The sequence below is a fragment of the Pleurodeles waltl genome, chromosome 6, assembly GCF_031143425.1.
Source record: "Pleurodeles waltl isolate 20211129_DDA chromosome 6, aPleWal1.hap1.20221129, whole genome shotgun sequence".
Classification (NCBI taxonomy): domain Eukaryota; kingdom Metazoa; phylum Chordata; class Amphibia; order Caudata; family Salamandridae; genus Pleurodeles; species Pleurodeles waltl.
In genome coordinates this window covers 1,533,775,918-1,533,848,006 of record NC_090445.1, presented here as the reverse complement: position 1 = coordinate 1,533,848,006, position 72,089 = coordinate 1,533,775,918, and positions in this window count along the sequence as shown.

The window sequence follows — 72,089 nt, the reverse complement described above, 5'->3', positions numbered from 1 at the left end:
CCAGCAACCCACCTTCTGTGGGTGTTCCTCAAGCTGGGAGCATGGCAGACCTATAATTCTGGACAGTCCTTTCTCCTTGCAGGGCCAGATAGACTCATATCCTCTCTCTGAAGCTAGACAGGCATCTAGGTTCTAGGCAGACCCTCAGCTCCTCCAGCAGAAAGTGCAGACTTCAGATGATGCAACTTCACCTCTGGGAGACTGGCTGTCACGCAGACACTAGCCCTAGTTACTGCGGATTCCTTTGAGTATTTGTGGAGCACTCCTTCCCTTGGTGATTAAGAACCTGGAACAAAGTGGAGTTGAGCTAGTAAATAATAGTGGAGCACTCAAAAATATATTATATGTGTAAAGTACTTAATACAGTGCCTAATACGACATTTGAAGAAATGCATTTAAAAAATCAAAATCTAGAAAGAGACACAGTCAAACGTATTGAAACATATGGGTGTCCCAAAAAATATATGATCTTTGTAAAATTTAATATTAAAAAAGAAAAGAATAATAGATAATTGTAGAATTCAAAATTTGCACAATAGAATCGAAAATCAAAAAGAGAAGAGAATTAATCTCGCACCTGAAACACAATAAAGCTAATGTACATTTACATGAGTTTCCATTTAACAATGAAATGAGAGAGAGTCCACTGTTTGTTAGACATCTGCAAAGTGGAGTTGCTTGGGTCCCACTTTCTTGCACCTTTCCTAGATTGGGGATGTGGATCCACTCTCTCGTACTTTGGGACCAGTTTGGAGAGGGTCTCACCCAAGGGTCTTCTGAGTCTGCTCTCTAGACACAGGGCCTGATTATGAGTTTGGCGGTCGGAAAACCCAACCGCCAGACCTGTGATGAGGAGACCGCTACAGAGCTGTGCATGGGCAGTGCAGGGCCCCCTGTGGTCCTCTGCACTGAATTTCCACCAGCCTTTTCATGGTGAGGTCCCTGCCATCAAAAGGCTGGTGGAAAGTTGAGCTGTAATCAGCACGGCCGCGCTGAGTGATGCGCCATTGTGGCAGACCACAACTCAGACCGCCGTCAGCCCATCTAGAACCAGGTTCCTGGGTGGGATGGCAATCCCTTGGTGGCCCGACTGCCTGGGCCATAATGTGGTGGTCGGACCGCCTGGAGTGAGGCGATCCGAACATCGCCGCGAGGCTGGCGGTCTCATGACCACCAGCCGTGTAATGAGCCCCTTAGTCTATGGGCAGATATAATGGCTACTAAAAAAGCTGTTTTCCAAGAAAGATGCTGCAATGATGCCTTATGCATGGGCTCAAATGGAGGGCCATCAATTTAGAAGAGTCTAGATTTAGCTCACAATGAGGCGAAAGCAGAATTCAAAGGTGTGTGTTTTTTGACCCTTCTAAAAGTTTTTTTTTTACAAGGATCACAAGCCCAGTGGGAAAGGTGCAGCAGCACTGTCACTGGCTCGTAATAGAGAGAGCTGGCAGCAATGCTGCTGCACGCAGGTGGCACCAGTACCCTTGAAATCTGGATTGTCTGCACAGAAGACAGTGCCCATTTCAAGGGTGCTGGGCAGGGGAACCCCTGCACTACCCATGTCACGGTCATGGGCAGTGCAGGGGCTCCCCTGTGGCCCCCTGCACTTGTTCTCCACCAGCCTTACCATGGCAGTTGAATCGCCATGAAAAGGCTGGTGGAGAGCAAGGTTGTAATCAGCAGAGTGGTGCTGAGTTCAGCGCTGCCCTGGCTGATTACAACCTGCATGCCGTCAGTCAGTCCGGATCTGAGATCCTGGCAGGGACGGAGGCAGGTTGGTGGGTCTACCCTCAACCTCAAAATGCGGTGGTTGGACTGCCACAGCCACGCGGTCCGACAGCCACTGCGAGGCTGGCGGTCTGTGGACCACCAGCCTCGTAATCAGGTCCTTAGCTTCCCACTAACTCCTTCACTCAATCAAACAACTATGCAGTAGGTGACCTACAAAAGTCAATGTACAAATCTAGCCTCATTCCTAAGGCATGTCAAACTTCTGATATGACTGGACTTTATTACTATGCACTTGGCCCACAAATATGAGGTCAAAACCAAAAAGCTAATCAATGACGATGAATGTCACATATTTAGACTAACCGAGCTGTGTTTTAGATTTCACTTGATTACTATTTACTATTGCTCTGATCTAATTAGACTCTATAATTATCGACAAAAGCAGAAAAGTTAAAAGACTTAGAGGAAGAGCACTAATTGACTCTGCTGAGCTGATCTGCATATAAATACACAAAATATATTTTTTTTAAATTTGGGTGTGTGCAAGTGTGCTTATTTATTAACCAGATTACCTTGTTTGTGACAGCAGAGGTGTATTAACTTCAGAGGTAGGACTTCAGATTCCTATCCGAACTCAGGGAAAGGACCATGGGCCAGATGTAGCAAAGAAACATTTTGCGAGTTGTAAATAGCGAGTCATAGCGACTCGCTATTTGCAACTCGCAAAATGTTATGCAGAACGGTGTCTCAGACACCGTCTGCGAGTCGGTATGGGGTCGCAATGACCCACCTCATGAATATTCATGAGGTGGGTCGCAAATTGCGGCCCCATACCGACTATGGGCACTCGCAAACATGGAGGCCTGCTGTAGTCAGCAGACCTCCGTCTTCGTGACTGCTTTAAATAAAGCAGTTTATTTTTTTTTAAGTATAGCCCGTTTTCCTTAAAGGAAAACGAGCTGCACTTAAAAAAAAAAACGAAACCTTTAGTTTCGGAATTTTTTCAGGGCAGGGAGTGGTCCCTTGGACCACTCCCTGCCCTGAAAAAATGTGTTTGGGTCCAGTCACAAACTGGAAGGGGTCCCATGGGGACCCCTTCCAATTTGCGAGTGGGTTACCATCCACTTGAAGTGGATGGTAACTGCAACACCATTTGCGACCACAATGGTATTGCATACCACTAGGAATCGCAAATAGGAAGGGAACACCCCTTCCTATTTGCGATTCTGAAATGCATTTTGCGAGTCGGTCCGACTCGCAGAATGCATTTCTGCATAGGAAAATGCGATTTGCAACTCGCAAACGGCAGTTTTTGCCGTTTGCGAGTTGCAAATCCTTTCCTACATCTGGCCCCATATTCCTATGTACCATAGCCCTGAAAATTCTTCTAATGGGTGACTTTAGCCTGTGGGTAGACAGTCAGGACATAAAGCCAGCTGCAGAAAAAACATAATATATGACCTGTGTAGCATCCAAATAGTCAGGATACCATTACACACTGTTAGGTACAAGATCAACGTAGGCCCTCATTCGAGTAGCCCAGTAATTCTGTTGGTGTCAGTAATAGAAGTCATAGGCTACAATATGTGGTGTTTCTCCCAGAGACTTTGACTTCTGCAAGCAGGGAAACTCTCTGGATGATAACACAGAGTGAAAATATGAAGGAATCAGCACAGAAACACTAATTCCCACATAATATTCCCCAAAAAACTGCATTGGCATTATTTCTGCCCCAAAAATTACCAATACCCTGGGTTCAGTAACTCTGTGGACATGAGGGGGACATCAGGCAATATCTGCCAAAACTGGAATCCCTTAGGGTCTGATAGACAAAGGTAATTCCCCTTTTGAGTAAGTTTACTACTTTTAAGTATTCACAAACTCCGATTTTAAGTTACCACTAAAGAAAAAAAAAAGTAGTACGTCCAGCACTACGCATGGGTAGCCAGTGATATGGCAACATTCTCCTATAGAAAAAATGAAAGGGGCTGAAAATAAAACCCTATAGAAAATAATGTTAAATTAAATAATTGAAACTTGTTATAAATGTGAATACATATTGGGGGTCATTCCGACCCCGGCGGTCATTGACCGCCGGGGCCGGGGTCGGCGGGAGCACCGCCAACAGGCTGGCGGTGCCCCGCAGGGCATTCTGACCGCGGCGGTTTGGCCGCAGTCAGAACAGGAAAACCGGCGGTGTCCCGCCGGTTTTCCGCTGCCCTGAGGAATCCCCCATGGCGGCGCAGCTTGCTGCGCCGCCACGGGGGATTCCGACCCCCTCACCGCCATCCTGTTCCTGGTGGTTCCGACCGCCAGGAACAGGATGGCGGTGAGGGGTGTCGTGGGGCCCCCGTAAGCGGGGTGCTACTGCACCCGTCCCACCCTTCCCACTCCGCCGGCTCCATTCGGAGCCGGCTTCCTCGTGGGAAGGGGTTTCCCGCTGGGCTGGCGGGCGGCCTTCTGGCGGTCGCCCGCTAGCCCAGCGGGAAACACAGAATGGCCGCCGCGGTCTTTTGACCGCGGTGCGGTCATTCGGCGGTTCCCGCTGGGGTCTGAATGACCCCCATAATGTATTGTTAAAAAATATATAAATATTGTACATATGTATTACTTCATTATAACATATTTCAATAACCTGTTTTGAGTTTAAAAAATAAGGTAGCAATACCTTTTCTTAAAAAAGTCATTACACTAATTTTAATTTATTTGGTTGGAATTTATTTTTTAATTTGAACCTCAGAAAAATAATTTTTAGTTTAATAAATTTCTATTAAAGGTCTAATTGAAAAATAATGTATTTGTGTAATAGCATTTTAATTTTTGTTCTACATTTAAAGTAAATATATAAAATAAATGTACATTAATATTTAACAAAAAATATTTTTAGGTACATTTTTTTTTATTTTATATATTTCTATACTTTATTGTAGGGACAGGCCTCAGTCGGGGCAGCGATCTCTGCATTGTAAAATACAGGGGAAAAGTGTATTTAAGTTAAAATAAATATTACAAATATTTTTATATTAAATATTAATGTAAATTCATTTTGTATGTTTACTTTAAATGTATAACAAACTAAAGAAAGTGCTGCAGCACTGTTAATTAATGCAAATATATTAAACTGAATTAGAATTATTGTGCTTAAAAAAACAATTTAATGTACATTAATAATCATTAATAATTATTAAAAGTGATGTATAGAATACATGATAATTAATGTAACTATGTTTTAATCTTTTGTTACATTATTCTCTTAATTCAAAATAGGTTCTTACAATATTTAAGATTTAAGATTTAAATAATGCATTTGTACTATTTTTATATATTTGTTTTAACTTTAATTTATATTTTTATTATTTTAAATAATGCAATTTAATTTAATATAATTTCTGAAGGATTTTAACTTAAGTCTGGCGTGTGTAGTGCTGGACATACTACTGTGTTTTTTAGTATTTGTGAATATTGAAAAGTAGTAAACCTACTCAAAAATGTAAACTCACTCTAAAGTGTAAGTTACCTTTGTGAATCAGGGTCATTGTGTTTATGCATGATGCTGATACCTTAATTTACAATGAATAGACAAAATCCCAAATGCTGAAATAGCTGTATAGTTTAATATATTTGTTAGTATGAATATTAATATGGAATTGTCATATATTTATTATTTCATTGAGGAATATATGGTGTGTAGTAAAATAATGTTGATAAGGATTATAATGTGAATTAGGTGTTATGTGATCATCTAATCTTCAGACATTTTATTTAGACTATTATATTGTTATTGTTTTTTGATGCTTACAGTGCGACAGAAGCGTACCCTGCGTGCATGGTGTACAGTCATGTTGCCTGACCTGTGTGCGCAACTGCAAGTGTCTGATATCCCTGGTTTCTGGATTTTTCTAGGCCACAGCCTCTAGCCAATAACATGTGGACCACACCAGAGGCCTGGCTTTGACCTGTGACTGTTCCTGGACCTGCCTTGGACCCAGAGTGTTGCACCAAGTGAGCCCTCGATAGTGAGAGGAAACTATTGTCCATGTCTCAAGTTTATACCTGTAGCACATAGGTGGCAGCATACCATGTTTTGAAATGCTCTTAGTGTGACCAGGCCTTTTTACCTGTGTCACTAGAGTGGGAGTCTACTGCTCCCCCTTGGATGAATTACCTCTGCTAATGGCAAACCAGGAATCGTAGTGCAGAGCACAAGGAGAAATGTGTGTTGTGTGTGGGGAGTGTGTTACACACTGTATGAGTGTCTGAGTGCACCAGAGTGACACAGACCTGCAGGTTCTATTTTGGAAACCCTTTGCCTGTGCATATGCACATGGTGGAGATGAGGTTGTTTTTCTAAACAGTGGAATTGTATTGCTTATATTCCTAAGACTGCGGGAAGTGAACCAAGACACTTACGTTGGGAAAGAGGAGACAGGCTTTCCCTTTGAAAATTAAAATGATTTGTCCTTTCTGATGCAGAGAGATAATGATTAGTGTTCCTGGTGCTGCTATGTGGTGGATTGCATTCTGTTTTCATGGTTGAAGTTTCTTTTTAGAAAGGGGTCAGCATTTGTCTCTTCCAGGTCAATTTTAGGTCTAACTGTTGACTGTCATGTGCAGGCTACTCACACCTCTTTGTGCCTCTGTTGTGGGTGATCCAGCCTGGAGATGTCCCTGCTGTGAAGAGTGTCACTCAAGATAGAGGCTGAATCTGGAGGACATTCTGAGAAAGACCCATGAAAAGAGAACTGACACAAACTGACTCTGAAGGGGCAGTCAGAAAAAACACGTCCCCTTGTCTGTCATCCCTTTATAACAGCAGGAGCTGTTGTGGTTGTCTCTGACCTAGGAGGTGGTCCACAGAGTACCCACATGCCTACTATGCAAACACCCACCCACCTGCCACTGACAATGACATTAAACTAGCTGACCTATTTCGTTCAGCCCTTCGGACGTAATTACCATCAGCTTTTTGCCCGAGACCACCACATGCAGCATGATGGTCCTTGAAATGTGATATGGTACTGGGAGAAAACTCCCAGCAAGTCAGTAAAATTGACCTTTGCTTTTCAGAGACAAACTGCTTCTATAAAAACAAAAAAATGGCAAACTGTCTGTGATAGTGCCAGGACATGGTGGGCCTGCCATCCATCTTATTTTGCTCAAATGCAGCAAACATTTCCCCAGTGAACAGGCTCAAAATTTTGAATGCGGATGGCTTGCTAGCTGCTGCTGAGCTGCAAGAAGTGGTGCTTACCCCGCTTCCACTGCATGCTGGCTGGAATATGCACGCCAAAATATCTGTTGGAGATAGGAACCAGATTAAGGGCTGGTTACAATAGCCTTAGTAGCGGCCGGTGTGGAATTTCCTGATGGCTGTTTTATATAGTAGCTAAGATGTCGAACCATGCTTATATCCTGGCAGTAAGGATCAGTCACACTCTAATGAAGACTGCAGACCAGAGGACATGATAGTATGCCTTCACTGCAGTTTGGCTTATTCATTGGATATTGCCCCACGTTGGACTAAGAAAAGAAAACCCTTGAACTTCAAACCTCCAAAATGTAGTGCATCTGATTGCTGTGGAGGTAAAATGGTACAATTGGCACACTGTTGCCATAAGTCCTTGACAGAAAAGGGCAAGGTGAGCTCCAAGAGACTCAAGAGAGGCTACCACAGAGCTCTCAAAAAGTCTGAAAGGCCCTACCTCGGGAGACAAATTATTAAAGCATCAAATGCAATGCAGGAAATTGTTACACCTAACAGAAGGTAACAAAATAAGATGGCGTAAATAATGACTTTTTATTATATTGTGTCATTTCTAACTGGTAGTTAAGTAAATAATCTAAGAATGAAAGGCTGGGTTGACCTTTCCTAGTTTTGAACTTGTGACATAAGGATGTGAGTACTCAAGGCTGTTAGAAATTGGGGTTTCTGGTTGGTTGAGTTATGCACCTAAGCCAGGCAGAACTCACCACTCTAGTCAGGGCGAGGGAGATACACATGCAAGATAACCCCTGCTCTCCACCTTGGAAGCTTGGCACGAGTAGTCAGGCTTTTCCCAGAGGTCATGTGTAAAGCATTTGCACAACACACACAACACACGTGACACAATAAATACACCACAAAGGAAACACAACAAGTTATTTAAAAATAAACTGTATTGCATAAAACAACATTAGACCAAACACGACATGTATCGCTAATACCCTGCTACACAAGCAGTTGTCAGAGCATCACACAGGTTACCAGTACTCCACGAAAATAAGCAGTAGTCAGGTAAACATATAGTTTACTGGTATTCCGCAACACAAGCCATAGTCAGGTTGTCATTACCACCAAAAGGACACATGTGAGAATAACCACATTATCAGGAATGCCAGGACACCATCATGAAGGCACATAGCATGCAAACATTCCCATATCACGAGAATCATGACACTCCCTTTGTAGACGGCATCCCCTCAGGGCTCAGCATGTAGCAGATAGATGCTGAATACACAAGGGTTACTAAAACATCATGAAAGGAGCACTACTGTGCTTATCATCCTGCCCCCGAGATCGCATTTCTTAACCTGGCCAACCTAAGGAAATTAATGAACCCACTTATATCAGGGCAGAGTATACAGCAGGCAATGAATACCCAAGGACACATCCTACACAAGGGTTTTCACGCACCTGCACCTCCTTTTGCAGACATTTTGGTAACCCGGGGCTCACCCGTCCTAATCTGGAAGCTCCTGCAGTCCTCAAAGAGATAATGTGGTAGTGAGCCGGCCGAACAGGAACATGGTCTCAGTCAAAGGTTTCCTTCCCTCCTGTTGGCTGTGCTACTGATTCCCCCCAGAAGTCTGTTCCAAAAATGAGGTGGTGAGGGGGTACCAACCCTATCTTGGGCGGCGAGGAGGTCTCTCACAGTAGAGTTTAGTGATATATACCCTGCGTTGGCCCCTGGGAGAACACTTGGGGAGGGGGCACCCAGCGCCAGGGAGGCCAGCACACCAGGGCCAATAGTGGTGGCTCCTCCTGGCAGCCCTAGGGGGTCCAGGGACCCACAGAATCAGGGAGCACTGGCAGCAGGGCAACAAGCTGAAACGCGATCCTGATGAGTCCTTTGTGCCACTCAGCGAACACCAGGCAGCAGGGCAACAAACAGAAGGGCAATCCAGATGAGTCCTTTGTGTAGACCAGTAGCCCCTCTGATAGAGGTTTAGTCCCACTTCCAAAATTACCCTAAAAATGTGGGGGACAGTCCCCTGTACTTATACTCATTTTGCGCAGCCTACACAAAAAGGGTGAGAAGGGGTTCCAATCAGCACTAACCGGTTCCAGGAATGTTCCCTTTCTCCTCTAGCACTGGCTCCAGACATGAGAAGGGGTAAACAAGCCTTTTGTGTGAGGCCAGGGCACAGCCTTTACAAATGCAGGTGTGCCCCGCATCTACCTCTCCCAGCCCAGGAAGCCCATTCAATATGAAGATGAACTCTTGTGACACCTCCACCCTCCATGTGTACAGGCTGTCTGAAAAATATGCGCAAAGCCCAGCTGTTACTCTGCCCCAGACTTGGATTGAAGGCAATCTGCAAAACACCAGAGTCATAAGCACAGAGGAATGCTCACTTTCTAAAAGATGTTTTTCTATAATTGTACTAAAACATCCACCTACGCCAGTAAGCAGCATTTCTCACTACCACTACAACCATACCAATCATGCCTATGCCACTCCTCACAGATCAGACAATAGCACTTAGACATATGCTAGGGCAATTCCAATGCAGTCCTATGAGAGAGGCAGCACTCACAGTAGTGAGAAACCAAATAGGTTGTTTGTCACTACAAGGACATATAGCACAGAAATACATATGTCCTACCTTTTAAATACACAGCACCCTGCCCATAGGGCTAGCTAGGGCCTACCTTAGGGCTGACTTATATTTAGTAAAAGGGGAGTTCCAGGCCTGGCAAGTAAATTTGGATGGCAGGTCCCTGTGGCAGTAAACTGCACATGAAAGGCTCTGCTGTAGTAGGCCTTAGACAGGTTTGAAAGGCTACTTCTGTTGGTGGCGCAAGCTGCGCTGCAAGCCCACTAGTAGCATTTAATTTACTGGTCCTGTGTATAGGGATACCACTGTACAAGGGACTTACCTGGTAAATCAAATGTGTCAATTAGGTGTAAGCCAATCACACCAAGTTTAGAAAGGAGAGCACATGCAATTTAGCACTGATCAGCAGTGGTAAAGTGCTCAGAGTCCTAACGTCAAAAAAAGGGTCAGAAAAAATAGAAGGAAGGCAAAATGTTTGGGGCTGACCCTGTAAAAAGGGCCAGGTCCAACAAATGCAATGAAACATTTTACTGACTTAATAACCCCACCTGATTAATCGGACAATACCATGAGTTCTCCTAAGAATTCAATGCAAGCAGAATAACAAATCAGGGAGTTCTATATAAGTAACAATTACCTTCACTCTGACTTCCTGTCACCCCATCCAGGCTATTCTTACCTTCTTTTAAACTTGTTGCAGTGGATTTAGGTACCACTATACTTACAAGTTAAATTCAAGCAAAACAAGCCAAACAGCACACTGCACTCCAGGCTTGCACCAAAAATCATCATACCATCTTACCATAATAAATTAGTTGGAAGCACTTCTTTCTCAGTACAAGGCACCAAGCTCTGAAACTCACTACCAACCAAGATTTGAAGCACCCAGGAACTTCTACACTTCAAAAGAGGATGAAATCATGGTTATTTCCAAGTCAACTACATTGTCTCACAACCCTGGAATTTTACCTAAAAAGATAGTCACACCTTCAAGTTCAGTCTACAGTTTACAACCCACAAGTATAGAACAACCCATTTAGCACACTAGCTTCTATATTCATGTAAGGTAAGAAGGCATTGACCTATTTTTAGCCTGTGTACTATATAGTAATGTCAATTCATATATAAACCTTCTGGTTCAAACTAATACAAATCCCATAACACTTGGCGGTCACCAAACAATTGTAACTTAATCATCTTACACTCTCTTAAGACATGTATGCTTTGGGTCTTGTCCATCACCTAGTACTGTATCAGCCAATAAACTATCACCATCTGAACAGGAATGGAATATCTGTCAAATACTGCTGACTCTAACCTAGTCCAGCACTGCACGGCACAACTAGCTACACACTATGACTGTTTTTTTACATCTCTCAAGGACATTCAGACATGGATCTATAGTATAGTATATATATATATATATATCCCAATAAAGCCCTTTCAAGCAGATCATCTTCACTATTACTCTCTCCAACCATCAGGATGAACAACTTTAAACAGACAATTAATTTGGACAACCCAGTGCAGTAACCAGCTAAGTTGACTATGATCATAACAAATACCATAAATGATGGGGGAATGGACAAGCTGCATGGACTTCTGTGAGAAAACATAAGAATCTGAATGTAGGGACTTGTTGATGCCTACAAAACCATGCTAAAATCCGAAGGAAATTATGTTAGTTTTCTCATATGGATGACAACGGAGATACAACTAAGGATTTGTAAAACATTGAGAATTAATGACTTGTACATCATTTGAGTTGTGAATGTTTCTGAAACAGTAAGTTAATCTGACAGGGTACTGGCATTCTTCAACTGACTTGTGATGTTTTTTTGTTGTAGATTGGGGAAACTGTTAATTGAAACAAATAAAAATAATTTTTAACAAAAAAACATAAAGGGACCTGCAGAGCTGCTCAAAGCTGCCAGCCTACCGAAGACCAAAAACTATGCATCTCTCTCTCACACACATTGCTTCATCCACTGCTAAGTGCTACATCACATAACAGGATAACTGCACCTCAGTAGTCTGCTGAGACCACAGTGGATGGATTGTATTGTATTGTAATAGCATTTATATATCACTTACTACCCCTGACGAGGCTTTGAAGCGCTTTTCAGTGAGTAGCACGCTACTCCGGACCCCTGGAGGAATTAGTGGTGGGTTAGTATAGGGAAATATGAGTACAGTATTAGTATTATTATGAGTTAATTTGAGCAGAGGACATGTGAGTTTGTAAGTTGGATTGACTAGAGTAATGGAGGGATAGAGGAAGGAAGAATACAGAAGTGTTAATTGGGAGTTTATAGTAATAGGATGAGGCTTAGAATGAGTAAAGGAGAGATGGAGGAGGGAAGAGTATGTGGAAAGGGTTAGGGAGATCATGTTAGCAGGAGGGGTTTTGGATGAGTCAAAGGAGAGATAAATGAGGGAGAATTTAGTAGGGTTGTTTGGGAGATCATGGTAGTAAACTGAGGTTTGGGGTGAGCTAGATGTGGTAGAGGACGGAAGAGCTTAGGCAGGGTTATTTTGGAGATGAAAGTAGTAGAATAGGTTTGGGATGAGTCAGAGTGGGATGGATTGATAAAGACATAGGGCGATGGGGAGACAGAATAACGCTTACAAGAGAGTAATTTATATATCTTTTTTATTTATTTATTATTTTATTTATATATATAATTTTTGTATTAATATTTTTATTTTAAATTTTATTTAATTTATTTATTATTAATATATATTTTGTAACTTTAATTTAATTATTTATCATTTTAATTTTATTTATAGTTTTTATTTCATTTATTTTTATTTTATTTTTCTCTAGTGCATTAGGAATAGATTAATAAATACATATGTAAATACATTGTAAGGGAATATATGTGCAAGGAATATAATAATGGATATAATAATATGAGAAGAAAAGCAGTATTGTATAAACACAGGCTTTCAAGATTTGTGATATTTGAAGTTAATTAATAAGTATACATTTATTTATCTTGCCTCAATTATTGAATTATAGATGCCTAGCTTGGTGTCCTTTGGTCTGGTAGGTTACTGTGGTAATGATAGAGGTGCTGAGAGCAGTTCACAAAAGGAATTTATGGAAGATGGTGCAGTGACAGCGTTAAAATGCAGTTTTGGTACTTGGGGGCTAACAGGGTTTGATGGCATGAAGGAATTATTGCAGATTGACTACTACCTTAGACACATGCACAGTGTCTAGATCTAGGTTTAATGTGCTAATGCATGCAACATTATTAGATTAGAGCAAGGCACATGGGCGAGAGCAAGTAGGAGCTGAGAGGGTGTGCTAAAGTAGGTAATAAAGTAGTTCCTCATGCATTTCACTGCAAGCATTTGAGGCAAAAGGATACACATAAGCAGCCTGTAGAGACACATACAGATAAGCAGCCTGTAGAGAAGAATACTCTACCAGACTTAGGGGGTCATTCTGACCTCGGCGGAACTCCGCCATACTACCGCCGCGGCCGCGGTAAACCGCCACGGTCATTCTGACCACCAACTGTGAATCCGCCAAAAACCCGACATCCAAGGAAGGCCGCCTCATCAGCGGGCCGCGGAAAACTGGAGATGACCAAACCTCCACCGCCACGCCAACACAAACACGCCCATGCCATTCTGACCCACCAATCCATGCGGCGGTCTTTCAACCGCGGTATTCCATTGGCGGTACACACCGCCGCGGTCAAAATACACACACAGCTCCAAAACACAGCCACATTGGACAATTTGAAATACACACACCTGACACACATACAAACAACACTCCCACACATCCAATCAACTATAAAACACACACCCACATCACCCACAAACCCCTACGACCGAAGATCAGAGACGAAGGAGAGAGAGACACATCACAGAATAGAGAGCTACATCACACAGAGGCACACTACACCATCACACACACCACATAGAAGCACAAAGCACCACACACCAACACACTCTTCACCATATACACCACCCCACACCTCATCCACACCACCCCATGGCACCCCAAAGGCACCCACGCTTTTCGGACCAAGAACTCCGGGTCATGGTGGAGGAAATCATAAGAGTTGAACCCCAGCACTTCGGCTCACAGGTGCAGCACACCACTATAGCCAAGAAGGCGGAGCTATGGCAGCGGATCGTGGACAGGGTAAACGCGGTGGGACAGCATCCCAGAAATCGAGACGACATCCGCAAACGCTGGAACGACTTACGGGGAAAGGTGCGCTCGATGGTCTCGCGACACAACATCGCAGTGCAGAAGACTGGCGGGGGACCCCCACCCACTCCACCCGAATTCACAGCATGGGAGCAAGAGGTACTAAACATCCTGCATCCTGATGGCCTCGCTGGAGTACACGGAGGAATGGACTCTGGTAAGTACAATCTCAACTACTTCCCCCCCCCCCAGCATGCTAACCCCCACCACCACCCTCACCCCCAACCCCCCATCACACATCCTCCCTGAGAATGTCTCTCCAGCACAACCCACCCAACACCAACCCCTGCATGCCACCACAAACTATGGACACCCATCACCTAAGCATGACCACTGCACATCCCCCCCCCCCAAACACCCCCACAACACCTCCCCCAAGGGAATGACAGCACTGGGGGACAAGGGCACCCATAAATCGCACACAATAGCACACACAGAAACAATAACCATACTCTCTTACCCCATGCAGGACCCGAACGCCAACACACCGGCCAGGAGGGTCCAGAAATGTCCATCCCCCCGCCGGAAGAGGCCCCCAGTGATGACAGCAGCTCTGTCGACCTGGAACCTGATGACCAGCCCGGACCATCGGGGACCTCTGGACAGTCGGTTCCCCACACACAGGCCACAGCAGACCCAACCCCCTCTGGGAACAACAGCACAGCTCCCACCCAGCGGGCCCATGCCTCTGTCTCTAGGACAGGTCAATCAGTGGTGTGTCTGCCACTACAGGGCACCCAGGCTAACCCACCACCCCAACAACAACAGGGACCTGGGGGCAGTGGAAGTGGGCACACCGTCCAGGGGACAGAGGCCGGGGGAAACAGGGCAACTCGGAGGGCTGCTGTGCGACAGGGGGGGAGGAGAGGCCCAGGGAACCGACTCTCCAAGAGGCCCTCACCACCATCATGGCAGCCTACCACCACTCCCAAGAGACGATGGCGACGGTACTGGCCAGGTTCCAGGAGATCCAGGCACAGCAGGAGGAACGCTATATGGGGTTCACAAATCATCTCACCAACATCTCTACCGCTATGGGGAGCATAGTCCAGGCCCTCAACCGGATAGAAGACACGTTGCGGGACCATGTGGCACCACACAGGGCCCCTGTCACTAGCCCGGACCAGGAGCAGCCTACCACCTCCGCCGGCGCTAGTGGACAGGAGGCCCCACCACAACGACAGGCCACGAGAACCCCACCTCCTGCTGAAGAACAACCACCCCGCAAGAGGAGCCTGAGATCCAAAAAAAAGACAGAGTAGGATGTCAAGACCCCCGCCAGCATGATATACCCCCTGAAGTCATCCCACTGTCCCACATTGCCACCCTGTCCAACCTTGAACTGCCCCTGCTCCATCCTTCCACAGGCATATGGACAATGCACCTGTGAGACTGAGAACTGGACTCTGCGCCATGGACATTACTCCACCCCCACCCATCACTGTGTTAATATCATGTACCATTATCTAGCACCAAAAATAAATCACTCAATGCACTGAAATCATGCTGGAGTCAGGCTGTATTATTTACAAATGTATAACACATTACCGATCAATTATGTTCTGTTAACTTTGTGCTGAACACATACCGAGATCAATAAGCATTAGTCCATGGGCTAACCAAGCAGAAGTCACGCAGTGGGTCATACAGCACTGAAAAGGGAAGGGAAAATCAAACATCAGTTTTAAAGAACTGGGGGGTCATAGACAAAGTTGAGAAGCTGGAGGCTTTCAGGAAAATTAAAATGGCATGTGTGATTCTTACCTGTGTGCTACTGAAAATACTGTTGGATAACTCTGTCCCTGTTGTCTGTGTCGTCCTCTGAGTCTTCCTCCTCTTCACTCTCCACAGGCTCCACAGCTGTTTCAACACCACCATCTGGACCATCCTCCTGCAGGAAAGGCACCTGACGTCGCAATGCCAGATTGTGAAGCATACAGCAGGCCACGATGATCTGGCACACCTTCTTTGGTGAGTACATCAGGGATCCCCCTGTCATATGCAGGCACCTAAACCAGGCCTTCAGGAGGCCAAAGGTCCTTTCTATGATCCTCCTAGTTCGCCCATGGGCCTCATTGTACCGTTCCTCAGCCCTGGTCCGGGGATTCCTCACTGGGGTCAATAGCCAAGGCAGGTTGGGGTAACCAGAGTCACCTATTAGCCACACACGTTGTCTCTGTAGCTGTTCCATCACATAAGGGATGCTGCTATTACGCATCACATACGCGTCATGCACTGAACCAGGGAACATGACATTCACATGGGAGATGTACTGGTCAGCCAAACAGACCACCTGGACGTTCATAGAATGGTAACTTTTCCTGTTTCTGTACACCTGCTCATCGTCTTTTGGGGGGACTAAGGCTACATGGGTCCCATCAATGGCACCAATTATGTTGGGAATATGTCCAAGGGCATAAAAATCACCCTTCACAGTGGGCAAATCAACCTCCTCAGGGAAAATAATGTAACTCCGCATGTGTCGGGGCAGACAACACTCTAGACAAAACTTTAGAAAACATTGGCTGAGACATTCCAGATGACATGGCCACTGTTGTCTGGAATGAGCCACTTGCAAGAAAATGGAGGACTGACAGCACCTGCACCAGAGGGGGAATTCCTGTGGGTTGGCGGATGGGGGACATCAGGGCTGGCTCCAGCTGGGCACACAGTTCATGGATAGTGGCACGGTCAAGTCGGTATCGTAGTATGATGTGGCGTTCTTCCATTGTCGACAGGTCCACCAGCGGTCGGTACACGCGAGGATTCATCCTTCTCCTCGCAAGTCCCAGCGGACGGTGCCTAGGAATGACAACATGGAGCACAGAGTCAAGCTAATCACTGGTACATTCACCACAGCTTGCATAGCACACGGTTATCTATGTATTGAAAGGCGTGTATGTGTGGCAATGCAAGGCCTAGGCCTGTGTGTCGCAGTAGAAATTATGCCATGTGGGCCCTTGAAATGGCGGCTGCCTGACCTGTGAAGTGGGACAATGGGATGTGAGGTCACTGCGCTGGCGGAGCACACCGTGGCGGTAGGCGGTCGAAGACCGCTATACGGAGCCGCATTGGATAACATTGAAGCCTATGGGTTTCAGGAGCCAATGACGATGTGCGCCGGCGGTCGCGGTACGCACCGCCGCGGTACGCCCCGCCGCGGGCGTGACCGCCATTTTCTATCTGCTTAATCACTCGAGACCTGATCATCCACAGGAGAGGACCTATACTGCAAGTGCTGCTGTGAACTCGGTCTGGAAGAGACAATGGCTGCTGCGACTGGGGAAAGGGCCCCTGCCTTCACGTCTGAAGAGTTGGAGAAGCTCGTGGATGGGGTCCTCCCCCAGTATGCGTTACTCTACGGTCCTCCAGACCAACAGGTGAGTACACCGGGTGCACATGGAATGGGCGATGCCTGTGTGGAGTGGGGTGGATGTAAGTTGGTGGGGTGGGGGGCGAATGAGGAGTGCAACGCACGACAGATGAGAGCATGTGCTATATTGCAAGGTTGGGGAGGGGGGGCCAATCACATCTAACATGCAGTAAGTTGATTAATGTTTCCTTCCCACCCTGTACATATCACATAGGTCAGCGCCCATCAGAAAGTCGAGATTTGGCGTGCCATCGCCAAGGAAGTCCGGGCCCTGGGGGTCCACGTCAGACGGGGCACCCACTGCCGCAAGAGGTGGGAGGACATCCGCCGCGGAACCAGGAAGACCGCTGAGTCACTGCTGGGGATGGCCTCCCAACCTAGGAGGGGTGCCAGTCGTACCCTGACCCCCCTGATGTCCCGGATCCTGGCGGTGGCCTACCCTGATTTGGATGGGCGCTTGAGAGCATCACAGCAGACACAAGGGGGTGAGTATTAGCACATTCTGCTATCTTTCTGCGCAGTGGAGGCGTCTGGGTGGGGGAGGAGGGTTGTGGGTGACATTAGGCCAGGGCGCTTTCTGTAATGTAGTCCTCTCCCTTAGGCATGGCCCTGTGCTCCCGGCCCCCACCTCTGTAGGGTGACAAGTACAGCTATTGATGGTCCAGCCTCACACATGTGCACGTTTGTCGTCTCTTGACCTGTTGTCCGAGTCAGAAGTACTGAGTAGTGCACCCCGAATGCGCGGCTTAGTGCATGCGGCTCCTGTGTCTGTCCTCTCCGCCAACGGTGTTGACATTGCATGCACTCAACCAGGTCTTCTTTTTCTCCCCCCACCCTTCTTCTTCATCTTCTTGTGCATGTGTGCATTAGCATCATCAGGCGGAGGAGATTTGGCATCGGAGCACGAGGGAGCTGCAAGCCACAAGGCCCCGGTGGGCCCAGGAACAGACACCGAGGGCACCAGTGAGCCGGAGGGCGAGGGGAGCACCACAACGGGGACCGGTGGTGAGAGCAGAGACACAGACACGTCCTCGGATGGGTGCTCCCTAGCGGTGGCGGCAACATCCGTGCCCCCTGCCTCTACAGGTACAGCCGCCACCCAGCGCACCAGCCCCGCCCTCCCTGCAGCCCCTCAGCCTACGCTCCGTGCCCGCTCGCGCAGGAAGGCGGGCGTCTCCTTCGCCCCAGGCACCTCAGCCCTGCCCCTGTCACCCCTGCTGCCCTCAGTGCGGAGCTCATTGACCTTGTGAGGATGCTCATTGTTGGGCAGACTACCCTTTTGAATGCCATCCAGGGGGTAGAAAGGGAGGTGCATCGGAGCAATGCCTACCTGGAGGGCATTCATTCGGGTCAGGCTGCCCATCAACGATCGTTCACTGCTCTGGCCTCAGCACTGACGGCAGCCATTGTCCCTGTTTCCAGCCTCCCTCTTCTGACTGCCTCCACCCTGTCTCTGTCTCCTGTTCCTCAGCCTATCCCATCCACACCATCTGACCAGCCTGCACACACCTCAACACCCAAGGGCAGCTCATCCAGACACAAGCACCACAGATCCCACAAACACTGACCCAAGCAACACCCAGATGCAGACATTCCAACGGTCACTACCACCCCTGTGTCCCCCTCCTCCTTGTCTCCCTCCTCCCTCCCTGTGACGTCTACACTCACACCTGCATGCACACCAACATCAGCCAGTGCTTCCATCACCACCACACCCTCCTGTACAGTCCGCACGCGTGCAGTCACCACCCCCACTGCCATTTACACGTCCCCTGTGTCCTCTCCCACTGTGTCTGTCACCACCTCTTCCAAGACACACAAACGCAGGCAGCCACCCACCCAACAGACATCCACCTCACGACAGCCTACAGCACCTGCACCTTCACCCAATGACAGCACACCTGACTCTCCTACAACCACATCCTCTTCCTCCACTCCCATCACCACTTCTCCTACCCTTTACCTTGGCCCTAAAAAACTTTTCCTGGCTAATCTTGACCTCTTTCCCTCCGATGACCTACCCCCTCCATCTGCAAAGAGTCCCAAGAGCACCACAGCCACCACCAGCCCAGCTTCGGGTGTCACTGTTGTGCATGGGTTCTGGAGTCCACCCTTTGCCAGCAGTGACACCTCCATCAGCAGCAAGGACACATCCAGCCCCCCCCCCGGCAAGAGGACCAGGAAACACAAGGGCCGCCGTGCGAGGACTGACACGGCTGCCCCCAAGGAGCAGAGTTCGCCCACTTCACCAGCCACAACATCTAGGGGAGGCAAGGGCCCGAGAGCCCCATCTAAGGAGCGTAAGGGCAGCAGGGCGGAGAAGTCAGCCAGCAGGAGCGCGGAGCAGGTGGGCCCCACATGCCACATCCCAGCTGTAAAGGAGGACACCAAAGGGCCCAGGACTCCGTCACCGAAGGGTCCAGAAACATCACGGTCGGAGGGCGACTGAGCAGGGAGTCCAGCCCAGGTCTGGCTCCCTTGAACCTACTGGATGTGCACCGCTGAACAGGGCCCGCCGTGCAGAAGAGCACCGCTGAACAGGGCCCCGCCGGGAAGATAGGCACCGCTGAACAGGGCCCGCCGTGCAGAAGAGCACCGCTGAACAGGGCCCCGGCGTGAAGATAGGCACCGCTGAACAGGGCCCGCCGTGCAGAAGAGCACCGCTGAACAGGGCCCCGCCGTGAAGATAGGCACCGCTGAACAGGGCCCGCCGTGAAGATAGGCACCGCTGAACAGGGCCCGCCGTGCAGAAGAGCACCGCTGAACAGGGCCCCGCCGGGAAGATAGGCACCGCTGAACAGGGCCCGCCGTGCAGAAGAGCACCGCTGAACAGGGCCCACCGTGCAGAAGAGCACCGCTGAACAGGGCCCCGCCGTGAAGATAGGCACCGCTGAACAGGGCCCGCCGTGCAGAAGAGCACCGCTGAACAGGGCCCCGCCGTGAAGATAGGCACCGCTGAACAGGGCCCGCCGTGCAGAAGAGCACCGCTGAACAGGGCCCCGCCGTGAAGATAGGCACCGCTGAACAGGGCCCGCCGTGCAGAAGAGCACCGCTCCGCTGGGCCCCACCGTCTCAAGCACCGCTCCGCTGGGCCCTTCCTGTCAAGCACCGCTCCGCTGGGCCCTTCCTGTCAAGCACCGCTCCGCTGGGCCCCGCCATCTCAAGCACCGCTCCGCTGGGCCCTTCCTGTCAAGTACCGCTCCGCTGGGCCCTTCCTGTCAAGCACCGCTCCGCTGGGCCCCGCCGTCTCAAGCACCGCTCCGCTGGGCCCCGCCGTCTCAAGCACCGCTCCGCTGGGCCCCGCCGTCTCAAGCACCGCTCCGCTGGGCCCTTCCTGTCATGCACCGCTCCGCTGGGCCCTGCCGTCTCAAGCACCGCTCCGCTGGGCCCCGCCGTCTCAAGCACCGCTCCGCTGGGCCCTTCCTGTCAAGCACCGCTCCGCTGGGCCCTTCCTGTCAAGCACCGCTCCGCTGGGCCCCGCCGTCTCAAGCACCGCTCCGCTGGGCCCTTCCTGTCATGCACCACGCCGCTGGGCCCCGCCGTCTCAAGCACCGCTCCGCTGGGCCCTTCCTGTCATGCACCGCTCCGCTGGGCCCCGCCGTCTCAAGCACCGCTCCGCTGGGCCCTTCCTGTCAAGCACCGCTCCGCTGGGCCCCGCCGTCTCAAGCACCGCTCCGCTGGGCCCCGCCGTCTCAAGCACCGCTCCGCTGGGCCCTTCCTGTCAAGCACCGCTCCGCTGGGCCCTGCCGTCTCAAGCACCGCTCCGCTGGGCCCTTCCTGTCATGCACCGCTCCGCTGGGCCCTTCCTGTCAAGCACCGCTCCGCTGGGCCCCGCCGTCTCAAGCACCGCTCCTCTGGGCCCTTCCTGTCATGCACCGCTCCGCTGGGCCCCGCCGTCTCAAGCACCGCTCCGCTGGGCCCCGCCGTCTCAAGCACCGCTCCGCTGGGCCCTTCCTGTCAAGCACTGTTTATGGTTCACTGTGCCCACCATGCCTCCTCCTTGACCAGTGGAGACTGTCATCCACCTGATGGACTGTGGCTTTGCGCTCCCCAGGATGGCAGAGTGGGCAACCCACCCACTGTAGAGATTTGAGAGACTGTGGCTTTGCACTCCCCAGGATGGCAGAGTGGGCAACCCACCCACTGTAGAGACTTGAGAGACTGTGGCTTTGCACTCCCCAGGATGGCAGAGTGGGCAACCCACCCACTGTAGAGACTTGAGAGACTGTGGCTTTGCACTCCCCAGGATGGCAGAGTGGGCAACCCACCAACTGTAGAGACTTGAGAGACTGTGGCTTTGCACTCCCCAGGATGGCAGAGTGGGCAACCCACCCACTGTAGAGACTTGAGAGACTGTGGCTTTGCACTCCCCAGGATGGCACAGTGGGCATGGTGGCCCCTTCGTGGATCTGGCGTCGTGGACTCATGTGGCTGTGGTGACCCCCTCTTCCCTTCCCCCTGAGGTGCCTGTAGTTTTTTCATCAGATGCCCCTGCAGTGTTCTCTCCAAAGGACTCAGGTCTCCTGTGTGGGCTTTGCCCTTGTGTCGCTACACTGTAGCCCACGGACTGTTCTATTTAACTTTGATGTAGAGGACTAATTGCCTCAGTTCTCCATGGCAGTGTGTATAGTATTATTTTGTTATGGATATTTTGCATAGTTGACCGATACATATCAGAGTCTATTTTTTATATACATTTTTCTTCACAATTTAATTATGTCTTTGCATTTTTCAGGGGGGTTTGGGTGGTGTCACTGTGCATTGTTGCTCTGCATTGGTGTGTACATAGTTTGGGGGGGTGGGGCCGCATATGTGTGTGCCCGTAACCTTTCCTCCTCCCCACTCCCGTGTGTCGTAGGTGCAGTACTCACCGTTGTCGTCTGCGCCGGCGTTCGTACTCGTGGTAGATGAGAAGGTAGACGAGAGCAGGTAGGATGTTTAATTCGGGTTCCATGCTGTCCTCCGTACTCGTGGAGTGTGTTTTGGGGAGCGTTTTCCCGTCCGTAGTCTGTTTCCACCGTGTTTTTATCGGCGGGGCTCCCGCCCCGGAAAAGGTGGCGGATTGGTGAGTTGTAATACTGTGGGCGGTACATTGTCTGCCGCCTGCCTGTTGGCGGTGACCGCCGCGCTGTTTGTCTGTACCGCCGTGGCGGTCGGAGTATTAATGTGGCGGGCTGTGTTGGCGGTTGCCGCCTGGGTCAGAATTCCATTTTTTGGACCGCCGGCCTGTTGGCGGGTTGGCCGCCGCTTTATCACCGACCGCCAGGGTTAGAATCACCCCCTTAGTCAATACTTTGGCCCTCATTACGATTCTGGCAGTCTCTGGGCAAGACTGCCATGTGAAAAGCCGCCACCATACCGGCAGTGGTGGAGGTAAAGCGGCCGCCGTATTATGAGTCACAAAACACAAACTGCCCAAATACAGACACAAGCCAACACTGCCAGGTCAACCTATGGCAAAAGAGTGACTGATCAACCGCCGGCCCTGCCATGCCAACACCATTCCGACTGTCAGATTATGAATCAACCTCCAGCACAGCAGAACATGCACGGCGGTAAACGTTGGTGGTACGCACCGCGGCGGAACAAAAAGGCACAGTGGAAAGTAGCCAACATCACATTGGCCAGTTCAAATAACCCACACCTGATAACCGTACAAACACCACGGACAAACACCACGGACACCTGACCATGCCACCATATGACTCCAACCCCCCCCACCTACGATCCCTTGCATCAGATTGGAGCTGCCACAGCCAAAGACGAGAAGTAGCATACCCCAAACACAGCACACATTGCACAAATCAACACGCAGCCCACCAGTACACATAGCCAAACTCCCCCACATCACCACACACCCCGTACTGCACCCAACACGCACTAAACATACCCACCCCACAAGATGTCACACCAGAAGCACCCACGCTTCACCGACAATGAGTTGCAGGTCATGGTGGACGAGATCATCAGAGTAGAGCCACAGCTCATGGGAGTCCAGGTTCAACGGACATCAATAGCCAAGAAGACGGAGTTATGGTAGAGGATCATTAACAGGGTTAACGCAGTCAGCACATACCCATACACAAGGGAGGACATCAGAAAGAGGTGGAACGACCTCAGTGGGAAGGTCCGGTCCCTGGTGTCCTAGTAACAAAACGGGCAGAGGGCCCCCACCTCCTCCCCTCAATCTGACAACCTGGTAGGAGAAAGTCCTGGACATCATGTATCCCGAGGGTCTGACTGGCATCAGCGGAGGGCTTTACACTGGTAAGTCAGCAATACCTCCCAAGCTCCAACCACACATGTCCAGCATGCCTCTTCATCACTCACCGAACCACTGCAACCCACCCCACTGACCCGGTGCCGAACAGCCAACGCCCCTCCTCTGCATGATACACCACTCACTCCCACCATCCATACTCACACCCCAGAATGCATAGATGTCAAGCACAACATGGAAGAACCACAGCTCCCACAATCCAATCCCAACCAATGTCTGCAGTGCAGCAGCTGTTATTTTGATCGCTGGGTAACAAGTCAAGCCATGCATCACAACAGGGACAGAACAACAGTCACACAACTAACATCTACTGTATCCATCCACAGGTACCCCTACCACTGACACCCTGCAGAGGATGCCAGGCTCAGACAGCACTCCCCAGGATGAAGGCCCCACTGGATGGCTGGATGAGGGTGACTTGCGTGGGCCATCTGGGGCCACTGGCAGTTCACCAATGGCACACCCACCCTGGACACACTGGAAGAACCTACCCATGTGGCAACAACACCACAGCCAGATCCTGAACCCCAAACCTGTGTCCCAGAGACCCAACAATCAGAGATGTGCTCCGTAGTACAGTGGTCAGGGTCAAGGCACCAACTCCAGACAATGATGGTCCTGCTGCTACTGGGAGTGGGCACACTGTGCCAGGGGCACAGTGGACCAGGAGTAGTGGGAGGGGAACCGTGACCCAGGGGTCAGCACAGCCGCACCAACTGACTTCCCAGGAGAGCCTCAACCAAGTCCTGGGTGTATAGCAGCACACCCAGGACACAGTGGCCCAGATCCTCGCCACTGTGCAGGAGACCCAGCGGCTGCAGGGGCAATACCATCAGGAGGCCAGGCAACAGTGGCAGGCCCACAATACCATCATGGCCTCCATTGTAGGGTTGCTCAAGGACCTGACCACTGTCATGTGTAAGTCCACCACCCACCAGCCGGCCCCTAGCACTGGCCACATCCCATCACAGCCTTCCACATCAGCCGCAGCCAGTGGCATGGAGACCCCCCACAGGTCTCACAGGACACCAGCACCACTACCCCTGTAGCTAAGGAACCCCCACTCAAGCAAGGACGTCCAAGTAGACATCCAGCCTGGCATGATGCCCAGACCAAGAACACTGCCACGAAGTGACCCTCTCCTGAACATTCTCCCTTGTGTGTAACACCCTGTCGGCTGTCCACTCCATATATCCGTCTACCCATGGCCAGCAGCCTGAACCTGGACTACCTACAGCTGACCCTAACATTCTGATGAACTCCGCTGCTATGACCCCACTCATCACCCCTTGCACCTATACATCACAAATAAACAATTACCGAGCACAGTCCATGCCTATGTGTTTATTTCCAATGAGTATGCATGGAACAGCCAATACATGTACAAGTGGCAACCCACGCTCAGCACATTCATGGGAGGGTGACAGCGTGGGGAGCAAAATGCCGGGATGTCGATTGTGGAGCAGACGGTGGCTGGGGATATGTGTCAATGGAGACAACAGCCCAGGCAGGGAGCACAGAACACCACTACATTGTCCTGAAAGGAGACCAAGACAGGGACAACAATCACTGTAGGAGTCACAGATACCAACTCCACACAAATGCACTGTAGGAACAGGAATGCATGGCAGGCATGCCAGGCAGGTCCAAAACCATATGGCCAGTACCAACACACATTCACAACACAAAACAACCCAATGGCCCATCCCTCACATCGCCCAGCGTCAGACCTGGCCCCACACCCACTGCCACCAACAACAATGTTGCACTGCCACCCAATGTCGACTCCCGGGATGGATGCTGCACACATGCAACAACCCTGTGTGGCAAATGCATAGCACTTGAATTGGCAAATCAGGGAACATTCCACATATACATAGATGGCATCGGTGCACCAGCACAGCACCTGCCTGACTATAGGCCTGACCTGTAAACTGTGACTACTTCAGTAATGGCCACATGTGATACCCCCCGAAACCCACCATGAGTCAGAGCTGCAACCAATACCGTCAGTGGTCATACACAACAGGTGGCAGCAGGGACATGGCAGACAGCTGTAGAGGACACATACCACACAGTTTGCACATACCTGCATCTCAGCCGAACTAATGTTGAATCAGCTCAGCCCTGTAGTCAGCAGCATCCTCATCATTGTCCTCTTCATCAGTCCCCATGTCCCCTTCATCAGCCACAGGCACAGGTACCCACTCCTCTGCATCCAGCAATGGGATCTGACGCCTCAGGGGCAGATTGTGCAGCATGCAGCAGCCCACAATGATCTGGCACACCTTCGGTGGCTTGTAAAGCAGGGCACCCCCGGAGACATGCAAACACCGGAACCTGGCCATCAGCAGACCAAAGCATCTCTAAGTGACTCGTCTGGTATGACCGTAGGCTTCATTGTAACGGTCCTCTGCAGCTGGGGATGGACGCCTCAGGGGTGTCAGGAGCCAAGGCAGGTTGGGATAGCCAGAGTCACCTGTGTGCATAGAGGGAAGAGGCATCAAGACTGGGAGGGCAATGGGGCAGGGACACAAGGGAGCAGTGAGCTGAGGGGCACACATATGCAGGGGTACATACCAATGAGCCAGGCCTGGTCCCTCTGGAGTGGTGCTATCATGTGTGGGATGCTGCTGTTCTGCAGGATGTAGGAGTCATGCACAGAGCCTAGGTACTTGGCCGTCACCTGAGAGATGTACTGGCTCGAAAGACAAACTACCTGCACATTGACCGAATGAAAGTTCTTGCGGTTTCTTTACACCTGTTCATTCCTCCTGGGTGGCATCAGGGCAATGTGGGGAAAGCTGCACATCTGGGGAACGGAGGTAGCTGGCCATATGTTTTATCAGGGCACACAGTACGTTGCTGAACATGGGCTGCGACATCAAACTTGTGAGGCCCACTGTGACCTGGAAGGAGCCAGAGGCAAGGTAGTGGAGGACTGACAACACCTGCACTGTGGGAGGGATGGCATTGGAATTGCGTCTGGCAGGCAACAGATCTGGCTACAACTGAGCCACTAGTACCATTATGGTCACACGGTTCAGGCGATTGGTTTGGATAATGTGACGCTCCTCCAGGGTAGCAAGGTCGACTACGGGCCTGTACACTGGTGTATTCCTCATCCTCAACCGTGCATAGTACCTGGGAACTGGAGAGAGGTGGTAACATGTCGTGCAGCATAGACGTGTGTCGCACTAAATTTCACACACATCACACATTGTAATGGTAAATTGGTTGCCGTCTGTCTGCATGCATGGGACAGGTTAAAGTGAGATCATCCCGCCGGCGTAACATGTCATGACGGTAGGCGGCCACAACCGCTGTGCAACTCACCATTGGCTCACACTGTTGCCAATTGGAGGCAGGAGCCAATGGTGATCACCGCCGGTGGTGACGGTAATGTCCCTGGCGGCCGTGACCGCCATTTCATGTGCTCATGCTCACTGGACTCCTGAACCTCGTGCACAGATGACCTCCACAGCGTGTGCTCCTGTGTACTGGCTCTGTTACCCAAGATGCCACGCCATACAGGTGACAGGGCCCCAGCCTTCACTCAGGAAGAATTGGTGCGGCTGGTGGACGGGGTCATGCCCCTGTATGGACAGTTGTATGAGGCACCAGAGCAGCAGGTGAGTCGCTTGTCATTGTCCTGTATGTGAGTTGCGCGCATGGGGATGGGGGCCTTGGTGGGTGGCAGTGTGAATGGAGCATGGACATGGGTGAGAAGCCGAGGGCTAGGTTGGCTGACGACGTGTGGGTGTGGATGTGTGTTGTTCACTACTGTCCCAGGTATCCCATCCTACATGACTGTTCTGCTGTCTGTGTCACTCATGCAGGTCAGCGCCCATCAGAAGAAGGGGATTTAGCGTGCCATCGCCGAGCAAGTGTGGACCCTCGGGGTCCATGCCCGGAGGAGCACCCACTGCAGAAAGCGGTCGAAGGACCAGAGAAGTTGGGCCCGGAAGACTGCGGAGGCCCAGCTGGGGATGTCCTCCCAATGAGGAAGAGGTGCCTGTAGGACCTTGCCCCCCCCTAATGGCCCACATATTGGCAGTGGGCTACCCTGAGGTAGATGGGCACTTGAAACCAGCACAGCAGCCACATGGGGGTGAGTACTCACTCTCACTTGTGACATGTGTTGACATTGTGGCTCTGGGTGGGCGCCATTGTGTAGCTGTAGCGTGGATGCTTGGTACACTGATCTCCACTATGGGTTGTGTCCATCTGGGCAGGATTGACATCACAGGTGTGAGTAATGCCATGCAGTCAGTGGTAGCGGGGCAGACTCCTCAATGAAGTACAGTGTGGCCACCTACTTGCTAGATATGCCTGCTATTGAGACGCGGCCACTCACCTGAAAAGCAGGATGTCTCCAGGGGAGATGGTATGCCTCCAACCTCCTGGAACACCTCTCGGCACTTCCTGGTGGACACAGAAACCCCGGCAGGTGTCCCAAAAGGAAAGGGGGAGTGGAAGAGAAAAAGACAAAACACTGCCACGTCTTGCCGGTCCAGCCAGGCACCCTGTATCTTCAGGGGCAGGTCGTTGTTGACAGAGTGATAGTAGAGTTAGTGCACTCAACTTCCTTGAAACTGAATCTCTCTTTCTGATATGGGCACAGGAGCGGTAGAAGAAAAACGGGATGCTCCAGCACTTTTCTTGGATAATAATGACTGTTGCCACAATTACTAACGCTGCATTACCAAAAACCCAAACTGAGTACCATAACAATAAGTACTGCAACACTAGGGCTGTCTTCACAGAGATTCACTGTTGCACAATACAATTAGAACTGTGGTTGCACTTATCATGTACAAGAAAGACAAACAAGGGAATTAATTATATCACGTATAACTTTCCTGCATGCATAGGGTTAAACTAAAAAGGAACAAAAACAGTCCAAGAAATACAAATGTCCACTATGGGTTTAGACAGTTAGGGTGGCACGGTTTGGTTTGGTTTCACTGTGTGTGTGAAAAACCCTTCAAAAGAAAATTCCTCAAACCTGGAACACAAGCATGAATGACACAATTTAAATCCAAGTGTTATGCTATTAGAGAAAGAAAATTGACGTAAATGCTCTTTTAAAATTGCACTGTCACTTTTTGTAGTACTTGAGATCAAGCTGATTTCTTGAAGCACATTTAGGCAAGTAACTACAATAATAATGTAGAATGTTCAGAAATGCATTTGTCTCTTCAAGATAAGCACTCTGCCAAAATACGAGGTGTTCCAGCTGTTCTGGGAAAGCGCAGCGCTCAAAGAACAAACTTCCTGGAGAATACTAGTCACTTAGCTACAGTCTTTTCCAGAGTGCTGGAGGAATGCCTGGTGTCAGCTAGTATAGGAACAAAGAAAATAATTGCCTCAAAAGTCCTGAATATGAGGATGGCAGCAGGGGCTGGACTGCCAAATCAGATGCTGAGATCAGGAAGCAAAACAAAGCCAAGCAGGGAGGCATGCTTCACTTTGCTATTCATAGACAATCAGGAAAGCAGTTGAGTTTCCACGTGTGGATGAGTCACCACACCCAATTAGAATGCCATGTCTACACCACACCCAATTAGAAGCATATGTCTACACCTGCTCACATTAGCTAACAAGCATTGGTAAAATTAGCATTGATAAAACCAATTGTTTAACACAGCACATTGGGCCAGATGTACCAAAGGATTTTACCCATTCTGTGTCTATGGGAAAAAGCTTTCGTACATATGGCCCATTATGTTTACTTAGAAACATGAAGGTTTAACCAAGAACAGAGACATGATTTAACCCTAATCCATGGGGATGCTGACAGATAACGCAGGAGGCACCTTGGGGATTTCTGACAGTTCTTCCCACCAAGGACCCTCTCAAAGGGGTGGGGGCTTAGAAGGGTGCAGGAGATGGAATTTTTGTGATCACATATCTCAGGAATTCTACAGTTGTAGCGTGAAAAACACATTTTTCCAGCTTGGTGAAGAGATGATGCTCATGAAGCCGTTGTAAAATCACTCTTACATGCTCTATATGTTACTCAGTGGAAGATGAATAGAGCAAAATATCGTCTATGTATACCACTACACAGATATCCAGAAACTCCTGCAGCACTTCATTGAAGAAAAATTGAAATGCTGCAGGAGCGTTACACAACCCGAAGGGCATCACTGTGTACTCAAAGAGTCCGAATTTAGTTCGGAACGCCTTCTTCCGCTCATCCCCTACATCACTCGGATCAAGTGGTAGGCACCCCGGAGGTCGAGTTTAATATAAGTGGTCGACTGACGTACCTGATCTAAAAGTCCTGGGATCCACGGAAGTGGATGCGGATTTTTTATGGTCACTTTGTTCACTGCGCGATAATCCATACAGGCGCGCAACTCGTGATTCTTCTTGGGCACGAAGAACAAAGACGATGATACTGGTGACGTTGAATGACAAATGAAACCCTTAGCCAATAGATCATCCAGTTAGTCTTGCAGGTATCGATTCTCAGGCTCAGAAAGAGCATACACCCTACTACATGGTAGCGTTTCCCCTGGAATCAAGTCTGTACAACAATCGTATGACATATGTGGCTGCAGCTGGGTGGCATTCTGTTCACTAAAGACATCATGGAAGTCTTTATATCTTGCAGGAATGGCAAGTGTGTCGTCCGGCTTCATAGCCGTACTATGTGTGGACCCATAATGCAAGGGTGTCACTAGTAATGGTTTGTCTTGGTAACAGGAGTGCCAGCAATGTTTAGAGTCTAATGTCACTGTCCTTGCTGCTCAGTCAATTTTGGGATTGTGTAACTGAAGCCAGGGTATCCCCAAAACGGCTCCAAATACTGGGGTATCTATGAGGTCAAACTGAATTTGTTCTGTATGGTTGTTTGCACAAAGCATGGACAAGGGTGTTGTTTGATAATTGATAAGCCTGGAGGACAATTCTGAGCCATCCACGGCTCTGACTGGTTCAGGGACATTTTTTCTGACAGCAGTAATATTTAGGGTTTTAGCCAGGCCCAAATCTAAAAAGTTTCCGGTAGCCCCAGAGTCAAGCAATACGGGAATGACCTTACGAACCTGAGGGGCCAACACTAACATCACAATAAGAGTTAGATGTCGAGGTACTGGGCTGGTGATATTAGCCAGAAGATGTGAGACCATATTGAAAGAAGCACTCAATAAAATGGTCTCAGAAGTTACTGGCAGTTAGTTTTCCGCCTGGTCAGGAAGAGAGAATTCAGGCTCTGTTACCGCTCTGATGGCTTTCTTTGGAGTAGTAGGCTAGTTAGGACATTCCCGAGCAAAATGCCCTGCCTTAACCCAGTATAAACACAGTTTCAATTTTTTCCTACGTTCTTTCTCTTCCTTAGAATAGTGGGCCCCGCACACTGCCAATTTGCATGGGCTCAGGTGTATCATGAGTGGGAATGTGGACTCCTTTTTCTCAGTTTTTAGCACCACTAAGCGTGTGTCACCCCGGAATTTTTCCCCCTTACATTCACTCAAGCGGTGAGTAAATCGTACCACCAGGTCAATGAACTCGGAACACTCCATAGGAGGTTCCACAATTTGGGCTAGAACATCCTTGAGATCGTCCCGCAGGCCACGATAGAAGAGGGAGGTCCTCTTCTCCTCGGGCCACTCAGTCTCTGCCACCAACTGATTGAAAGAAGTGATATAGGACAGTAGATCCTTGTTTCCCTGGTGCAAATTCAGCAACTTATTGTCACTGGCTTGCACAAAGAGGTGTTTGGCGAACAGTTTCCGCAAGGCTTCCTTGAACCGGTTGAAATCACACAGTATAGGGTCATTGCGCTCAACCAGCGGGAATAGACCAATTAGCTGCATTGCCTCCCACATAAGAGATAATAAAAGCAACCTTTGCAGCATCATTGGGGAATGCAGCTGCCCGACACAAAAACTGTAGCTGGCACTGGTTAAGAAAAATGTTGAACTTGGCACTATCTCCAAAAAACCTTTCTGGAGGAGCTTTGGGCACAAGGATTGGTGTTGTGACCATTACCTGCATGGGTTGTGTGGTGGAAGCCGTTGGGTCTGAATTGGGTCTAGGAACATGATTAGATGGGTCAAACCGAGGGGCCAATAGTACTGGAGATCTTTGTTTTAGTTTGACTCCTCCCCAGGGGGTGTCTTGTGGTTTAAACCGCTGTAGTTCAGTGTGCAACTCCAGGTTATCTTGCTTTATAGAAAGAACTTCCTTCTGTAATCCCGCTAGGGCCCTAGTTAAATCTAATAAAGATTGCGCATCCTGATCAGCTGGTAAAGCCTGTGTTAATCCTTTGAAAGTACCCATTGAGGAATCCATCGCCCAGACAGCCCTGTATGTTGTGGCTTGGCATTATGTTGCAACGGGGCCACTCACCTGAAAAGCAGGATGTCTGCAGGGGCGATGGTATGCCCCGACCTCCTGGAACACCTCTCGGCGCTTCCTGGTGGATGCAGAAACCCTGGCTGGTGTCCCAAAAGGAAAGGGGGAGTGGAAGAGAAAGAGACAAAACACTGCCACGTCTTGAAGGTCCAGCCAGGCACCCTGTATCTTCGGGGGCAGGTCGTTGTTGACAGAGTGATAGTAGAGTTAGTGCACTCAACTTCCTTGAAACTGTATCTCTTTTGCTGATATGGGCACAGGAGAGGTAGAAGAACACCGGGATGCTCCAGCACTCTTCCTGGATAATAATAACTGTTGGCACAATTACTAACACTGCATTACCAAAAACCCAAACTGAGTACCATAACAATAAGTACTGCGACACTAGGGCTGGCTTCACTGAGATTCACTGTTGCACATTACAATTAGAACTGTGGTTGCACTTATCATATACAAGAAAGACAAACAAGGGCATTAATTATATCACCTATAACTTTCCTGCATGCATAGGCCTACACTAAAAGGAACAAAAACAATCCAAGAAATACAAATGTCCACTCTGGGTTTAAACAGTTAGGGTGGCACAGTTTGGTTTGGTTTCACTGTATGTGCGAAAAACCCTTCAAAAGAAAATTCCTCAAACCTGGAACACAAACATGAATGACACAATTTAAATCCAAGAGTTATGCTATTAGAGAAAGAAAAGTCATGTAAATGCTCTTTTAAAATTGCACTGTCACTTTTCGTAGTACTTGAGCTCAAGCAGATTTAGGCAAGTAACTACAATAATAATGTAGAATGTTCAGAAATGCATTTGCCTCTTCAAGATAAGCACTCTGCCAAAATACTAGGTCTGAAATACACCAGCTGTTCTAGGAAAGCACGGCGCTCAAAGGACAAACTTCCTGGAGAATACTAGTCACTTAGCTGCAGTCTTTTCCGGAGTGCTGGAGGAATGCCTGGTGCCAGCTGGTACAGGAACGAAGAAAAGAATTGCCTCAAAAGTCCTGACTACGAGGATGACAGCAGGAGCTGGACTGCCGAATCAGAGGCTGAGATCAGGAAGCAAAACAAAGCCAAGCTGGGAGGCATGCGTCACTCTGCTATTTATAGCTAATCAGGAAAGCAGTTGAGTTTCCACATGTGGATGAGTTACCACACTCAATTAGAAGCACATGTCTACACCACACCCAATTAGAGGCATATGTCTACACCTGCTCACATTATCCAACAAGCATTGGTAAAACAAGCATTGATAAAACCAATTGTGTAACACAGCACATTATGGCGGTCATTATGAACACGGCGGAAACAACCGCTGTGTTCATGCTGGCGGTCAAAACACTGACCGCCAGCGCCCCCGGAACCCCGCTGGCCCCATTATGAACTTTTCAGTGAGCCGGCTCACCGCCGTATCACCGCCGTCAATGCCTCTGTGCGTCAGGTGCAGTTGCACCTGTTGTGCAGATGCGAGACGGAGCTCTGCACCAGGCCCCTGCACTGCCCATGCAAAGTGCAGGGGCCCCCAGGGGTGCCCGGGGGCACCCCCTCTGCCAGCCTTTTCCCACCAGGAAAAGTCTGGCGGAAAATAAAACATTATCTGCAGGGTAGCGCAGCTACCCTGGCGGATGGTGTTTCAACCCGCAGCCAGGCAGCCTGACAGCGGGAGCCTGGCGGTGGGTGACGGCTGCCGCTGGCGGCCATCACCATGTGTATTATATGGCTTTTCAGCCCGCCATGATCGTAATGAGGGCTCATGTTTACTTAGAAACATGAAGGTTTAACCAAGAACAGAGATATGATTTAACCCTAATCCCTGGGGATGCTGAAAGATAACGCTGTAGGCACCTTGGGGATTCCTGACACCTGCCATCACATGGCAACTGGATCTTCAGAGCTGGGTTGTGAGGGTATTGTGATTGTTCCTGGCCAACCACTGTGCCAGGGGTGTATCCATGACCTCAATCAACTGGCAGGCACTTCATGTATGGTGGGGTGGGTGCACCAAGTGGTGACAGTGCTTGTTGACATTAGCCAAGGGGGCCATCCAACTAGTCGTGCAGGATCCTCTTGGTGTCCAGTCCTTTGCATGCGTGTCACAACGGCCATGGGTAGTGGGCAGGTACTGTACAGGTGTGGTGAGTATGACACTCCTTATGTCGAGTTATGCCTCACTGGTTGACATGTGCATTGTTACTCCATCCCCCATGGTGTCACCAAGTAGTTGGATGTTCAGGGTTGGCAAAATGTATCATGGCATGGTATCAAATGCAGATATACTACCCTATGTGACTGTTGTCCTGGCATTGACCGATTGCACCCTGTCTCTCTCTCTCTCTCTCTCCCTGTCCTCCTCTAGTTTTGTGTGCATCAGCATCATCTGGCGAAGGAGAAGCGGCACTGGCGAGTGGGGAAGCTGCAGCGCACGGGACCCAGGAGGCTGACACAGTCGGAGCTGAAGGGGCCAGTGGGACGGAGGGCGAGGGGAGTGCCACGGGGAAACCAGATGGACCACAACATCTTCTAATTCCTCCTCTGAAGACGGCTCCTTGGCGGTGGCGGAACCATCTGGGACCACCCCAGCACCATCCTTGTCCACCACCTCCCAAACCAGCACTGCCCTGTAGCCCCCTCTAGCTCCCCACCCAGTTGCCCGTGCCTGCTCACCCAAGAGGGCGGGCAACTCCTTTGCCACAGGCACTTCTGCCTCTGCCCCAGTCAGCCCTGCTGCCCTCAATGAGGAGGCCATCTCTGTGGGGCAGACAACTATTGTGAATGCCATCAAGGGACTGACATCCCAGATGAAACAGACTAATGTGTTCCTGTAAGACATTCACTGTGCCTTGTCTGGCCTACAGAGATCGTTTCAGGCTCTAGCCTCCTTGTTGATGGCAGCCAGTGTCCCTTCTTCTTCCGTCCCTCCTCCAACTTCCTGTTCCCAATACCACATCCCTCTCCCCTCACCCATCCAAGGCACACCCACTGACCCACATGCATCCACATCAACGGACACACGGAACGCAAGGACAAACATAGGCACCACAGACTCCACCACCACCATGTACACACTCAACTCACCCATGCAGACATGTCAACATCAACACCCTGCACTGCCTCCCCAACCGCCTCCCCCCTAAACAGTCAACACTACACTCACATCTGCAGTCAGCATCACATCAGTCACTGTTCCTGCCACATGTGCCCTCACTGCCACCGTCACCACATCTTCTGACCCCCATTATGCACCCCATAAACCACTGGCGCAGACACCACAACTATCAACACACCTTCATGCAGCACATCCAACCTACCTGTACACCGCCACAACATACACTCACACTTCCCCCCTGCCATCTCCCTGCATCTCCTCCCCACCTCCTCCCAGTACATCTAAACGCACACACTCACCCACCCAACAGTCCCCCATCATACAAATTTCATCCACCCACGCACCTGCACCCATGGCAAACCCACATACACACCTCACAGCCATACCCACTCCCAAACGTCTTTCCAGTGACCTCCCATGTGTACCCAAAGAACATTTCCTGTGCGAGTTCTCCCTGTTCCCCACCACTGACCCAGTCCCTGCCCCCCCCCCCACAAGCACCCTGCTACCCTTTCTCTGGCCAGCCCTCTGCATCCCAGTCTGCCACTGACCCTGCCCCTCCGCCACCTGCCTCTTCCACCCCTGTGACATCCACTACTCCTGCTGCCAAACCCAAGCCCACTCCCTCCTCCTCCCAGGCCAAGCACACTCCTTCCACCTCCAAAGTCAAGCCCATGCACCCCCTTGCTAAGCCCCCACCATCCAAGGGCAAGCTCAAAATGCAGCCCCTTGCTAAGCCCCCGCCATCCAGGGGCAAGCCCAGGGTGCCACCATCCAGGCCCAGACAGAAAGACCCCCCCTCCAAGCCCAAGGACCCAACCCCCCTCACCCCTGAGGTGCCTGCATTCAACATTGATGCCCCTGCCCTGTGGAGGTCTGCACTTTGCAGTCAGGAGCCAAGTTGGGGTGCCATCTTGTGCCCAGAGTGCTCAGGGCACTATGGTTTTTGTAGTGGCCATTGGGCCTGTATATACATATGTTTTATCCCATATGTTTTTAGTATATGTTTATCATGCGGCACTACACCGTGGGTGTCGTTGTTTCCTACCTAGTCCGGGCTTTCATTCTCCACGTATGTGTGGTGGTTGTGGGTATTGGTGTGTGTGTGTGTTGGTAAGGGTTATTGTGTGCATGTGTGTGTGGGCATGGCTTCCCGTGCTGTGTATGTGTTGTGTGTGTGTGTACTAACGTCGTTCCCTCCAGTGTGTGTTAAGCTGCTGTACTTATGGTTGGTGTTGTAGTTGCCGTCGCAGGTCCGGGAGTTGCACGACCAGGTTGAGGATTGCAAGGAGTTGCATTTTGCGTGCCATGGCACCTTGCGACGTGCCTGTGTTCCTGAAGGTGGGTGTTCACTTTATATTGTTTGTTTCTGCAAGGGTTTTGGTGGCGGTGGTTCCGCCCCAGAAATCCTGGCAGTGTGCAACCTCGTAATATGGTCATGGGATGCTGCCTGACCGCCAGGCTGGAGATGTCTGCTGGCTGGCGTGCCAGCACTTCCGCTGTGGTGGGCCGGACGGTGACTTGCCTGTGTTCTGCAGGTATCTTTCCGGGACTTGTGATATGGCGGACTTCACCGCCTAGCCCACAGCGGTGTGGCCGCCAACTCCACCGCAGCAGTACGCTGACCGCCAGATTCATAATGAGGGCCTTTGTTGTCTAAGTCTCACGCCAAAGGCTGAAAGAGGCTGGCCGAAGAAAGACTGGGTGAAAAAGCAGACCCAAAGTTTGCTCCATGTATGTTTTCTAGCAGTGTGTCTGTTTAGCAGCTGTGCTGTCAAAACCGAGACCTAAAAGAGAGGAATAACTTGAAAAGAAAAGAGGCAGTAAACAGTCATGATCCTCTCAGGAGGAAAGATGATCTTAGACAATGGAAGATAAAATAAAATTTGATGTAATGCAGTTTAAAAGAAAGGGAGAAAGAGTATGAGAAGTGAAGAGTGGGAAATGTATGGAGGCAACGCAAATGGTACAGGAGAGCTGAGAATAAAAGCTAAAGAAAGGAACCTGAACGAATATCAGCGTTTGTGGGAGAATATGAGGGGAGCGAAGTATTAGGTCGGTAAAAGTCAGCAGGCTCTAACAACGAAAAGCAGAGCGTGAGTAATTGTGAGATGGACTTTCCATCGCTGGTGCAAACCTGGATATGAGCTAAAGAAAAGCGGCGGCACTTTCCTTGGCTAATCCTTTGCAAGTAAGGGGCCGGGACCCGTCACTTAATGCACTGTTGTTGCTCATGACTGGTGCTTCAAGAAGCCCTGTCTGCCTGGTGCCTCACTTCATCAGAATGCTTGGCCTTGCATTTGATTGAGCTGAGGCGATTTAACTCTCGTGACTTGGTTACCCTCCGGACTCTGCAGACCCACTCATGTATTCATCCCATTCAGGCAGATGCACAATACGTGGGATTCTTGCCCAGGGAACCAGGATAACAAGGCCACGCAGCGGGCCAAGTGTACCCAGGCAATATGGCGAAATACTAGCGGCAAGGCATGCCGATGTTAATCTGATTATCCAGAAGTGGGGCGCGTGAAGAAGGCCACACATAATTGCCACGATAAAATGTGGGAGGAAAAAGGAGGTAAATGACTGTTGTCATTCAGAGTGAGGGTTTTTGTGTGACAACAATTTAGACTCTGAATGCAGAATGGAATAATAAATACAATTCAGCAGAAAATAGAAACCTTTAAGCAAAGATTAACTGCAGGTTTACGAAGTCCCCTCGGCCACTTGCTTAATTTCTTGTAGTTTAGCATTTAAACAACGTGAGAAAAACAGAATCGACACATTAGTTCAGTGAAAGTCAGCCGATTGATCCCGGAAGTCCCTATTTGAACAGATTGCTAAATGCTGGGAGAAGACCGCCCAGAGCGCACAAGGGAGAGTTGGGGCTTGTAGGCTACAACAAGCCGCATTACGATTTTTAACCCTGGATCCACCATATAAATAGATAAATCATCACTAGCCGCGCCTTTAAAAAAAGAACATCATCAATAACATAAGATTGGTTTTAACATATTTCTTTATGAATATCACACAGCAGGTTCGCTCCATTGGGGATTTTCCTTAGGTGGAAAAATACATAAAATTTTATAATAACAAAATAAGTGGAAATACAAGCAAGAGTTTCTTAATGATCTTCAAAATAAGTGGAAAGAACAGAAAGAGCTTGTATGGCAGTATTTTCGAAGAAAATGTAATGAAACGTGGCAGTCGGTTCAACTCAAAGTATATATTTATATATATATATATATATATATATATATATAGAGAGAGAGAGAGAGAGAGAGATTTTTTTCACTTTAAAAACAAAAAACAAAGGTTACAGAGACGTTATAGTAAGGCTCCCATTTTAAATGTAACAAAAACAATTGAAATTCAGCAGTTCAGCAGAGATAATTAGATTTATCTCAAGTAACTATATCTCGTTCCACAAGGTAACTATAACCCGCACACCCGCCATGCACAGTTTTTGCATCAAAGTTTTTGCTGCAAATATTACATTGATGTTATCAATGATGTTATCAAAGATAGCATGAGTGCCGTAATTTGTGGGGCTATCAATCAATCAATCAATCAATCAATACATTTGTAGAGCGCGCTACTCTCCAGTGAGGGTCTCAAGGCGCTTGAGGGAGGGGAGCTGCTACTGCTCAAACAGCCAGGTCTTGAGGTGTCTCCTGAAGGCCAGCAGGTCCTTGGTCTGCCGTAAGTGGATAGGGAGGGTGTTCCAGGTCTTGGGAGCGAGGTAGGAGAATGATCTGCCACCGGTTGTTGTCCTGTGGATGCGTGGAACGGTGGTGAGGGCGAGGGCCTCTATTAGCAGTGCAGGGCGAGGGCGCGAGTTATAGTTATTTTAGGGCATGAGTTATAGTTACTTGAGATAACTCTAGTTATAACAGGTGAATTTCTAGGTTTTTGTACATTTAAAATAGGAGCCTAACTGTAAGGTCCCTGTAACCTTCGGTTTTTAGAGTGAATTTCTATGTGTTTTTTTAATTCTATTTCCAAACTATAATGTACCTGTAACCTTTGTTTTTTTTTCAGTGAATTTCTTTGTTTTTTTTAACGTATAGTAATTTTTATTACTATATGTTAATCCAACAAGCCGCGCACAGCCAAAGGCCGTGCTGGGCTGGGGTTGGTCACAGGGCCTAGCCTGCGGCCAACCCCTATAACCACCCAACACCGCGCTGCACCCAGCCTTTGGCTGTGCGCAGCGGCAAGTTGGCCTCAGGGCCTGGCCTGTGGCCAGTCCCTGCTGCCAACCCCTATAACAGCCCACCCCGCATGGTCCCCCTCCCCAGGCTGATCTCGGCCTGGGAACCCCATTCCCCGGGGTCGGCCTAATTGTTTTGTTATTTTGGGGAGGGTGGCCATGTGGCCCCCGTCCCCAGGACCTATCTCAGCCCCTGGAACTCCATCCCCCGGGGCCCAGTCATTTGACCTGGGTGCCCGAGGGAATCCAGTCACAATGTTGGAGACTATGGGGGAAGCCTGAGGGCCCCCACCGTCCCTGTTGGCTGCCCACCTCCTGCAGAAGCCAGCATTGCTGTCACAGAGAGGGAGCTGCTTGCTCCCTCTCTGTGGGAAAAAATGTTTCCTCGGTCTCCCTACCTGCATCTCTGCAGGCAGGGAGACAGAGGAATCCTCTGCTCACAGCAAGGGAGAGCTGTCTGACCGCTCTCCCTCTTTGCGAATAGAGTGTTTGCTGTGGCTTGTGTTTTGCTATACTTCAGACTGAGAAAAGACAAAATGAAAGGAATGCCCACAATGCAGCACTCTTAGTCTGAGTAATACATTTATCAAGGCTCTTAATGTTCATACAGGGAAAGCGTGCAGGTCAAATGCAGCAACATAAGTACACTTCTGAAAACAATCACAGCACTAGAATAATAATGATCATAGAAACAAACAATGAAAATACACTACTTCAATCATGGATAATGATAATATATCTATATATAGGGATTATATATTCATACACAAAGCAAAGCTAAAAATAAGAATAAAAAATGCATCACCATGGAGCTTGACAGTGACATCATCTCTTGGCCATATTCAAGTCGAGAACCCAGACGACTGCGGAAAGAGAGAACCACCCTCAATGGGAATCCAGGCAAAGGCGTCCCCTTACCGGAATGAGTTCTGTCTAACACCAGTCGTCAAGCTTTCCTCTTAAATGCCATAAAAAAGCTGGAGAGGAGAGTTCTAGAAACTCCCCCCCCACACTGTAAGTTGTTGTTCAAACGCTGGCTGTACCAGTCCTTGTTGAAAAAGCACACTTAGAGATTGGCCACATCCCAAGGTGCACTCCCAAGACCGAACTGTTCTCTACGGTACCATAAACGTTCTCTGGTACATCCTTATCTTTCCGTCACTCCTCCCTGTTATGTCCCTGCCTTGGTGAAAAAGAGAGCGAGAGGAGGGAAAAACATGTTGCATGAGTTGTGCACTGAAAAATACCTGCACCACCAATATGACGGTGTTTGAAGCTAAGCTAAGCACAAAATGAAGTCAGTGGTCAAGATGGAGCTGGGGGTAAAATACAGATAGCATTACAGCTTGGCAGCAGCTGCAAAGCTGCAGCCAAGCCATAGCCAACAGCTGTGTCCTGTGGGTGGGCACTTCTGGACATACCAGGAGCCGGCCCTGGGTGGTGGCGGTCCACAGGGCAATCAGTGGCTCCTTGAGGGAGGCTTCCAGGCCCCCCTTCAATGAACATAGCCTCGGGTAGGTGGTGGTCTCCGGAGCTGCAGGGGTCTGAAACTGACCCCTTTCCTATTTTTTACAGTTTGCCCCATGAAGGTGGTGGTCCCAGGAGCAGTGGGGGGGGCACGCACACCTGCATAATATTTCTGTTATGCCCCGGGGAGGTGGTGATCCCAGAGGATGTGAGGGCACTGGATGGCCCACCCCCATGAGTTTTCATTCGTGCCCCTGGGAGCTGGTGGTCCCCACCTCCTTTTCGCAGCAAAAATTCGAAAATAAATGCTTTTTTGCTCGGGTGAGGTCCCTCTGGGACCCCAGCACCAGAGTTAAGTGGTCAGGTTGTCTCTACCCTGGCCCCTTTTCTTTTTTACACTTTTTTTATGTGACTCAACTCAAGCCGAGTTCCAAGATGGTTGCCAACCCTTCCTGGCTTGAAGAGTTAGCAACCAGTCTGAGCTGTGCATTTCCCTGCATGAGCTCGTCTTTGTTCGTGGATCATCACAAAGAATCTGTGTCCCTAGATACACAAATTTATTTTCCCATTAATTTCTCAAAAGCCACTGAACAGATTTACACCAAATAAACAAAAGTGTAATCTGTGTACCGAAGGTTAGCTTTCTGCCAAATTTGGTGTAATTCCGTCCAGCCAATCAGAGCTGTGCAGTTCCCTACACAAGCTTGTCTTTTTTGGCAAATGATCGTGAAAGATCCGTATCCCTAGATATACAAATTTGTTTTCCCTTTAATTCGCAAAAACGATTGAACAAATTAATACCAAATAAACAAAAGTGTAATTTATGTACCGTAAACTACCTTTCTGCCAAATTTGGTGTAATTCCGTACAGCGGTTCGGTCTGTAGTCGTGTCTAAAGGTCCTGTGGAAATGAACAACTTTTTTGACCCACCTTTTTTATCGGCCCCCACTTGACAGATCACCCCGAAACTTTCTGAGTGCAACAAGAATAAGAATCACTGGGTCACTTTTTTTGGAAAAGTTCGTGAAGATTCGTCAAACGGTGCCAAAGCTATAGGCAAATCTTTTTCTATTGAAACATGGTCCTAACTATATCTAGTGGCGACCATCACTAGGGGATATATATATATATATATATATATATATATATATATATATATATATATATATATATATATGTATATATATATATATACATATGTGTGTGTGTATGTGTGTGTTTTAATAAAAGCAGTAAAGATGAGAGCAAAGACACCAACAAAGAATATAAATAGGCAAATCCATGAGGAAAGGAGACAGTGCTATGTTAGGCATTAACTGGTCTTCCAAAGGGTCTCTTTCCTCTGAATGCTGTGCTCCATGGTGCAGCACTCTTTATTTATGGCATGACCACATCTCAATGGTACTTCTAAACCTCCAATGGCTTCCTGTTGGAGCTAGAGTTTTATACAAAACTGCTTGCATCACTGACAAGTCCGTACACATATCCACTCTATGATACCTGACATCTAAGCTAAAGAAATCTGGCAGGATCAGATACTCACTTTAGACACACTGCTTTTTGAGTTCCTGACATTGAAGAAGGTACTCATAATTGAACAATTCTTTTAGATAGAGCTACCAGAGTCAGGTACAGCATGCATGTGGCCCTACAAACCACTACCTCATCACCTATATTCAAAACTGAACACAAAGCCCTTTTCTCCCAAATAAATTTTGATTAGGCCCTCTTTTGTTGATCACTCCTCTTCTGTTTCTTCCTAGACTGTTGCTGGATGACACTCATTCATTTTGTCAGGGTTTCTGCTCAACTAGCAACCCATTCTTTCTCTTCTCCCTTCTTCCTCTTCTCACTTCTTCCAGGTCTCCGTCACTTAACATACTACTCCTCTTCTCTCTGTTGGAATTCGTGTCCTGATTAATCTAACTTTCCACTATCTTTACTCTGACTGTGTAATACCCTCTGACACTATCTTTTCACGACACTTCAGAATGATTATTACTGACTAATAGGATGCATTGAGTTATTTTTTTGGTTGTCTACCCTTTTATATTTTGTAATGGTTATGTGACTTAGGCCCTCATTCTGACCCTGGTGGTCGGTGATAAAGCGGCAGCCAACCCGCCAACAGGCCGGCGGTCCAAAATATGCAATTCTGACCCTGGCGGGAACCGCCAACACAGACAATGTACCGCCCACCCTATCACGACCCACCAATCCGCCACCTTTTCCGGGGCGGGAGCACCGCCGATAAAAACACGGCGGAAACAGACTACGAACGGGAAAACGCTCACCTCCACATACTCCACGCGAGATTCCGGCAGTATGGAACCCGAGTTGCAGGTCATCCCCGCACTCCTATACCTGCTCCTGTACCAGGAGCACGCCCGGCGGCGCGGAAGACATCGGTGAGTACTGCACCTACGACACAGGGGAGGGAAAAGATTACCGGCACACACCCACCCACCCACACCCACTACAACACACACATCAATGCATTCCCACAGATCACTGTCACAACCCACAAACCCCCCCCTCCGAAATAATGCAAAGACCAAAAGAAGAGATCTTAAACGGGCAGATATATTGAAAAATGGACAGCAGTAATCCCAATAAATAAATAAACTATGTACAAAATATATACATCTACTAAATGTAGTCCAACCACTGTCCGTGGACCACAGGGGTCCTGAGCAAAGGGGCAAGGCCCAGTCCCACGACAAGAACTCCACGGAGAGAACACTGCAGGGGCATCAGAAAGAAAAAAGGACAGGCACCTCAGGGGGAAGGGAAGGGGGGGCACCTCAGCCACTTGAGTACACGACGCCAGATCCACGAGGGGACTCCATGACCACTGGCCCATCCTGGGGAGAGCAAAGCCACAGTCCATACAGTCCATACAGTGGGTGGCCTGCCCACTGGGCCATCCTGGGGAGAGCAAAGCCACAGTCCATACAGTCCATACAGTGGGTGGCCTGCCCACTGGGCCATCCTGGGGAGAGCAAAGCCACAGTCCAAACAGTCCATACAGTGGGTGGCCTGCCCACTGGGCCATCCTGGGGAGAGCAAAGCCACAGTCCAAACAGTCCATACAGTGGGTGGCCTGCCCACTGGGCCATCCTGGGGAGAGCAAAGCCACAGTCCAAACAGTCCATACAGTGGGTGGCCTGCCCACTGGGCCATCCTGGGGAGTGCAAAGCCACAGTCCAAACAGTCCATAACAGACTCCACTGCCACTGGAGGAGGCATGTTGGCCAGAGGACATCCTGCAGCCCTGCCCGAGACAGATCCTGCCCTGCCACGTCTGCCAAAGGGCCAGCGGTTCCTGCCTGGAAGGGCCCAGTTCAGCGGTTCTTGCCTTGAAGGGCCCAGTTCAGCGGTTCTTGAGACGGCGGTCCCCAGCGGAGCGGTGCTGGAGACGGCGGGGCCCAGTTCAGCGGTTCTTGAGACGGCGGTCCCCAGCGGAGCGGTGCTGGAGACGGCGGGCCCAGTTCAGCGGTTCTTGCCTTGAAGGGCCCTGTTCAGCGGTTCTTGAGACGGCGGTCCCCAGCGGAGCAGTGCTGGAGACGGCGGGGCCCAGTTCAGCGGTTCTTGAGACGGCGGTCCCCAGCGGAGCGGTGCTGGAGACGGCGGGGCCCAGTTCAGCGGTTCTTGCCTTGAAGGGCCCAGTTCAGCGGTTCTTGAGACGGCGGTCCCCAGCGGAGCGGTGCTGGAGACGGCGGGGCCCAGTTCAGCGGTTCTTGAGACGGCGGTCCCCAGCGGAGCGGTGCTGGAGACGGCGGGGCCCAGTTCAGCGGTTCTTGCCTTGAAGGGCCCAGTTCAGCGGTTCTTGAGACGGCGGTCCCCAGCGGAGCGGTGCTGGAGACGGTGGACATTCTATGGCCAACTGCTCATTGCCTGGTGGTGCCCTCCTGGGCAGCGGGGATGGTGCTCCTTCAATGCCCACCTGGGCTGTGGGTGGTGGGGCCCTCCTGGCCAGCTGGGCTGGGTCCTCCCTGGGCAGCGGCTATGGGGGTGGTGGGCTCTCCCGGGGCAGCTGTGCCGGTTCCTCCCGGGGCAGCGGCTATGGGGGTTGCGGGCTCCTCCTGGGCAGCTGTGACGGGTCCTCCATGGGCAGCAGGCCTGCTGCCTGACTTCTCCGCCTTGCTGCCCTTGCCCTCCTTAGTCGGGAGTCTGTGGCCCTTTCCTCCCTTTGGAGCTGTGGCTGTTGACGGTGGCTGGCTAGTGTCCTGGGGGGATATAGAACCCGGGCTCCGGCGGCGGCCCTTCCGCCTCCTGCTCCTCTTCCCAGGGGGTGGGCTGGCTGTCCCCTTGCTGCTGGGCGAAGATCCAGACCTGCGGGCTGGTGGGCTCCAATACCCCTGCACCCTTGTCAAGGGGGCTGCAGGGCTGGTGGTGGCTGAGGTGCTCTTCTTACCCCGACGAGAAGGAGGGGGGGGGCTCAGGGTCAGGAAAGAAGGTAGCAGTAGAGAGATAGATTTTCCTGGGACAATGGATAGTGGTAGGTACAGTGGGAATGGGAGTGGAGGGAGAGGATGTGGTTGTAGGCGAGACAACTTTGCTGTCTTTGGGTGCAGGTGCAGGAGCGGGAGGCTGTCGTGAGGTGGATGGCTGTTGGGTGGGTGGGTGGCTGCGTTTGTGTGGTGTGGAAGAGGGGGTGACAGACACAGTGGGAGAGGACACAGGGGACGTGTAAATGGCAGTGGGGGTGGTGACTGCACGTGTGCGGACTGGACTGGAGGGTGTGCCGGTGATGGAAACACTGGCTGATGGTGAGGTGAATGAAGGTGTGAGTGTAGACGTCACAGGGAGGGAGGAGGGAGACGAGGAGGTGGGGGTCACAGAGGTGGTAGTGACTGTTGGCATGTCTGCATCGGAATGTTGCTTGTGTGAATGTCTGCGTGATCTGTGGTGCTTATGTTTGGATGAGCTGCTCTTGGGTGTTGAGGTGTGTGCAGGCTGGTCTGATGGTGTGGGTGGGACAGGCAGAGGAACAGGAGACTGGGAGGAGGGAGTTAGTAGAGGGAGGCAGGAGACAGGGACAATGGCTGCCGTCAGTGCTGAGGCCAGAGCCTGGAACGATCGCTGATGGGCAGCCTGACCCGAATGAATGCCCTCCAGGTACGCATTGCTGCGATGAACCTCCCTCTCCACCCCCTGGATGGCATTCAAAAGGGTAGTCTGCCCAACAATGAGCGTTCGGAGGAGGTCAATGACCTCCTCACTGAGGGCAGCGGGGGTAACAGGGGCAGGGCCTGAGGTGCCTGGGGCGAAGGAGATGCCCGGCTTCCTGGCAGAGCAGGCACGGGGCGAATGCTGAGGGGCTGCTGGGAGGGCGGAGATGGTGCGCTGGGTGGCGGCTGTACCTGTAATGGCGGGGGGCACGGATGGTGCCACCCCCGCAAGGGAGCTCCCTTCCGAGGACGTGTCCGTGTCGCTGCAGGGTCCAGTCGTCCCCGTTGTGGAGCTCCCCTCGCCCTCCGTCTCACTGGTCCAGTCAGACTCTGTGGCATGGCCCTCCTGGGCCATGTGAGATGCAGCTCCCTCCTGCCCCGATGCCACTTCTCCTCCGCCTGATGATGCTGATGCACACAAGCACAGAAAGACAAACAAAAAGGGGGGGGGGGAGAGAGAAATAAAGAGATTTTGAGTACATGGATCACTGGTACAGTTAGCGGACATGACAGACACAGATGCCCCCTGCACTAAGTTGCGCACTTGGGGTCCCCTACGCATTCCGTGGAACATGCCCTACACGCCTAGAGTTGACAACTGCACCCATGGATGACACGGCCCAGGGATGGCTGTACTGGCACACTACTGAGGGTGGTGGCTGGGGACACAGGGGCTTACGGGGGTGCCCAGCCTACAGATATCGCCCTGGCCTAGGGGGACCCACAGCCCTCCTCCCCCACCCAGACACCTCCACTGCGCGACAACAGAGTAGATAATGCTTGTACTCACCCCCTTGTGTCTGCTGTGCTGCCCTCACGCGCCCATCCAAATCAGGGTAGGCCACCGCCAGGATCCGGAACATCAGGGGGGTCAGTTGACGGCAGGCACCCCGCCTACGTTGGGAGGCCATCCCCAGCAGAGACTCGGCGGTCTTCTTGGTCCCGCGGCGGATGTCCTCCCACCTCTTGCGGCAGTGGGTGCCCCGTCGATGGTGGACCCCCAGGGTCCGGACTTCCTTGGCGATGGCACGCCAAATCCCGATCTTCTCATGGGCGCGGACCTATGTGACACGTACAGGGAGGGAGAAATACCACGTTCAAGTTTGTCTGCATTTTCGTTGCCAGTGGCCCAACGCCCCCCATCCCCGCCAGGCCCCCCGCCAGGCCCCCCGCCAGGCCCAACATGCCCCCCATCCCCACCAGGCCCCCCGCCAGGCCCCCCGCCAGGCCCAACATGCCCCCCATCCCCACCAGGACCCCCGCCATGCCCCCCGCCAGGCCCAACATGCCCCCCATCCCCGCCAGGCCCCCCGCCATGCCCCCCGCCAGGCCCAACATGCCCCCCATCCCCGCCAGGCCCCCCGCCATGCCCCCCGCCAGGCCCAACATGCCCCCCATCCCCGCCAGGCCCCCCGTCATGCCCCCGCCAGGCCCAACATGCCCCCCATCCCCGCCAGGCCCCCCGCCAGGCCCAACATGCCCCCCATCCCCGCCAGGCCCCCCGCCATGCCCCCCGCCAGGCCCAACATGCCCCCCATCCCCGCCAGGCCCCCCGCCAGGCCCCCCGCCAGGCCCAACATGCCCCCATCCCCGCCAGGCCCCCCGCCAGGCCCCCCGCCAGGCCCAACATGCCCCCCATCCCCGCCAGGCCCCCCGCCAGGCCCCCAAGCCAGCCAGTGGCCCCAAATCCATATTGAATTAAACTCACTTGTTGGTCTGGAGGACCGTAGAGTAGCGCATACTGGGGGAGGACCCCATCCACAAGTTTCTCCAACTCTTCTCCAGTGAAGGCAGGGGCCCTTTCCCCAGGCGCAGCAGCCATTGTCCCTTCCAGACCGAGGTCACAGCAACACTTGCAGTATAGGTCCTCTCCTGTGAAAGTTCAAGTCGCAAGTGAATAAGTAGATAGAAAATGGCGGTCACGTCCGCGGCGGTGCGTACCGCGGCGGTGCGTACCGCCACCGCCGGCGCCCTTCGCCATTGGCTCCTGAAACCCATAGGCTTCAATGTTAACCAATGCGGCTTCGCGCCGCGGTCTTCGACCGCCGACCGCCGCGGTGTGCCACGCCAGCGCATTGACCTCACATCCCATTGTCACACTTCACAGGTCAGGCAGCCGCCATTTCGAGGGTCCACATGGCTCAATTTCAACTGCGTCACACAGGCCTAGGCCTTGCATAGCCACTCAGACACGCCATTCACTGCATAGAGAATCGTTTACTGTGCAAGCTGTGAGTACGTACCTGTGGGTTGCTTGACTGTGTGCTCCATGTTGTCCTTCCTAGGCACCGTCCGCTGGGTTTGGCGAGGAGACGGATGAATCCTCCCGTGTACAGGCCGCTGGTGGACCTGTCGACAATGGAAGCACGCCACATTATCCTGACCTACCGGCTTGACCGTGCCACTATACATGAACTGTGTGCCCAGCTGGAGCCCGACCTGATGTCCCCCATCCGCCAACCCACAGGGATTCCCCCTCTGGTGCAGGTCCTGTCAGTACTCCACTTCTTGGCAAGTGGGTCATTTCAGACAACAGTGGGAATTGCTTCTGGGATGTCTCAGCCCATGTTTTCGAAGGTGTTATCCAGAGTGTTGTCGGCCCTGATGAAATACATGAGGAGCTACATCCTTTTCCCTGAGGTAGGCAAATTGGCTGCAGTGAAGGGTGATTTCTATGCCCTTGGACATATTCCCAACGTCATTGGTGCCATTGATGGGACCCATGTGGCTTTGGTTCCCCCAAGAGACAGGGAGCAGGTGTACAGGAACAGAAAAAGTTACCATTCCATGAACATCCAGGTGGTGTGTTTGGCTGACCAGTACATCTCGCATGTAAATGCCAAATTCCCAGGGTCAGTGCATGACGCCTACATCCTAAGGAATAGCAGCATCCCTTACGTGATGGAACAGCTAGAGAGACACCGTGTATGGCTATTGGGGGACTCTGGGTACCCCAACCTGTCGTGGCTACTGACCCCAGTAAGGAATCCCCGGACCAGGGCAGAGGAACGGTACAATGAGGCCCATGGGCGTACTAGGAGGGTGATCGAACGCACCTTCGGCCTCCTAAAGGCCAGGTTTCGGTGCCTGCATATGACAGGTGGATCCCTAATGTACTCACCTAAGAAGGTGTGTCACATCATCGTGGCCTGCTGCATGCTTCACAACCTGGCTTTGCGCCGCCAGGTGCCTTTCCTGCAGGAGGATGGTCGAGACGGTGGTGTTGTGGCAGCTGTGGAACCTGTGGAGAGTGACGAGGAGGAAGACGACGGGGCTGAAACAGACAACAGGGACAGAATCATTGAACAGTACTTCCAATAGGACACAGGTAACAATTCAAACATAATTTAGTAAATGTGAACTACTCTCCTGCATCTCTGCTGCCTGTCTATTTGCCCCAGTGTATGATGACTGAGTTGTGGCTTTTCCCTCCCTATTTCAGATCTGGGGTCCCCACTACGAGTCCTGTGCTTCGTTTCCCCATGGACTACAGCTTTGTGGCAGCTGTTTGTTGACTTCACTATGTACAAGGACATATTTGCACTGTCATGTCAATTACAGTATTTTGAAATCACAGCCAGACTCCAGATAGTTTTGTGCAAAATAGGTGTTTATTTCAGTGCTCAAAATGGGATGGGTGGTTTCAAGTGGGTGGGGGCTATGGTGAAGGAATGTCCATGGCAGAGTCCAGAGTAACAGTCACACAGGTGCATTGTCCATAGGCCTGTGGAGAGATGGAGCATGTGCAGTTCAAGGATGGACAGGGTGACAATGTGGGACAGTGGGATGACATCAGGTGGTATCCTTTGCTGGCGGGGGTCTTGACATCCTACTCTGTCTTCTTGCGAGATCTCAGGGCCCTCTTGCGGGGTGGTTCTTCTCCTGCAGGAGGTGGGGGTCTGGTGGGCTGCTGTTGTGCGGGGGCCTCCTGTCCACTAGCGCCGGCGGAGGTGGTTGGCTGTTCTTGGTCCAGGCTAGTGGCAGGGGCCCTTTGTTGTTGTTGAGTGTCCGTCCTGGTGCTGATGAGTTCCTGCAGCAGCCCTACCATGGTAACCAGGGTGGAGGTGAGGGCTCTGATGTCCTCCCTGTACCCCCGATAGTGTTCCTCCTGCAGTACCTGGATCTCCTGGAACCGGGCCAGTACCGTCGCCATCGTCTCCTGGGAGCGGTTGTATGCTCCCATGATGGTGGTGAGGGCCTCGTGGAGAGTGGGTTCTCTGGGCCCGTCCCCCCCCTGTCGCACAGCTGCCCTCCGAGTTGCCCTGTTTCCCTGGGCCTCTGCCCCCTGGCCGGTGTGCCCACTACCACTGCCCCCAGGTCCCTGTTGTTGTTGGGGTGGTGGGTTATCCTGGGTGCCCTGTAGTGGTAGACACACCGCAGATAGACGCACCCTGGAGACAGAGGCATGGGCCCGCTGGGTGGGAGCTGTGCTGGTGTTCCCAGAGGGGTTTGGGTCTGTAGTGGCCTGTGCCTGTGTGAGGGGAACCGACTGTCCAGAGGTCCCCGATGGTCCGGGCTGGTCATCAGTGTCCAGGTCGACAGAGCTGCTGTCATCGCTGACGGCCTCTTGGGTGGGGGGTGTGGAGAATTCTGGGCCCTCCGTGGCGGTGTGTTGACGGTCGGGTCCTGCAGGGGTATAGAGGTATGGTTATAGTTTCCATGTGTGGCATATGGGTGTATCTGTGGGTTCCCGTGTCCCCAAGTGCTGGCATTCGTGTGTGGGGGCTTTGGTGAGGGTGGCTTGTGGGGGGGATGTGTACATGCATTGGGCATGCTTTGGTGATGGGTGTCCATGCTTAGTGGACGCATGCAGGCCTAGGTTTTGGGATGTGTGGGTTGTGATGGTGAGACATTGGCAGGGAATAGGTGTGCTGGGGGTGGGGGTGAGGATGGTGGTGGGGGTGAGGATGGTGGTGGGGGTGAGGGTGGGGGTGAGGATGGGGGTGGGGGTGAGGGTGGGGTTCGAGGATGGGGGTGAGGGTTGGGGTATGATTTGGCATGCAGGTGGAGGGGAAGCAGTAGTGAAGCTTCAACTTACCAGAATCCATTCCTCCGCCGACTCCTGCGAGGCCGTCAGGATGCAGGATGTTCAAGACTTCCTCCTCCCATGTTGTAAATTGTGGGGGTTGAGGTGGGGGTCCTCCGCCAGTCTTCTGCACGGCGATGTTGTGCCTGGATACCATAGAATGCACCTTCCCCCGTAGGTCGTTCCATCGCTTCCTGATGTCTTCCCGATTTCTGGGGTGCTGTCCCACAGCGTTGACCCTGTCGACAATCCTCTGCCATAGCTCCGTCCTCCGGGCAATGCTGGTGTATTGGATCTGTGTGCCGAAGAGCTGGGGCTCTACCCGAACGATTTCCTCCACCATGACCCTGAGTTCTTCGTCTGAGAAGCGGGGGTGTCTTTGGGGTGCCATGGAGTGGTGTGTATGATGGGTGGGGTGGAGTATGTGTAGTTAAGTGTGTTGAGTGTGGTGGTGTGTGTTGTTTTGTGTGTGGATATTGTGTGGGTGATGGTGTAGTGTGCCTCTGTGTGATGGTGTTCTGTGATCGCTGCTGTGTCTCTCAGTGCTTCTTTTTGGATTTTGGTCGAAGGGGTTTGTGGGTGATGTGTGTGTGTGTTTTATATTGTATTGTGTGTGTGGGAGTGGTGTGTGTATGTGTATCAGGTGTGTGGAATTCAAATCGGCCAATGTGGCTGAGTTTTGTTCGTTTGTGTGTATTCTGACCGCGGCGGTGTGTACCGCCAATGGAAAACCGCGTTTGAAAGACCGCCGCGTGGATTCGTGGGTCGTAATGGCATGGGCGTATTTCTGTTGGCGTGACGGTGGAGGTTTGGTCACCTCCACTTTTCCGCTGACCGCTGGTCTGGCGGTCTGTTGTGGCTGTCGGATTTTCGGAGGTTTGGCTGCTGCGGGTCAGAATGACCGTGGCGGGTTACCGCGACCGCGGCGCAATTATGGAGGATTTCTGACCGGCGGTAGGCGCCTTTTACCGCCGAGGTCAGAATGACCACCTTAGTATTTATGTGTAGCTTTCCACTTCACATTTAAAGTTTCTACAACCTTTTATCTGGATGTAACATGTTCCTTCCTATGTAAAGTCATTTAACACCAATGTCCTTCTTATATAAAATCACAAAAAAAAAAAATGCATGTATGTGGTGTTTGTACAGTGAAAACTTGGCCAAAAGGCAGAAGAAAGCTGCACAGGCTCGAAGGCAAATATACAGTGATTGGGATATCAAATTATTGTGATGTAGTGTTTCCTAAAGAAATGTATCTTGAACTCTTTTATAAATTTGAGCAGGATGGCAGCCCTGAGAAAAACTGTTGTGTTTTTTTTCTGTTTCTGCACTTCTTTGTCTCTGGTCTGATGGCTTCCTGTTTAAGGTGTGGTGAGAGCCATCAGCGATTGTGAACTTTTCATCCAGCTAGGAAGGGGTGCTACTATGAATGGTTTGTAGATGAGGCAGCTGAGTTTGAAGACAGTAGTGGCCTGGAATGTGAGCCAGTAAAGTTTCATCATGGAGGGGTGATGTGGTCATATTTCTTAAGGGTTTTGATGAGGTGTGCTGCGGTGTGCAGAATGCCCGAAAGGGGAGGCAATGTGGAATTTGAAAGGCCATGGAATAAGGCATAGCTGCCATCAAAATGTGAGTGTGCAAGGCCTAAAACAGCAGTTCTCCAGCTTTGGTTCTTTCATATATTCACATGCTTGAAACATTCCCCGTCCCAGGTAATATTAAATAACTGTAAACAGTGTTCAAATGGCATTAAGCCTCAACAGTGTTTGTTAGTAGCACAGTTATCTCATTTGAAGCAACCCAAACTTCACCCATGTAAAGTGGACGGAGTAGCTCTTCTACTTTCCCTAGGGGCCATGGTAGTTCTGATTACTACTGCACGTCGAGTGTAGATTGTCCGCAGGCAGAGCTCTGCTCCAACCTCTCAGTGACCTTATCCTATACTCTTTCTGGTCTACTCTGAGACTGCACCAGTCCTACCTTCAGCATTCAGGCTACTGTAAATTATTTTTAGGGTATATTCTTTTCATTTCTGGGCCAGGGAGAGCCCTCATCTACCATCATCTGTCAGTGTCACCATCGCTGACAGAGACAAGAAATTTCTTTTCAAGTCCTACTCGTCTTGTGGTCAGAAGATTCTGTACTGATGGCCCACATGAGCCATGTATTTGTTGCCTTTATACAGCACACAAAGCATTGCGCTGTGACATTTGTAATACCTTTCCATGTGAAACCTTTAAGAACAGAGAGAGGAGGTTGTACCTTTATCTACTGGAGAAGAAAAAAGACCCTCCTTTTGAGGGGGATGCCCCCAATTCTGGGGATGATTCTGTTAAAAGTGCTCCCCAAGTACTTCAAGGAAGGTGTCGAAAAGAAGAAAGCATGCAAATTTTCCTAAGCTGAAGCTTCAACTAAAGCACCTGCAAACTCTTCCTCACACAAAAAGATATAGCATCCACAAACAAAACTCTCCAACCATCATACTCATCAGTCTGCACAAAAAACCTGCTTGAACATCAAGCTTGCTGGGCCCTGACTAACCTCCAGTCTCTACAGGTGTTTTCATCATCATCAACTTTGAGGAAAGTCCATCGACGATTACATAGTCAAAGTCAATTCCAGTGTCACCTACAGTTACGTTGACACCATCGTCGAACAGACCATTGCCTACGACCAGGACACCGATATCTACAGCACCACCATTAGCCACCAGACCATCATTGACGACAACATCTCCTTTGTTTTCCAGATCATCACTGATGACAATACCATCTATGACAACACCAAGAATGTCCTTGCTCCTACTGTCTGCTCCATCAACAATGTCCCTGTTGATGCCAACATCAACCCAATCGATGACAACACCGTTGACAACAGTTTTTTCATACCAGTCACTTTGTCACTCATTCAGGTTGGCAGACCTTCCAGTGCACATTCTGGACTCAAAATTGGATGATGATTGCAGTAACTAAGATACTATAGCCATATGCAGACAGATATCTACTATTTGCCAGAATTTGAAGGAGTTGCAATGGATGAGGAGAATACTTTTCAAGACTGTGAAGATCAGCCACAGAGTTTCATTGACAGTCATTCTTACCAACAATATAAGCATCATCATGGCTATGCACAACCTGATATGTTCCAGGTACCCATTGCATTTTTTACAGCAGAGCAACAGATGACAGACTCCTTTTAATGTCTTCTTCCTCATCAGCCGGCTCTGCAGCGCAGATCTGCCCTTCCTTTACCCTTCATCTTCTCCACCAGCACCCATTCCCACCACGTCATCATCACCTCCCATTCCACCTTCACTTCTTGAATCGCCAAGAGAACAACCTTGAGATACACGGACACCAAAACTGGTCCTGCCATCTCCTAAGGCCATGGGCGATGAGGATTCTTCCTCTTCACCATATTTGGTCCTGGAGAAAGAGGTTGAATTACCTAATGATGACATTCCAGATGAAGGACATGATTACACCACACCTAAGGAAGGTGAGAAGTCTCCAATCCAACTAGATTGACTTCATGATTATATAGCCAATTTCAACACTCAGATGGAGAGTGCTGATAAGAAATTCAACTGTTCCGTGAACTCAGAGGAGCAACAGTGCTTCCTATATGACTTCAAGGAACAGCCACATAAAGATAATAGGTCAAAACCTATACTAGACATTGGTCAGAAGGCCTTCAAATTAATGTAAACACCAGATACAGTACATTTAGGAGTGCCTCCTTTGAAGAAATCAAATCAAATCAAATCAGGTTTATAGAGCGCAACTATTCACCCGTTAGAGTCTCAAGGCCCTGAGGGGTTCTGTCCTCTGAGCTTCAGTTGAGAGCCAGGTTTTAAGGTCCTTCCTGAATTTGGGTAGCAATGGTGACTGTCTGAGGTGCAGGGGAGGGTGTTCCACCTCTTTGCCATGAGGAATACGAAGAATCTTCCACCAGCTGAGGTCTTCCATTTGCTGAGTACGATGGATAGTGCTTGTGGAGCAGAGCGGAGATGTCTGGTGGGGCATTAGAAGGTGATGCAGTAGTTGAGGTAGGGGAATCTTAGGTCGTGGAGGGTTTTGCATGCGTTGATGAGGAGTTTGAAGTAAATTATTTTCTCAATAGGAAGCCAGTCGAGGTCTCTTAGGTGATTGAAGATGTGTTTACGGTGGGGAATGTCTAGGATGAGTCTGGCTAAGGCGTTTTTGATATGCTGTAGTTCCTTCAGGTTCTTCTGGGTAGTGCTGCCATAGAGGGCGTTGCCATTGTTGAGTCTGCTGGTAACCAGGGCATGGGTTACGGTTCTGTGGCAGTCCTTTGGGATCCATTTGTAGATCTTCCGGGGAAGTCAGTGTGTGTGAAAACAGGAGGATGCGACTGAGTTGACTTGGCAGGTCAGTGTGAGCGATGGGTTCAGGATGAAGCAGAGGACGCGTGAGTGGTTTGTTGGGGTGGGAGGGTGCAGAGGGTGGATGGCAACCAGGAGTCATCCCAGGATGATGTGGAGGGTCTCAGGATGAGGATCTTGGTTGTGTCAGAGTTGTGCTTGAGGCAGCTGTCCTTTATCCAGGAGGTGACAGCTTCCACCCTGTTGTGGAAATTCTTCTTGGCAGTTTTGGGGTTTTCAGTCAGTGAAATGATTAGCTGGGTATCGGCGGCATAGAAGACGATGTTCAGTGCAGGTTCCTCACAATGGATGCGAGAGGGGCCATGTAGATTTTGATGAGTGTGGGGCTCAAGGAGGAGCCCTGTGGAACTTTGCAGCTGATTCCCATACGTTCTGAAGGGTAAAGCGGGAGTCTGACTCTCTGTGTTCTGCCAGACGGTAAGGTGTGTATCCATTGTAGGGCCCTTCCATGGATGCCAGATGCGTGGAGGCTGGAGCAGAGGGTGAGGTGCGATACCGTGTCGAAGGTGACTGATATGTCCAGCAGGATGAGGACTGCTGTATGGTTGTGGTCAAGGAGCGAGCGGATGTCATCTGTGGCAGTGAGCAGGGCAGTCTCCATGCTGTGGTTGCTCCTGAAACCTGACTGGGAGATGTCCAGGATGTTGCTGTCCTCAATGTGCTTGCGGAGCTGAGCGTTGATGGTCTTTTCGATTACCTTGGCTGGAAAAGGCATCAGAGAAATTGTGCGGTAATCTCTGAGGTCGAGGGGGTCGGCCGTGGGTTTCTTCAATGGCGGGTGGATCTCTGCGTGCTTCCAGTCCTCTGGGAAGGTTGCTGTCTCTATGGAACAGTTGAGGGTGTGGCGGAGCTCAGGTGTGATCGAGGTGTTGGCTTTGTGCAAAATGTGGTGCGGACAGGGGTCCGTGGGTTTGTAGGGGCTCCAGAGTGGATGCTGCTCATGAAGAAATACAGGGCCCCAGGCACCGTCCAGCCTTGCCTTCAGAGCCAACATAAACCAATTTCTATAAGAGCATCTGCAGCTCAGTGCAGCTCAGTCTGCTCAGTGCAGACCAAAAAATCCAATAACTCCTTGTACTACGCCCCCTGATAGAGATGACAAGCACATAGATAATTTGGGTCATAGAGTTGAATTCATGGCTGCTACATCGATCAAAGATGCAAACACCTTAGCAATTTTAGGCTTTTATAATTGCCACTTGTGACATGACATCTCTCCACTGCTTGAATTCATACCATAGGATAAAAGAGAAGTTGCTAAAACAAAAAGGTGCCACAAACTGAGTGGCCATTATTGACGCAGCAGTGGATGTCTCTAAAACAGAATGTCTGTACTGAAGAGCAAAGGATGGCTCTGATCCACTTCGGTCCATCCTGAAGCCAAAGCCAAGATACTGGGTATGGTTTTCGATGAAATAATCTTTGTTTTCAAAGATGTCAATGATGCCTTGCAGCATATCAAAATGGATACAGAGACAGCGAAATCCGTGGGAGCCCTGCACTTTTACCACACAGGTTTCTTCAATTTTCAAGGCTTACCTAAACCTCAGGCCTACCGAAGTCGTTTCAATCAATACAGAAGTCAAGGCCACCCATTTTACCCTCCAAGACAATAAGGTTACGACCAGCGTTATGCACCCAGCAGAAAAAAACAGACCAGGGTATGAAAGATCAACTGGGCAAAAAAGGAGCACCTGCTAGTCTCACGGACAGTACAGTCAAAAATGCACTTGACTTCTCGCAGCTGACCCCATTGAATCCCCATCTAAACAGGTAGGTGGGATAATTTCCCTTTTTACCTCTGCATTGGAGTCAATAACAACAGACTGATGGGTAAGGTAGTGTTTGCTTTCAGTAAAGTTGGCGAACAGCAGGAGGGCAAATGGCTGCCAGCAGGCCTTAAAACCAGGGTCTTTAATACTCAATATGTGTTTACATTGTTCAAAGGATTTGAGGGGCGCCAGAGAGCCCACAGCAAGATGGCCGCACTTTATTGCAGCTCAGCCGTCTTGGGCACAAAATCCTGCATTAATCCTCCACCATCAGTGCGATTATATTCCAAACCAAATCGCTTGCAGGATGTGAAGAAACAGGGACCTGCTAGCTGAATGAAACCCTCAAAAATAGCCAGAGAACAATGCTGTGCAGTGGCTGAAGCAGAGCTGATGGAAGGAGCCTAAGATGGTGCCTGTTTGCAGGGAGCCGACTGCTGCGGGGAGTCTGTTGTGCCATGAGTAGTAAGTCACTGCGGATACGGGAGGAACTGCAGCTGGTGCGAGGCAACAGAATCACTGGCAGGAGCTGCTGCTTCGCAGAGACATACACGGTGCATGGCTCCGTGCACAGACTGTGGCCGGGCTCATACTGGGTGGCGGCCCAAGGGGTGCCGTGGAGCAGGATATGGACGGCAGCTCTGTGGTGGGCCTACCTGGTTCCTGTGTGTAGTGCAGTGAGTGGGCAGAGAAGAATTGAATAAGCACTCCAGGCATAAATACAAGAGAGCCCCCCCTAAGAGACAGGCTAGCATTGCTGTGACAGTACTTGGACACAACAGAGCAGTTTTATTTTGGATTAACAAAGCGGAGGGACACGGCTTGCTGAGGGCTCAGCGAGCCAACTGCATACTTGATCCCCCCCCCCCCCAGCAGCTGCGGGCCAAACACCTAATATTCGTCCCAGGAGGGACTCTGGGGATGCTGCTGGCATACAGACCTACAGCTGGGGTGCACATATACACAGATACCTTTAATACCACGTAAACAAATGACAAGACAATTTCCCGTCCTAACGTATTGACTAACAACACAAATTCAACATGGGCGAAACCAATATAACACCATCCCGTCTCACCTTAAAAAATAAGAAACACGCCAGAGTGCAACCAGACCGAGCGGCATCACCGGAGCATGACTTGCAGGCACTAGGGGCCCGGGCGCTGGAGGCTACATTACAGGCAATGCAGCAAAGCCTACAGTCAATAGATGGGAAAATAGACTTGTTCAATATCTGAATGGATCACATGGTGGCTAAACTGGATAAGCAAAGAACAAGAATTACAGCGGCGGAACAATGTGTATCCAATACTGAAGATGACCTTCAGGGCATCGCCACCAAATGCCTAAACATGGGAAAGGTCATAGCTGTCATTCAAGCGAAGAACGAGAATCTTGAAGTGTAATCCAGATGAAACAACCTTCAAATTGCAGGGAATCCCAGAGTCCACAAACACTGGGAAAATGGAGCAATTTGTAGAGTCCATGCTGCGTGGCATCTTCGGAAGTGAGACCTTCTCACTCATGTTCGTGGTGGAGTGCGCTCACAGGTCCCTGGGGCCCAGAACCCCACCAGGCACGCCTCTGCATCCTATAAAAGCTAAAATATTGAACTATTGGACAGAAATGTGGTGCTTTGGCTGGCCCGGGACAAAAAGGACATACAATATCAGGGACGCACAGTCTCACTTTTCCCTACTTTATGACAGCAGTGCTGGCAACACAGAAGGAATATCTCCCTGTTAAAAAGAAGATGCGGCAAGCAGAAATATCATATACTATGCTCTATCCAGCTAGACTACAGGTAGAACACGAGGGAAAGAAGATATTTCCTAATACAAAAGCAGCCATTGAGTTCCTAACGCTCCCCACATCAAAAAGGCATGCACAACATGAATCAGACCTGGACGAGCCAGAGAACTGATTAATTGAACTGGACACTCACCTCTAATTGCCTGGCTGCACTGTGACCAAATGACTAGGGGCATGCCCCTTCGCATTTAGGTGATATGGGCAAGTCGCTAAAACACTACATATATGAAGATGCCCACATAAATGTACACACTCCAACCATTCTGGCACACCATAGGTAGCAGTAAACTACTCCTTCAGGAAGTGCTGGGTGGGGGCTGGAGATGACCTCACTTCGGACACCCTGCAGGGTCTGTGTGCATGTGACTTTAACATGTTGCTTTTACATAAAGTCCCCAGCCCCCTCTGTCACGTGCAGAAGGTGGGTTGTGCTTTTGTCACCCCCCCCCCAAATGGGTATACCCCACGCATATTTTCTTTTTCATTCTAACAGAATGATTGCTGATTGTAGCTTTGTTGTGTTAGTTTCTGTTGACTGTTGGTTTATTAATAGAAATAAAGGATGTCTTTGGCATACTTCGGATGCTGGAGTGGGTCCGGGGAAATGTTTGATGTTAGTGTTGTTACATTGCAGGTACTTGCACAATGTAGTCTTTACCCACAAGATCGTAAGGCCAGTATGTGTTGGAGGGCAAAATACAGACTTAGGGCCAGATGTAGGAAACAGTTTGCGACTCGCAAACGGCAAAAATTGCCGTTTGCAACTCGCAAACTGGAGTTTCCTATGCAGAAATGCAATGCATTTCCGACTCGCAAATAGGAAGGGGTGTTCCCTTCCTATTTGCGACTCGCAGTGGTATGAAATTCCATTTGCGACCGCTTACACGGTCGCAAATGGAGTCGCAGTTACCATCCACTTGAAGTGGATGGTAACCCACTCGCAAATTGGAAGGGGTCCCCATGGGACCCCTTCCCCTTTGTGAATGGACCCCAAAATATTTTTTCAGGGCAGGTAGTGGTCCAAGGGACCAGCTCGTGGAGATGCCCGCCCCCTGGACACAGCCCCCACTTTTGGCGGCAAGTCCAGGGGAGATATGAGAAAAACAAGGAGGAGTCACCCACCAGTCACGACAGCCCCTAAGATGTCCTGAGCTGAGGTGACCCCTGCCTTTAGAAATTCTCCATCTTTATTTTGGAGGATTCCCCCAATAGGAATAGGGATGTGCCCCCCCCAAGGAGGAGGCACAAAGAGGGTGTAGCTGCCCTCCCAGACCTAAACACACCCCTAAATTCAGTATTTAGGTGCTCCCCAGAACCTAGGAAACTAGATTCCTGCAACCTGAAGACAAAGAAGGACTGCTGACCTGAAGCCCTGCAGAGAAGACGGAGACACCAACTGCTTTGGCCCCAGCCCTACCGGCCTGTCTCCCTCCTTTGAGAAATACTGCAACAGCGACGCGTCCCCCAGGGTCCAGCGACCTCTGAAGCCTCAGAGGACTACCCTGCATCTAAAAGGACCAAGAACTCCCGAGGACAGCGGCCCTGTTCCAAAGAAACTGCAACTTTGCAACAAAGAAGCAACTTTTAAAGACCACACGTTTCCCGCCGGAAGCTTGAGACTTTCCACTCTGCACCCGACGCCCCCGGTTTGACCTGCGGAAAACCAACACTACAGGGAGGACTCACTGGTGACTGCGAGCCCGTGAGTAGCCAGAGTTGACCCCCCTGAACCCCCAAAGCGACGCCTGCAGAGGGAATCCAGAGGCTCCCCCTGACCGCGACTGCCTGCTTCAAAGAACCCGACGCCTGGTAAACACACTGCACCCGCAGCCCCCAGGACCTGAAGGATCCGACCTCCAGTGCAGGAGCGACCCCCAGGTGGCCATCTTCCTAGCCCAGGTGGTGGCTACCCGGAGGAGCCCCCCCTTGCCTGCCTGCATCGCTGAAGAGACCCCCGGGTCTCCCATTGAAATCTATTGCGAACCCGACGCCTGTTTGCACTCTGCACCCAGCCGCCCCTGTGCCGCTGGGGGTGTACTTTCTGTGCTGACTTGTGTCCCCCCCGGTGCCCTACAAAACCCCCCTGGTCTGCTCTCCGAAGTCGCGGTTACTTACCTGCTGGCAGACTAGAACCCCTATCTCCATTGAAGCCTATGCGTTTTGGGCACCACTTTGACCTCTGCACCTGACTGGCCCTGAGCTGCTGGTGTGGTAACTTTGGGGCTGCCCTGAACCCCCAATGGTGGGCTACCTTGGACCCAACTTTGAACCCTGTAAGTGCTTTACTTACCTGTGAAACTAGCAAATACTTACCTCCCCCAGGAACTGTTGAATTTTGCAGTGTCCAATTTTAAAATAGCTTATTGCCATTTTTGCCAAAACTGTACATGCTATTGTGATGATTCAAAGTTCCTAAGATACCTGAGTGAAATACCTTTCATTTAAAGTATTGTTTGTATGAATGCATGGCCTCCCCGGTGAATTCTGTAAAGAGTTCACTGAAATCTTGCTCCAATCTCACAAGGGGTATATAAAGAATTCCCTGTGAGAAGCGCTTAAAGTAATCCTCCTGAAAAGAGACAAACCCACCAGACAAATGTGAATCCTATCACTCATTGTCGCTCATTAACATATAAGCCAAGATACTGGCAAACATATTAGCAAATAAGATTAAACCATTGCTTCCCAGCATGACCCTACCAGATCCATTGGGATTTTGTCCCTACCAGATCAACCTACGCACCATTTTTGCACTCCTACATTACCTCGATCTTGCTATGCAGGCCGCGGCGGTGTTATTAGATGCTGCCAAAGCTTTTGTTTCGATAGAATGGACATATATGTTTGCAAACCTACAATGAGTGGGGATGCCTATGGCATTCCTTTGATGGATACGGTCCCTGTATGCTAACCTAATGGCAAGGGCCCGAGTGAATGGGAACATATCTGACTCACTACAAATACTTAGGGGCACTCAATAGAGGTGACCATTATCACCAATATGACTCGCACTGGTGCTAGAACCCTTGGCTTGCATGATTAGACAGAGGCATGCGCTGCGGCATTGAGATTCCATAGGCGCCCATTAGCTATATCGCTGTATGCTAATGATATGGTCCTCTATGTGCGGGATCCACGCAAATACCTGCCGCAGGTTATACGCGAGTATACCAGCTATGAATGATACTCTGACCTGAATATTAATTGGGCAAAGTCCACTGTCCTTCTTTTGACACTATCCATTCTCTCCTATCCGCTGAACTTCCCACTAGAGTGGAGCACAGATCAGGTCAAATATCTAGGGATATGGGTTCATAGAGACCCAGACTTAGTGGTGTGGTACAATTATGGGTGAGCATTCAGTAAACAACAGGTATCCAGATGGATATGCCTTCCACTGTCAATAGCTGACCGAATAGCAGTTATGAAAATGATTATAGTACCTACGTTTTTATATTTAATTACAAACATACCTAGTGTCTTGATACAACACTTTTTCAAACACATTTGTTCATTACTGATGGCATTGGCAAGAAACCGATTGTTAACTGGGACATACTCACCCTCCCACATGACAAAGGTGGATGTGGAGAGCTCGATCTTCAGCTGTATTATCTAAGCACCCAGGCACAATTTGCGCATTATTGGCACCACCCCACACCCTATCTACCACATCTTGTAGTAGAAAGTGAAGATGCACACTCCATAGCAATAACTATGTTATTGCCGCATAAGATGGTGGAGCAGCTGGAAGGTTAAATAAATCTTGTAACTTGTACACTCAGTGCATGGAGAATACTAGGTAGCAGAGTATCACGGATGCCACTCTTTGCCCAGGCACTCACACTGTGTAACCATCCCAACATCCAGTGACACAAGAAAAGCTTACACTTAGGGGGTCATTCTGACCCTGGCGGCCGGTGGCCGCCAGGGCCACCGACCACGGGAGCACCGCCAACAGGCTGGCGGTGCTCCCACGAGCATTCTGACCGCGGCGGTTCAGCCGCGGTCAGAAGCGGCAAGTCGGCGGGCTCCCGCCGACTTACCGCTGCTCGGGGGAATCCTTCATGGCGGCGGAGCGCGCTCCGCCGCCATGAGGATTCTGACCCCCCCTACCGCCATCCTGTTCATGGCGGGAAAGCCGCCATGAACAGGATGGCGGTAGGGGGGGTTGCGGGGCCCCTGGGGGCCCCTGCCGTGCCCATGCCAATGGCATGGGCACGGCAGGGGCCCCCGTAAGAAGGCCCCGCAAAGTATTTCAGTGTCTGCCTTGCAGACACTGAAATACGCGACGGGTGCCACTGCACCCGTCGCACCTTCCCACTCCGCCGGCTCGATTACGAGCCGGCATCCTCGTGGGAAGGGAGTTTTTCCCTGGGCTGGCGGGCGGTCTTTTGGAGACCGCCCGCCAGCCCAGGGAAAAACTCATAATACCCTCCGCGGTCTTCTGACGGTATAATGGGGGCGGAATTCTGGCGGGCGGCCTCCGCCGCCCGCCAGAATCAGAATCACCCCCTTAATCTTTTGAGTGAGCTAGGGTTGAAGACTAGGAGTGACCTCTTCCCGGCAGGGACGTTTGTGGAGTTGATGGAATTGACAAGGGGAGCAATGAATAACTCTCTTCTAGCATTCACGTATTCCATATTGCGGGCGGCGGTGCAGGAGCTTTACCTCATATTACCTCATGAATCTCTGACCAAAATGGGCATTACAGATATTGCTCACCAATGAGACACCCAAACAATTAGTCACTAACCTATAGAGGGTGTGTCAACTAGATGGACAAATCACAACACATGATGCACGGAAGAGGTGGAATGCAGTACCAGACGTCCCACTTATTGAAAAAGACTGAGGCTGGTGCGGTGCACTCATGGACAGACTCACATCTAACTGCAACCTGAGGAGTATTAATTTTAAATACCTGTATCAGCTAGATTATACTCCTGAACAACTGTTTAGGTATGGGTTAAGAGTGGACACCACATGTGTGCGTTGTGGGAGGATGGGAGCGGATTTCATGCACCTAGCTTGGAGCTGTGCTCAGTTCCGACAATATTGGGACAAAGTGATTACTGCTTTGACTGAGATGGTAATTGATGAAGTTGAATGCTCCCCCCAGGTATGTCTACTAGGTTTGATAAAGAACATCCAGCTAGAATAAAGACAACTTGTGGCAGTGGCGCTCCTACTAGAAAAACCAAGGATTGCCATACACTGGGGAGTAAGAATAGCACCCACAATTAAAGAATGAGTTTTTGACCTAAATGACAAGACCTAAAGATATATGGAGCCTGTTCATGACTTATATGCTGTCTATACCAAATGACACTTGAGCAAAAGCGCAATCATAAATGTGATGAGTCAATGGTGGGGTATAAGGGTCTGACATACCAAGAATATGTAAACTAATAACTGTAGCTCATGACTGCTACTCCGCTGTGTATTATGAAAGGATCATTGTGCTGGTGCTATGTAATGTGGTGTGTTGTTTAACAGTTATAAAACTCAATAAAAATATATATCTATGCATTGTTTCCAGTGGAAGAGGACTCTGAGGGGGTTATTCTAACTTTGGAGGAGTGTTAATCCGTCCCAAAAGTGACGGTAAAGTGACGGATATACCACCAGCCGTATTACGAGTTCCATAGGATATAATGGACTCGTAATACGGCTGGTGGTAAATCCGTCACTTTTCCGTCACTTTTGGGACGGATTAACACCTCCTCCAAAGTTAGAATAACCCCCTAAGAGTCCAGTAATCACCCTCCGCCCAGTTTGGGAATGATATGGGGTCCATAGCCGGTATTAATCAATCAATCAATCAATCAATCAAAAAAGTTATAGAGCGCGCTGCTCACCCGTAAGGGTCTCAAGGCACTGGGGGGAGGGGGGGGAGAAGATGGGGGTGCTGCCGATTACTGTTCGAAAAGCCATGTCTTGAGGTGTTTTCTGAATGACAGGAGGTCCTGAGTCTTGCAGAGATTGATGGGGAGGGAGTTCCAAGTTTTGGGGGCGAGGTAGGAGAAGGATCTGCCTCCGGCGGTGGCGCGTTGGATGCGGGGGACTGTGGCGAGGGCAAGGTTGGCAGAGCGAGCGGAGGTGGTGAGTGGGAGTGTGGAAGTTCATTCTTTCGTTGAGGTAGGCTGGTCCAGTGTTGTGGTGGAGGGATTTGTGTGTGTGGATGAGGACTCTGAATATGGCCCTTTTGTCGATAGGAAGCCAGTGAAGGGATCTAAGGTGGGAGGAGATGTGTTCATGGCATGGGAGGTCCAGGATGAGGCGAGCGGCTGCATTCTGGATCCTCTGGAGTTTCTGCTGAAGCTTGACTGTGGTGCCAGCGTAGAGGGTGTTTCCGTAGTCTAGCCTGCTGCTGATGAGTGCATGGGTGACAGTCTTTCTGGTTTCTATGGGTATCCATTTGAAGGTTTTTCGCAGCATGCGGAGGGTGATGAAACAGGAGGAGGTGATAGCGTTGATTTGCTGGATCATGGAGAGAGAAGAATCTAAGATGACGCTGAGGTTGCGTGCATGGGTGGCGGGTGTTGGGGGTGATCCTAGGTTGGTGGGCCACCAGGAGTTGTCCCATACTGTTTTGTTGGGGCCGAAGATGATGATATTGGTTTTGTTGCAGTTTAGTTTGAGGTGGCTTGCTGTCATTCATTTGGCGGTGTCAAGGAGTCCGGCATGGAGGTTGGTTTTGGCAGTGTTAGGGTTTCTGGTGAGGGAGATGACGAGCTGGGTGTCGTCTGTGTAGGATATGATGGTGATTCCATATGGCCGGAGGATGTTGGCGAGCGGAGCCATGTAAATGTTGAAAAGGGTGGGGCTGAGGGAGGACCTTTGAGGAACTCCGCAGATGATCTTGGTGGCTGGGGATTGGAAAGGAGGGAGGCGGAGTTTCTGGGTCCTTTCGGCGAGGAAGGAGGTGAGCCAGTCCAGGACCTTGTGTCGGATTCCTGCGTTGTAGCGGCGTGTATGGAGTATTTGGTAGCAGACAGTGTCGAAGGCTGCGGAGAGGTCCAGGAGGATGAGGTCCAGGAGGATGAGTGCAGGATTACGTGCTATACATGTATAAAAGGAGGGAAGGTGATAAGTCCTTTTCTAAAGGCCAATTGGTCCTAGATCTCAATGACTGTTTTGGTAGGCACAACTATATGTTCGCTTTTCGGGGTGTGTGATGGGAGAGCCAGGCTAAGTCCTAAAGTGTGCGACAGGACATGGCACGATCCTTCTGAAGCCAATTTCTCTCTGATATGTAGCGAAGATGAGATATCCATTAGTATTCGAGAAGATTGGGACATGCTAGAGCACTCCTGGCATCAAAAGAAGCAAGTTAGGTAGCCATGTTTTTTACCATTCCAAATAAAGGAGCACATTTTTGTTTGTAATTGGGTGTTGTCTTGCAAAGGTATCGGGGTAGGAAAAGTTTGGAAAAGGTAAAACAGCCTAAGGAGAATGTCCATTTAATGACATTAATATGCCCCAAGGAGTGATTTAGTGGATGTCACCTCCTAATGTCCTCCAAATATTGTTGCCGTAGTCATTCCAGTTAGCTTTAGTCCTCCCCTCCATGCAATTTTGAGATATAAAGTCCCATTTATCAGATTGACTTAGTGGCCCACCAGAAAGGAACTAGTGATTGGAAGCAAGGAATATCCTCCAGGGGTAAGGTTAGGTTTAGTACATGTTACATCCCTTTCTTCATTTTGAAGCCCGATACTAGTTCTAATTCGTCTAAGACCTTTACCAAGTTGGGTAGGGTCTCTGGCAAGTTGGTGAGAGTAAGAAGAATATCATCTTTGAATGAGCTGATTTTATGTATATCACCCCAAATGATATGCCATAACTTGTCGGAGTTTGTCTGATCTTTATAGCTAGGTGCTTAACTACTCGGGCAATGAGAAATAGAGAGAGAGGGCAGCGTTGTCTAGGCCCTTGGCAAGTTTAATGCAAATCATACATCACACATTAACACAGACCTTCGCATTTTGGGCGATAAATGCTTTCATAATTCTATCTATCATAAGGTGGACCAGTTGAATTGTGTTTAATACTTCTCTGAGGAACTACAGACTCACTCTGTTGAATGCTTTCTCAGCATCTAGAAACAGCAATAGAGCCGAAATGTTACGTCTGTGCCCTTTTCTCACCACGTGGGTAAGATTTCTTATTTTGTTGGTCCACTGTCAATTATGAGCCTTGGTCTATCAACCACAGGAGAAGAGGATCCAGTCTCATTGCTAAGATTTTGCATCAACACTTAAAAGGCAAATCTACTGGTAAGAGCTACAATTAGCAGGGTCTTTTCTTGGGTTGGGTTTCAAGGCTACCTCTACTTCCCACATTGTGGGTGTGAAACTGGTGCTCTGTGAGAAGGAGTTGAACAGTGATAGCAACTGAACTTGTAGAGGGCAAAGAAATATTTTATAAAAGCCCAGTCTGAGGCTAATAATTCCTGGGGACTTTTACATCAGGCACTGATTTAAGGATTCTGTCCAAGTTCAGTGATGTCAATAGTGTCTTCCAGTAGATTTTTGTGTGAGGGAGGAACATGTGACCATTCTCAGTTGCTCAAAGAGGCCTGTATTTCCACCGGTTTCAAGTTATTGATAATGGAGAGTTTGATAAAAAAAGTGTGGAAAGCGTCTCACTTTTCTTTTTGACCCTTCTTTTAGGCTCCTGGCTGCTTTTTGACTGGGTGGATATATTATTTAGTCCTGTGAGTCCTCAGTTTGTGTGTGTAAGGAAATGCCTCTTTTTAGATGTTCACCCCCACATTTTTAAACTGATGGTGCTGGTTGTTCGACTCTAAGAGTGCACTGAGGCCTGCTAACCAGACCTCAGTGCCAGTGTTCTGACCCTATATAGATTGTATGTTAACTGGCTTCACCCAATTGGCAAGGACTGTCTTAGTCCCTTAGTATATGGTATCCAGATACCCAGGGCATGTAAGGCAGTGTCCACTCAGGGCTGCATCACTGTTTGAGCCAGCCTGTGTGTCACAAAGTTCAAAATGACTTAGAGCCTGCCAATGCAATTTTTGCACTGGAAGGTCAACTTTGCCATTCAAACCAATGGAAAAGCCACCTTTTACCTTAACAATATATGTATGTGTCCCCTAAGGAAGGGCTACAGAGCTGTAAGGCAGGGAGCTGTATATTGTTAAGTAGGACATATCTCTTTTCAACATGGTTGTTTTGCTGTGGATGAATTAGTAGCCCTATTGGCTAGCACAGGGTTACCGGTTGGCACTCCAGGCTGGCTACCTTTTGAATGGGACTACCTAACTGGGTCATGTAAGATATCAAATTAATGGTGGCATTAAACTCGACCTGATGCCCAGGTTGAATTTAATGCCACAATTAAAAATTAGCTACTTTTAGAAAATTGCCACTCTGTACTCCAATTAGCCAGTAGCCTCACAATGGCCCTACCTGGCACACATGCAGCTTTCTGCCCTCCTGGGGGGACATGTGATCAACTCCGCGGCCCAATAACTAATGCAGCTGTCGCACAGTGAGGTGTTATCTCCTCTTCCAGGATAGCCACTCAGGGTGTTATCCCAAAAGGCAAGCATCAAAAAGGGAAGCTGCCTTTGTGAGGGACGTAGTGGTAACACCCCTGCAAAGAATGCCTTTTTAACTGCAGACAAAGTGGAGCCAAAGTCAGAGAGGGAAAACTCCCTCCCAAACCATTTTTTCCGCACCCGTGCTGCCCTCTGGTAGCCACACCCCTAGAATGGGCTACCAGTCTCTTGGTGACCAAAGAAGGGTTGTGCCATTTAGAAAGGGACAACAATGTTGCACTGTGGGATAGCCAGATTGCCATATCACAGGAAACACATCACTAGGTAGGAGGGGACCCAGTAGCTCATTGGATAGTGACCGCGTAGTCCCCTCAGGGCTCCTTCCTGGGATAAATATGGGACACCCGACACCATGCCCCTGAGATTACGCTGTATTGGTTGAAGGGACCGAAGAAAGACTGCCTGGCTTCCCTTGGAATCGCACAAATAGAGACTGCACCATTGGAAGGACTGTACATACTGCACTTTGGGCTAGTGAAATTTGAGCTGTGCCTGTGACTCCTGGCTCAAGGAAAATTTGTTTCCTGGCCCAGATCTAAGCAGTACGTCCAAGGATTAGTCGGTTGATCTCCTGCAAGCAGCTCCAGGGACACAAGAGCTGAAGAAGCCCAATCTGACAAGTTGATAGGCACTGCAGAGTTTTTTGCTGCTACCAGTCGTTGGGCACCCAAGAGGACAAATCTGAGATAGCCAAAATTTGCACCTGAGTCTCCCCAATGTGGGAGTGCTGTCCAAGATTCGTCACACTCAAGGGACACTAGCTCACAGCTAAGGATTTTGCCCCAACCATGATGCAAAGGAACCAGTAGCCCAGTGGCCTGCTACTGCAATGTAGAGGACTTTAAGGGACCCCAAACTCTGTAGCCAAAGTCAACCCACTTCACCCGTGGACCAAACAGCAACCACAAAGACATACCCATCGACTGCACCACAACCGAGCATCCTTTGAGCTTCTTGTGCCTGTATCCTCAGCATCAGGACCACTCCATTGATGTCTATGCCTGTCAGTCTGTAAAGTTTGGAACTTGCCTTAAAAATGTTCTAGTGGCTAGGTAACTGTCCAAAAGGTCCACTCTGACCCCCTTGATCTCTGTCCAATCAGAATTGGTAGCCCAACCTAGGCCAGAGTAGTCGAACTAACTTTTCCAAGCTGTGCAAAAGGTTACACACTTTTTATTGATCAATGCTTGTTTGCAGGTGCATTTAAATGTGATAATATCTTCTACTTTCTCTACCTCTGGAACCCGCTGGTGGATTGTCCTCATCAAAGTCACTAAAAATTCTTTAACATATATTATTTTTTTATAAATTGATATCAAATTTCTTTTGTGTTGTGTGACTTTCTTATTTCGTTGTTTGGTGCTGTTAAATGCTTTTCACTAAGCTCCTTTGATAAACCTTACTGCTTGCCACCACAGCTACCCAGGGCTGAGCTTAAGTAAATGAGCCTGACTGGACCCTTGATGGTATATGAGAGTGTACTGCATGATAAGGCTCCACAGCCATCTCTAATAGTACACCAAAATCCTCACAGCGTGCGAGTAGTGTGCCCACTTTGTCCCATTTATCCTAAACCTTCTGCCCATGGATAATGAGCGTCCTGCCCAGTTTGTTCAGTATGCCATTTAAGGTGTTCTCTTACAATATGTAACCATATGTGAGTGTGCTTGGAGAGGTGTCATTTGTCTGTATTCTTAAGCCTTTTAATCTTTGCAGTACGTTGTTGTTCTAGAAGGCAGCCTTCCCTGGCCTTATCCTTCTCAATGGCAATTATAGTACCTCTGATGATGGACTTGAAGCATCCCATAACGTATAGTGGGATATCTCAGGAGTGGTATTAATTGTAAAATATCCTTGTTAGCTTCAGGAATAGAGGACGTGGTCACCGGGTCTCTCATGACTTGAAAATTCAGTTTCCAGCATTCGGGGCCCTTCTTCAAATGGGTCCACTTTGCGTCCAAGAACACCGTTACAGTCTTTTTGGCCAGAATGCAGTTGCGAGTTAGTGAAACAAGTTCAGCTACTTAGGAGCAGACTTTATTTTTGGTGATTGGCAACTTTCCACAATTCACTATACATTACATACAGAATTCCCTACAACCAGAGCACCTTCATAATTTTTTAGAAAGTATCCAGCAAAAACGTCTATCAAATCACAATTGGGATTAGCGGGGTTGGTTTAATCAACATGGGACTTGATGACATTGGTGGTGACAATTAAGCAATCATGGGGCTCTCCCTCCCCAACAGCAGGAGTAAGGAAATGTGGATGATTATGTGGTGTGGTTTAGCAACCTCACCGTGTAATAATGACACAAACCCATATCAGATCCAGTCAGGTTTGTTTGTAAAACCTTTGCTCAGTCCTGGGTAGCTGTGGCTCAGAGGAGTCAGGCTTTATCAAGCAAACAAGTGCAAAGCATTAAGAAGTGCCAAAACAGATGAATAAGAAGAAAACACAACATAATAAAATTCTAGCACCAATTTATAAAAATAGGTTGTATTTTTATCTATAAATAGACACCTCAACATTAAGATTCCACTGAAGGTTTCAAGGATATGAATTTTCAAAGAAACAGTAAGTCACTGCCTTTCAGTAAATGCAACAAATCTTTGAAATCTACTCTGATACCAGTTTAGGGTTAGCCACAATAAAATCAGCTATATGTGCACTCCTGGGTGTGCAACTCTGATATGAAGCCAGTCACAGGGATCAAGCAGGTCCAGTGGGACAGTTACCTGTTGGTTTAAGCAGTCTCCAGTCCAGTTATGAATCCTATGGGCGAACGACCAAGGAGCAGTTTTTATAAAAGGAATACAGGATACTGGAGATTCTCAAAGATGTTGAAGATGCTGAGCTGGTGTGGGGGGTGGTCTTCCTTTGGCCACCCCTTGGTCCTCGAACTTGGGAAAGAGACTTTGGCCTCGCTTCCCCCGAAGGCTGTGTGAAGTCCAGCACAAGAGTAGTTGACACTGGCCTCCGGTTACTGCAAAAGCAGGGGTTCCCTTTAACTGCAGTAAATTACATGCTGGGTGACTTCACTTCACTCTGATGACTCTCCTGGGTCCAGCAGACTTGGATACAACTTATAAGGTTGACAACTCGATCCCCCAGGCTGCAACTCAGCATCGAGCAGTGGTCAGGCTTCTTAGCTTTTGTAGCCCTGTGGCTGAAACGGGGACTCAGTCAACTGACTTTTGGAGTCACCGTCTCTTCTGGGGCTCGTGGGCAACTTTTCCACAAGCTGGGCACCAGAGGCACTGTCCTCTCTTTGCTAGTCCAAGGTGTAGAAGGTGCAGTCCACTCTTGGTGCAACCTCCCTTTGCAGGGGCAGGGCCAGGGAAAAGAAGGGCAATCCTTCTGTGGTCCTCTGTCCAGTAGACAAGTGATCTGAGATTTGGGTGCCACTCTTATGCCCACTAAAATACAAGGGGGTGTGGTGACTAACTAGCCAATGGGCTACCAGGTTCCCTTTCTCCTGACAACATCCTGTGAAGTTTGGCATTTAGCGAGCCCAGAATGCACTATTCTGTTTGCTGTCAACATAGCACAACCTTTCTCTTGGTGTGTGGAGCTCCCTACTGCATCCCATGAATGTGGCTACCTGGGGGCTACACTCCCCTTGAAAAACTGGTTTAGCAACTGCCCGAGATGCCAGCCTGCCTGCTAATACAAAAAAGAGTAGCTCTGACTATGTTTGACTACCAATTGCCC